The sequence below is a fragment of the Pan paniscus genome, chromosome 20, assembly GCF_029289425.2.
Source record: "Pan paniscus chromosome 20, NHGRI_mPanPan1-v2.0_pri, whole genome shotgun sequence".
In the NCBI taxonomy this organism is placed as follows: domain Eukaryota; kingdom Metazoa; phylum Chordata; class Mammalia; order Primates; family Hominidae; genus Pan; species Pan paniscus.
Window position 1 is genome coordinate 52108292 of NC_073269.2, and position 56333 is coordinate 52164624.

General features: G+C 50.1%; 1 protein-coding gene across 2 annotated transcripts; it reads right to left on the reverse strand.

The window, feature by feature from the left end:
* Positions 1-1177: 1177 nt before the first annotated feature.
* On the reverse strand, positions 1178-36055 carry NOVA2 (NOVA alternative splicing regulator 2). 2 transcript variants are annotated; one of them, XM_034946242.4, is made up of 4 exons: positions 35275-36055; positions 22919-23062; positions 15567-15733; positions 1178-2601 (listed from the first exon to the last, which is right to left on the reverse strand). In XM_034946242.4, the coding sequence occupies exons 1-4, from the start codon at positions 35549-35551 to the stop codon at positions 1519-1521; spliced, it is 1671 nt and encodes a 556-aa protein (XP_034802133.2). In that variant the 5' UTR covers positions 35552-36055; the 3' UTR covers positions 1178-1518. The 2 variants fall into 2 exon arrangements, with proteins under 2 accessions (XP_034802133.2, XP_034802134.1); XM_034946243.3 differs by lacking the exon at positions 35275-36055 and adding an exon at positions 24180-28546.
* Between the last annotated feature and the right edge of the window lie 20278 nt (positions 36056-56333).

The following is a 56333-nucleotide window of genomic DNA, read 5'->3' on the forward strand; positions in this document are numbered from 1 at the left end:
CTGATCCATCAGACATCACCGAAGTATGCCAGCTTGCTGGAAGCCACCAAACCAATCTAACCTATCAGACCACACGAAGCATTCTGGCCCAAGGGACCCTACTATGGCTCACTGAATTCTACACCTGGCCATACTGGCCTGACAGAGCCACCACACACTTGGCTCACCCGATTCAATGAAACAAAGCCACGCAGACACAGGCATGCACACAAAAGGCAGGGGTGGGAAGGGAGGTCTTTAACAGTAGTTTGCACTAGGTCCATCTCCCACCCCTCCCTCCAGGGCGAGTTCGCAGACTTGACGTGTTTGAATGGAGATGACCCTGACAATATTGGTTTTTTTTCCGTTAAGAGTCCTCCAGATTGGATTCAAGTCCCGTGCCTTATTCTCTTCCTAGGAAGACCCCCAGGCCAACACCCACCAAAGAAGGGTGTGGAGGGAGAAGGCAGGTCAGAGACTGGTCACTGTCCAATACAGGAAGTACATGCTTCAGCCTAATGACATCACAGGACGTGACCTCTAGGCACCACCGGAAGTACATCTTCCCATGATATCACCAAAGTGACCTTCAAGGAAGAACTCATTGAGACATCACAGGAAGTACCTGCTCTCTTATGTTCACAGGAAGTAACCTCTGAGGAACTGCTTCCTGTGACATCATAAGGGGTGCCCAGAAGCACCCCAGAAAGTACTCAGTGACATCACAACAGAGACCCTCATTGCCATTACTCTAAGCCATCAGAGATATCACACCAAGTTGATCCAGCCTCTTGCAAGTCTTGCCCACAGGACTGGCCCAATCCCAGAGCTGGCATCCTTCCCAGCAGCACTGTCCCTGCCCTCCCATACAACCTGACAACAAAAGAGTGAACATTCCCACCTAGGAGGGACAGCTCCAGTGGGAGGAGAGTAGCTGAGAAGATCTGGGAACTCTGGGGTCCTTGCTCCAAATGCCCCATTTCAGCTCAGACGCCTCTGCTACCTCTACTCCCATGGCTTCCCTCAGATCTAGAACTGAAAGCAGAGAGGTGGGGTGTTGTGTTTTGGGAAGGCCCCTCATTCTGGGTGACCCAGAGGCTCCCTCCCCTCCTCCCATATGGAAACAAAAACTTATAAAGGGGGAAAAAATCCTTACCAAAAAAAAGGAAAAAAAAAAAGGAGGGAAAGAAAGAGAAAATAACGCTTTGTTTTCTATTAAAATCAACAAAATGCAATATATACAGATATCACACAGACCTGGGCCCTGGGACAGGAAGGGTCAGGCCCAGCCAAGCACAGGGAGGGAGGAAGGAGGGGTCAGTTCCGGGCTGGGGAGGGGGCTTCTGAGCCCCCTTCCCAACCGTCACTCAATCCTGCCTATGACTACCAGAAGGGGAGGGTGCAGTCGGGCCTACCCCAGCCCCATCCCAAGAGGAGCAGGACTACACCAAGCTGAGGTCAGGAGTTGGGGGGGGGAGGAGGAGAGGGAAGAGGAGGAGATGGGAGGAGAGAAAAGGGTGGGAGCACACACCACAGGCCTCATCCCACTTTCTGGGGGTTTGAGGCCCTCACTCCCTGCTCGTAGGTGACCCGCTGACTGATGAGGTATTGAGCGGCTTGCGTGGCCGCGGGGCTGCCCGTGATGGTGACCCGCCGGTTCCGCGTGCCTGGCAGGAACTCGCCCTTCTTGGAGATCTGGATGCGAGCGCCCGTCAGCTCCTGGTACTCCACCAACGTCTTGCCCCCCTTCCCCAGGATGGCTCCCACCAGGTTCTCAGGCACCGCAATCTCCACCAGCTCCTTGGCACTCTCAGCCGCCAGCTTCTCCGCTGTCAGGAAGCCCCCGGCCGCCCCGGCCGCGGCTGCAGCGGCCACCAGCGGGCCGCCCCCTCCGCCCGCCCCGCCGCCCGCCCCGGCCCCGAGGTAGCCGTTGGCGGCTGCGGCCAACGCAAAGGACCCCAGGGCTCCGGGAGGCGGGGGCGGCGGCGGGGCGGCCCCTCCGGCTGGCCCGGCCCCGGCCTCGCCCGCGTAGGATGCCAGGAGGTTGGCGGCGGCGGCGGCTGCTGGGTTGGCCCCGGCGGCCACGGCGGCCAGGACGCCGGAGGCTGCGGCCGAGTTGAGGCCCAGGCCCAGGGAGTTGGTGTTGTAGCCGTAACTGGCCAGCGTGTTAAGCGCCGTGCTGATGGCCAGCAGGTCGGTGCCTGAGAAGGCGGGCAGCGCGGCGGGAAAGGCCCCCACGCCAGCCAGCCCGGCGGGGCCCAGCAGGCCGGAGGCGGCGGCGGCCGACGCTGCGGCCGCGGCTGGCAGCACATCCGCGGGGCTGGCGTACGGAGAGCCGGTGGGGTTGGAGTTGGCCACGGGGCCTGCCACGTTGGCGTAGCTGATGTTGAGGCAGCTGCTGCTCTGGGGGTCTTCTTGTACCTTCTGCACGATGGCGCTCACGGCCTTGTGCACCTGCTCGGGCTCGCCGCTGACCGTCACCACGCGCTCCTGCAGGTTGATGCCCTCCGGCTTCTGGGACAGCTGCACCCATGCTCCTGACTGTTCCATCACGGCTTTCACCGTGGCGCCCCCCTTGCCGATGATCAGGCCCGCCGTGCTGTTGGGGACGATCAGCTTGGCCTGCGTGGGGAGCAAAAGGGAGGGTCTTTAATTTTATTTATTTTTTAATTAAATTAAATTAGGCTGGGCACGGTGGCTGTCGCCTGTAATCCCAGCACTTTGGGGGGCTAAGGCAGGCAGATTACTTGAGGTCAGGAGTTCCAGACTAGCCTGGCCAACATGGTGAAACTCCCTCTCTAGTAAAAATCCAAAAATTAGCCAGCTGTGTGTTGGCACATGCCTGTAATCCCAGCTACTCAGGAGGCTGAGGCAGGAGAATCGCTTGAACCCAGGAGGTGGAGGATGCAGTGAGCTGAGCTCGTGCCAAATTGCACTCCAGCCTGAGTGACAGAGGGAGACCCTGTCTCAAAATAAAATAAAATTATATATATATATATATATATAATTTTATCTATCTATATTAGTAGAGATGGGGCCTTGCGATGTTGCCCAGGCTGGTCTTGAACTCTTGGCCTCAAGGGATCTCCTGCCTTAGCCTCCTAAAGTGTTGGAATTACAGATTTGAGCCACCAAACTGGCGAAGGGAGGGTCTTTACGGTGGCTGGAGACTGAGACGCCCCAGGTCATTCCCTACCCCTCCTCTCCAGCATCCAAAATCAGGCCCAGCATGGCCTTTTGATATGCACCAGTATGGTCCAACTGGTTGTTAAAAATATTGAAATATTTCAGGTCAGGTGCAATGGCTCAGGCCTGTAATCCCAGCACTTTGACAGGCTGAGGTGGGAGGATAACTTGAGCCCAGGAGTTTGAGACCAGCCTGGGCAACATAGCGAGATCTTCCCTCTAACATTAAATTTTTTTTAAAAAAAATTGAAATATATCCACAATGGTTGGTTAATGAATAGCCAGTATTTGAGGTCCCCTCAGTAGCCCCTCAACCACCCTGTCCCATGTACCTGGGACTCTTAGTACTTCCTCTGCGTCCAGCATCTAAAAGCTTAATGGCTGATCCAATGGGGCCCTCCAGGATCTCACTCCAAGCTTGCACGATGGCCCACCCATGCCTTCTAGTGTTACATACTCTGACTTCCAGCCCTGGAAAAGCCTTCATTAAGCCTTACTTTACAGATGAGCCTCTTGAGGCCCAAGAGGTGAAAGGACTTGTCCTAAGGTTCCCCAGTTAGTGACGGAGCTGAAATCTAGGCTCTTGGGTTCCTGGTCCATTGTGCTCCCCTAGACATGGTCTTCTCGTTGAACTCTCTGTTGTTATGGGCTGAAATTGTGTCCCCTTCAAATTCATATGTTGAAGGCGTAACTCCCAGTACTTTAGAATTTGACTATATTTGGAGAGAGGGTCTTTAAAGAGATAATTAAGGTAAAATGGGGTCATTAGGGCGGGCCCTAATTTACTGACTGGTGTCCTTATAAGCAGAGGAGATTAGGACACAGATGCACACAGAGGGAAGACTGTGTGAAGACACACAGAGAGGAAGGTCAAGGAGAGAGGCCTCAGAAGAAACCAACCCTGCTGACACCTTGATCTTGGACTTCTGGCCTCCAGAATCATGAGATATAAATACCCGTTGTTTAGACCACCCGGTCTCTGGCACTTTGTTATGGCAGCCCTAGCAGACTAATCTAGTTGTCCTGTCTGTAAAATGAAGATAACATGAAGGCTTTTGTCTGAGAAGGCAGACGTAAGTGGATGTCTTGGATGTCACACAATGGATCAGGAACCCAAGAATCTAGATTTCAATCTCCTTCTAACTCCTGGGACGGGAACTCCCCAGGATGAAGAAGTTGGTCATTTGAATATGGTGACCTCTCCTTTCTCAGTTGCAGAGCAGCCATCCTTCAACCACCCATTTGTCCAAGCATCTGCAAGTCTGATCAATCTTAATTCCTGTGGAGACATTTCAAAACCAGTCATCTCCTTTTGCACCTCCGAGAGCATTTCTACACATAAATTCCTCCCTCTCAAAAATCCTTCCCATTTCAAAACCAGTCATCTCCTTTTGCACCTCCGAGAGCATTTCTACACATAAATTCCTCCCTCTCAAAAATCCTTCCCATGTCCCCTTAAACCCTGGGGGTGTCTGAGAAATTTGTGGGGGTGGTGGTTTTGGTTGTTGCAAGGACTGGGAGAAGATGTGGACTGTCAGTGGGGAGGACCATAGGTGTCTGTACCCCACAATGGAGAGTCAGTCCCTCACAAGAAAGAGCTGTCCCAGGCCCTATATGTCTACTTTTTTTTTTTTTTTTTTTGAGACGGAGTCTCACTGTGTCACCCAGGCTGGTACGCAGTGGTGCGATCTCGGCTGACTGCAATCTCCACCTCCTGGGTTCAAGGGATTCTGCCACCTCAGCCTCCCTAGTAGCTGGGATTACAGGCGCCCACCACCATGCCCAGCTAATTTTTTTGTATTTTTAGTAGAGACAGGGTTTCACCATGTTGGCCAGGCCAGTCTCGAACTTCTGGCCTCAAGTGATCCAGTCACCTCAGCCTCCCAAAGTGCTGGGATTATAGGTGTGAACCACTGCACCCAGCCACTATATGACTACTTTTGAATGTCCTGTTGGACATTCATGCTGATGAAGAGCCTGTTTTTAAATCTCTGAGCCCACGTCTGTGCACAGTGGCTCACACCTGTAATCCCAGCACCTCGGGAGGCCAAGGTGGGAGGATCACTTGAGCCCAGGAGTTGTAGACCTGCCTGGGTAACATGACATGACCCCATCTCTACAAAAAAAAAAAAAAAAAAAAAATTAAAAACATTAGCTGGCCTGGTGGCACATGCCTGTAGTCCCAGCTACTCAGGAGGCTGAGGTGGGAGGATCACTTGAGCCTGGGAGGTATAGGCTACAGTGAGCTGTAATTGTGCCACTGCACTTCAACCTGGGCAACACAGTGAAACTCTGACTCAAAAAAAAAAAAAAAAGTCTCTGAGCCCAGAACCCAACTGACACAGTGAGACCCTATCCCCCAAAAAATAAATAAATAAATAAAAATAACAAAATAAAAAAAATCTCTGAGCTCAGAGCCCAACCCCATGACACATGTAAGTACCAAGTATTGTTTGCATGGTTTTAAGAGCTACTGAAATTTCCAGGAACGCAACTACCAGTAAATCAAGAGCAGATTGTGCTTTGTTTTGCTCTGCGCTTCACTAAAAGTTTTCATCATTTTAGAAAACCTGGCATCAGTAGCAACAGCATTTGTATTATTTAAGTCTCCAGTATTATACTCTGGATCACTTTACATATGTAGTTGTCTCACTTAGCTATGCTTAGGTGTGAGCAGCTGCCTAATTCATTATTCCTTCTATTGTGGTCCTGACTATTTATTTACATATTAAAATTCACCTTGGCTGGGTGCAGTGACTCATACCTGTAATCCCGGCACTTTGGGAGGCTGAGGCAGGGTGAATCACTTGAGCCCAGGAGTTCAAGACCAGCCTGGGCATCATGATGAAACCCTGTCTCTAGTAAAAATACAAAAAATAGCCAGGTGTGGTGGCATCTGCCTGTGGTCCCAGCTACTTGGGAGGCTGAGGTGGGAGGATCACTTGAGCCCAGGAGGTTGAGGCTGCAGTGAGCTGTGATTGTGCCACTGTACTCCAGCCTGGGCAACAGAGCAGACCCTGTTTCAAAAACAAAACAAAACAAAAAACAAAAACAACAACAAAGAAGCAAAAAATAAAATTCATCTTGTTTTATAACAAATCACCTTCCTTTTATTTCTTCTTTATTTAAAAAAGTCTCGTGGGATAAATAAAACATGGTATATCCATACAATGGAATATTACTTGGCAATAAGTTGAATGAACAAAGTACTGATACATGCTATAGTGTGGATGAATCTAGAAAAAATTATACTAAGTGAAAGAAGCCAGTTACAAAAGACCACAGCTGAGTTCATTTACATAAATGTCCAGAATATGCAGATCCACAGAGCCAAAAAGGTAGATTAGTGGTTGCCAGGGAATGGGAGGAAGGGGATTGGGGGTAACTGCCTACAGGTATAGGATTTCTTTTGGGTAATAGATACATTCTGGAATTAGAAAGTGTTGATGGTTGACCATATACTGTGTGATTCCTTTTACAGAAATGTCCAGAATAGGCAAATCTATAGACACAGAAAGTAGATTTGTGGTGGCTTGGGGATAGGGAGAGGGTGAGCTGAGGTGGGAGATCGAGGGGTCATAGCTAAGACGATCAAGATTTCTTTTGGAGGCCAGGCTCGGTGGCTTATGCCTGTAATCCAGCACTTTGGGAGGCAGAGGCCAGAGGACTGCTTGAGCCCAGGAATTAGAGATCAACCTGGGCAAGATGGTGAAACCTCATCTCTACAAAAAATAAAAATAAATTAGCTGGATGCAGTGGTGTGCACCTGTCGTCTCAGCTACTCAGGAGTCTAAGGGATCACTTGAGCCCAGGAGTTTGAGGCTGCAGTGAGCTATAACAGGTGCCACTACACTCCAGCCTGGGTGACAGTGCAAGACCCTGCCTCTAAAAAAAGAAAGAAAGAAAAAAAAGGATTTATTTTGAAGGCAGTGCAAATGTTTGAAAATGGATTGTGGCAATAGGTGTACAACTATGTGACTATAATAAAAGCCAATGAACTGTACACTTTATTTATCATGTATTTTATGTTTCTTTTTTTTTAAATAGGGTCTTGCTCTGATACCCAGGCTGGAGTGCAGTGGTGCGATCAGAGCTCACTGCAGCCTTGTACTTCTGGGCTCAAGTGATCCTCCTGCCTCGGCCTCCTAAAGTGCTGGGATTACAGGCATGAGCCCCCATACTGGGCCTAGAGCTGTGTACCTTAAAAGGGTGAGTTGTATGTGAATTATATCTCAATAAAGCTGTCAAAAAGTCTCACGAGTGTAGATATGTCTATATGTGTATATATGAATATGAATAGTATTTCAGAGAGTCAAGTGAACATGACAAAATATTTGTAGGAGAAAGGGGGTGTTGCTGTGACAGAGCTCCCCATGCTCTGTTCCCTGTTGGTCTCCCTGACTTTATTATTATTATTATTATTATTATTATTATTTTTGAGACACAGTCTTGCTCTGTCACCCAGGCTATGGTGCAGTGGCATCATCTCAGCTCACTGCAACCTCCACCTCCCAGGTTCAAGCGATTCTCAAGTGAGCCGAGATCATGCCACTGCCCTCCAGCCTGAATGACAGAGTGAGACTCCATCTAAAAAAAAAAAAAAAAAAAAAAAGGCCAGGCATGGTGGCTCATGCCTGTAATCCCAGCACTTTGGGACGCTGAGGTGGGCAGATCGCTTGAGCTCACAAGTTGTACAGTCTGGACAACATGGCAAAACCTCATTTCTACAAAAAGTACAAAAATTAACTGAGTGTGGTGGTGCATGCCTGTAGTCCCAGCTACTTGGGAGTCTGAGAAGGGAGGATGGCTTGATCCCAAGAGGTGGAGGTTGCAGTGAGCCAAAATGGCATCACTACACTCCAGTCTGGGTGATAGAGCCAGACCTTGTGAACAAGAAAAAGGAATCTTCATTTATTCTAGAGTAAAAGAGACTAATGAGGTGTAACAATCAAATGCAAAGCACGAATGTTGACTGAATCTCAGATTGAAAAGTCCTCTATAGCTATAAAAGATATTTTAGGGCAATTTGAATATGGACTTTCCAATGAGACAATAGTATAGAATTAGCATTTTTGTTTGTTTGTTTTTGTTTTTAGGTGTGTTGACAGTAATACAATAATGTAGGAGATTGTCCTTGGAAGATACATGTTAAAGTACTTAGGAGTAAAGAGTCATGAGGTCAGCCAGGCACGGTGGCTCTCGCCTGTAATCCCAGCGCTTTGGGAGGCCAAGGTGGGCGGATCACGAGGTCAGGAGATCGAGACCATCCTGGCTAACATGGTGAAACCCCATTTGTACGAAAAATACAAAAATTAGCCAGGCGTGGTGGCGCACGCCTGTAGTTCCAGCTACTCGGGAGGCTGAGACAGGAGAATTGCTTGAACCTGGGAGGCGGAGGTTGCAGCGAGCTGAGATCATCGCACCACTGCACTCCAGCCTGGTGACTGAGCAAGACTCCGTCTCAAAAAAAAAAAAAAATCACGACAAAAATTGTGTGTGCGCACGCATGTACACACATGCATGCACATGTGTTCATGCATGCACAAATGTTAACAACTGGTGAATCTAAGTGCAGTGTATGGGGACTATTCCTTAAACATTTTCAAAATAAAAAGGAAAAAAATCTATGCCCTAACATTCCCTTTTCCTCTTCTCTGCTTTATTTTTCTTCATAGTATTTTTCACTCTCTAACATCCTCTATATTTTACTTATCTCCTTGTTTATTTTGTGTTTCTCTGTAAAAGCATTTCAAATCCATGAGGTTAGAGATTTTTGCCTGTATTATTACTGCTGGGTTCTCAGCGCCTAGAAAAGTGCCTGGAACACAGTAGATACTCAGCAAAGGGTGAGCGAATAAATAGACGGATGAAGACTGAAGGATGACACGCCCACAGGCCCAAGCAGGAAGGTGAATGGGTGGAGGCAGCAGGTGTATCTTACCTGGTGGGGGTGGGGAGTGGTAGAGTACTATGCAATTGGGCAGCCAAACTAAGCCTGATGGACATTTTCCAGATGAGTTGGAAATGCTGATTTGTAAAATGTGAAGCATCCTGGTTTTTTTTTTCTTTTTTTTGAGATGGAGTTTCGCTCTTTAGCCCAGGCTAGAGTGCAGTGGCGCAATCTCAGCTCACTGCAACCTCCGTTTTCCAGTTTCAAGCAATTCTCCTGCCTCAGCCTCCCAAGTAGCTGGGATTACAGGCACCCACCACCACGCCCGGCTAATTTTTGTATTTTTAGTAGAGATGGGGTTTTAACACGTTAGCCAGGCTCGTTCTGAACTCCTGACCTCGTGATCCGCCTGCCTCAGCCTCCCGAAGTACTGGGATTACAGGCCTGAGCCACCACACCTGGCCAGCATCCTAGTTTTTAAATGTTGGCAATCTCTTAAAAATGTCTAAGATTTGTGTAGTAGAAACAATGCAATGTACTAGCCAGGCTACCCATTTGCAGTCCGTGCATACAAATCCCTGAAAAGCTGCCTTGGACTCTGGAGTCACCTGCTTGGGTTTAAATCCTGGCTCCCTGTCTGATGCTGGGCAAGGGACCTAACCTCTTTGAGACTCAGTTTTCTCATCTGTAAAACAAGGATATTCAGACCTCCTCATAGGACTGTGATGAAGCTTAATTGAGCTTATGCATGTAATGGTGAGCTTGAAATCCAAGCATGACCACAAGTAGCTGGAACTGAGAGTGAGTGCCCTTCAGGTGACTCACAACTGCTACCATTGGCAGATTACACCTCAGTCCCTATGTTTCTGCTTGGCCCTGTGGGTGAAGTCATCACCTATTCATTCAAATAAGTGACATGTGCTGAGCACCTACTATGTGCCAAGCATAGGGCATCATGTATGTGTGCAATTAATATAAGCCATAGAAGCACTCAAGAAATGATTATTGTTAGCCAGGCATGGGGGCTCATGCCTGTAATCCCAGCACTTTGGGAGGCCAAGGTGGGTGGATCACGGGGTCAGGAGATCAAGACCATTCTGGCTAACACGGTGAAACCCCGTCTCTACTAAAAATACAAAAAAATTAGCCAGGTGTGGTGGCAGGCGCCTGTAGTCCCAGCTACTCGGGAGGCTGAGGCAGGAGAATGGCGTGAACCCGGGAGGCGGAGCTTGCAGTGAGCCGAGATTGCGCCATTACACTCCAGCCTGGGCGACGGAGCGAGACTCTGTCTCAAAAAAAAAAAAAAAAAAAAAGAAAAGAAAAGAAAAGAAAATGATTATTGTCATTGTTATCCCCATGGATGGAACTGGATTTAAATCCCACATCTGCGGTACAGCTATTATGGAAACCAGTCTGGCAGTTCTTCAAAAAGTTGAACATAGATTTATCATATGTCCCAACAATTCCACCCTAGGTATCTACCCGAGAGCTGGAAATATATATCTACAAAAAGACTTGTACATGAATGTTCAGAAGCATTATTCATCATAGCTAAAAAGGAGAAACAACCCAAATGTCTATCAACTGATGAACAGACAAGCAAAATGTGGTCTATGCATACAATGAAACATTATTTGTCTATAAAAAGGAGTAAAGTTTTGACACATGCTAAACTATAGATAAACCTCGAAAGTATTACATCAAGTGAAAAAAGCCAGACACAAAACACCATATATTATATGATTCTGTTTATATAAAAGATCCAGAATAGGCAAGTCCACAGAGACCAAAAGTAGATTAGTGGCTGGAAGAGGTTGAGATTGAGATCTGGGGGAATGGTGAGTGACTGCTCATGGGCACAAGGTTTCTTTCTGGCATGATGAAAATGTTCTGGAATTAGATGGTAACTGATGTACGACTCTGTGAACATACAACAAAATTACTAAACTGTACACTTCTAAACAGTAAAGCTTATAGTATGTGAATTATAGCTCAACAGAGCTGTTATTTCAAAAAAAAAAAAAACACCAGGAAAAACAAACAGCCTGACAAATCAAGAAGATGGAACAGCATGTTCACAACCACAACCAGGAGTGGTATTTAGTCTGTGATGCAGTATTTTAGAGCAGTGAAGGAAGGATAGATTGGCCAAGAAAAGGTTTGAGGACAAGGGGTTAATCATGTGGGAAAAATAAAGTTAGGTTTTAAGAAAATTTCTACCTCTTCCACCTCCTAGCTGGTGGCCTATGAAAGTCCCTTTACTTCTCAGAGCCTCTTTTTCCACATCTGTAAAATGGGCATACTATTCCCGATCCATACGATTTGTGCAAATATTCAGTGGGACACTGGCAGCCTGCTCTCTGGAGTCACTCAGTCAGCAGGGTTGCTGTTTCTACAACACAGCAAGGTCCAAATCGTAGGTTGTTTTTGTTATTATTATTTTTTTTTTGAGACAAAGTCTTGCTCTGTCAGCCAGGCTGGAGTGCAGTGGTGCGATCTTGCCTCACTGCAACCTCTGCCTCTCAGGTTCAAGTGATTCTCCTGCCTCAGCCTCTGGGGTAGCTGGGATTACAGGCGCCTGCCACCACGTCCGGCTGATTTTTGTATTTTTAGTAGAGATGGGGTTTCACCATGTTGGCCAGGCTGGTCTTGAACTCCTGGCCTCAAGTAATCCGCCCACCTCAGCTTCCCAAGGTGCTGAGATTACAGGCATGAGCCACTACGTCCAGCCTCCTAGTTTATTCTTTAGTAACTGTGTGACCTTAGGCAAATGCCTTCACCTCTCTGTGCCTTACCTTTCTCATCTCCAGTATTAGCATAACCACACCTACCCTATATTATTACTGGAAACATTCTTTTTTTTTTTTTTTTTTTTTTTTTTTTTTTTACAGTCTTGCTCTGTCACCCAGGTTGGAGTGCAGCGGCGCGATCTTGGCTCACTGCAGCCTCCGCCTCCCAGGTTCAAGCGATTCTTCTGCCTCAGCCTCCTGAATAGCTGAGACTACAGGTGTGCACCACCATGCCCGGCTAATTTTTTTGTATTTTTAGTAGAGACGGGGTTTTGCCATGTTGGCCACGCTGGTCTCGAACTCCTGACCTCAGGTGATCCACCCACCTCGGCCTTTCAAAGTGTTGGAATTACAGGCATGAGCCACTGCTCCCAGCCTGTTATGGGAAACATTCAATGACTAAAGTGATGCCCAGTGCCTGGCACATGGGAAGCGCTAAGCCAATGGCAGCTGCCTTCATGATAGACCCTGAATTGTAGAACCACAGCATCTTAGAAAGATCTGCAGATGCAGACTCATAGAATCTTGGAATCCCAGGACATTAGAACAGTAGAATCTTAGATAATACATGCTTAGAATCTTGGAATCACAGATCCATAGAACTGTTGAAGTTTTAGAGCCAGAAGGACCAGAGACCATCTGCCCCAGTGATTTGCAAGCCCATGGAAATTTGCAAATACTGCTACTACCACCACCAACAATAACAACAAAAGCAGCATCAACAGGCTAACAGTTTAATAGAGTAACTTATCTAGGTTCCACCACAACCCTAAGATAGGTGTTATTATTACCCCATTTTCTAGATTGGGAAATGGAGGCACAAAGAAAGAACTTGCACAAGTTCTTTCACAGGTAATGAGCAGTAGAGTCAGGATCTGATCCCGGGCCAGAGTTTATGCTCAGATTCCTAAGCCTTACCAGAAATATTGATTCAGTGGTTCTGGACAGGACCCATGAATCTGCATTTTAAGCTACCCAGACGACTCAGATATCAGCTAGGGGTGAGAGCCACTGGTATAACCCAGAAGTGGCAATCTGGTGATCCTCAGGCCCCAGTCAGCCTACAGCCATATATGTTTTTTTGACCTTCATAGTGTTTTAAAAGCAGAGTTGGCCTGGCGCAATGGCTCACGCCTGTAATCCCAGCACTTTGGGAAGCTGAGGCAGGTGGATTGCTTGAGTCCAGGAGTTTGAGAACAGCCCGCAACATGGTGAAACCCTGTCTCTAGAAAAATACAAAAATTAGCCAGGGGCCGGGCGCAGTGTCTCATGCCTGTAATCCCAGCACTTTGGGAGGCCAAGGAAGGCAGATCACCTGAGGTCAGGAATTCGAGACTGGCCTGGCCAACATGGTGAAACCCCATCTCTACTAAAAATACAAAAAATTAGCCAGGCATGGTAACAGGTGCCTGTAATCCCAGCTACTTGGGAGGCCAAGGCAGGAGAATCACTTGAACCCGGAAGTTGTAGGTTGCAGTGAGCTGAGACCAGGCCATTGCACTCCATCCTGGGCAAGAAGAGCAAAACTCCGTTTCAAAAAAAAAAAAACGTGGTCATGTTCACCTGTAGTCCCAGCTATTCAGTGGGCTGAGACCAGGCGTGGTCGTGTTCACCTGTAGTCCCAGCTATTCAGTGGGCTGAGGTGGGAGGATCGCTTGAGCCTGGGATGTCGAGGCTCCAGTGAGCCTAGATCATACCACTGCACTCCAGCCTGGGTGACAGAGTGTGACTCTGCCTCAGACAAATATATATTAAATAATAATAATAAAAAAGCATTTCAAAGTCAGTTGATCTAAAAAATTTATGGCTTCTTTTGAAAAATTTGGAAGATGTGGTAGCACTATGTTCATGTTCCCAAAGTGCAATAATTCGGTGGAGTTGAGTGGCAGCTTCTCCCTTTAAAGATGGCATACCCTCTCTAGAGAGCAACAACCCTCAAGGCTTTTGTTACCTTTTTCAATATTTTAGTTATTTAATTTATAATCCCTGGTTTGGCCCAGCTGCTGCACTGTAATAAAAGAGAAACTGAGGTCTACAGAAGGAAAGGGGCTCTGAGTAACACTGCAAGTCCAAGGCAGAAAAGAAGTAGACCTGTTTCCTGACTCAAAAATCCCATAATAACAACAGAGAACATTTTTGGGGCTAACTTTCTATGCATTATACACATAAGCTGTGTGCTTTTCAAACATCAACGAACACTAACCATCACCCTTAAGGAGGCATCATAATGAATCTCATTTTACAGGTGAGAAAAATGAGGATTGGAGAAATCAAAGTCACTTGCTCAAGGTCACATAGGACGTTAAGTACTGTACGGAGGAGGATTCAACTAAACAACAGAGCCCAGAGCCTGAGTTTTCAGCTGTGATCTCCCTCAGTCTTTGGAACACTTGAGTAATAAGGCAGGGAATAAATCCTGGTTCTATAACCTTTCGACTCCACTGTCTCAGAGCTCCTGTGGATTAGGGGGAGGCGGTAGAAGGCTCAGGCACAGATGGTGCTGACCCCATTTTCCTTGCAACATTCACAAACTCCTGATGAACCCTGAGTCCCTTGTGGCCACGACCAAGGCGGAGGGAAGAGGCAATGCCCTCGCCTCCCTGTAAACTGTGAATAACATGTGCGCTGCTGGTGGGAAGGGATTCGGGAGAAACCTGGCGGGGAGCGAGGAGCTTCAGCACCAAGGACAGCGTCCGCGCTACACGCCCCAAGCCCTGCTGTCTTTTTTGGGAGCGCTCCACCCTGCAGCTCTCCTCCAGGCTTCTCCGCCCACCATTTCCCCATGAGCTTAGGGGAACTCAGGCCTGTGCTCTGCCCCACCTCAGGGCAACGACAGGACCCAAGAATTCCAGATTTTACGGACTCCCTCTCTCCTGTCTTTGCCTCTAGGTAGACGTTAACGAGCCCTCGCAAGGGGCCCTCCCGTCAGCCCAGGGGTTCTCGCCGCATTGCACGGAGTACGCATGCATAGGGGAGTGGGGACGGGAGAGAAAACGGGAGCCAGCCCCACGTTTCCGTTCCCTTACGCACTTCCGGGTCCGGACAGCGCTGCCTGCAGCTTTGAGGGGAGCCCACCTGCCCCGTGAGCGCCGTCGTCATGGCAACCGGACAGGCCCGGGAAGCGATTGGCCACTCCCTGCCACGCCCCTACGCCACTGCTTCCCCGTAACTGAGACAACGGAGGGCCGCTGCCTTCCCCCTTCCATTCCTTCCTGGAGAGGGCTGTGTAGGAGAGGGACCCACCTCTTCTCTCGCTAATGAAACACCACCTCTACCCCCATACGTTAATTATGGAGGGAAGGAGGATGAGAGGCCATTTGTAAACTCTTCTGGATGTGGCTGAACTGTCACTGAGGTCACTTCCGGTGATAGCAGGAAGTGGGAGGCAGGTCGTTCAGAGAGACAATGGGATGAGGTGGAAGAGAGAAGAGGAACTAGAGAATCCTAGGAAGAAGGGATCGAACAATAGGGAATCGTGCCACATTCTCCCAGACCTTCACTCCCTCTCTGAATCAAGCCCACTCTAAATGTTCTGGAGTCCTTTCTATTCTATTACAGCTGACTCCCTAAAAATAATACTAACCACTATCATGTGGTCTTTGACTGATGAAATTTTTATCAGCTTTGTCCCATTGAACCTCACAGTAAGCAGTGATGTGGGAGGAATGTTTCTTTGTGAATGTCAACAGCTTTACAGCAACCCAGTCTCTGCCCCAGCTGACCTGCTTGGCTCTGTCGGGGTTCATCGTGGTTTGGGGTTGAAGGATGTTGACCACCTCAGGCTTGGTCATCGCTTGTGGGATTTCTCGGACCTTCTCGGCAATAAAGCTGTGCACAGCATTCAAGGCCTCTGCCGTGCCCTGTACTAGGCATACCCGCTCTGTGGTTCCTGTTGAGCAAGGGAGAGAGAGGGCACACTCATGAGACAGGAATGGGAACATTCCTGAGAGACAGGCCCCATTTAATGGAAGAGGCAAGCTGAGGTCCAGAGAGTGGACCTGACTGATCACACGGTGAGCCTGGGGGAGCGGGCATGGGCTGGCAGGCCATGATGGGCAGCTGGGAGAATGAGTGCCATCCTGTTTTATAATCTGCACTTCATCTCCCTCCCCTAAAACAACCTCTAGGGATGGAAGAATGATGCTTAAATGTTTTGCGATGCCCACAGCAGCCCTGGGCAGGGGAGACAGGGCTCAGCTGCCTCTTCTCAGTTCTTGCGGTTCCCCGGTTGCTTTGGCAACCATTCACTCACTCCGCCCCCCTCCCCTTCTGGAAGCAGAGAGCTCAGGCCTGCAACGGTTGCCACAGTAACTGGAACCCCCTTATCGGTCTGGCTGGCCGGGTCCTCAGCCCACCCCCAGGGGGACGAGGGACGAGGCCCTGTTGTCATGGCAACCCCTGAAAGCCTGCAGCGTTGGCCTCTGGGCTTTTTGGAGAGGATGGGGGAAGAGCTGGGGGATGGGGGAGGCAGAGGAGAGGCCTGAGTGCCTGTCTGAACCCACCAGATGGAGGGCTGAAGGGTGGGGGAGGGCAGGGGTGTGGACAGGGGAGAGCAGGGTGGGTCAAAGACTACTCATGGAGGAGTGGGGACCAAGGAACTGGGGAGGGAGGTGGGTGGGTGTCTTTCCTGGAGATTCTCCAGATACTGGCTGTGGCTCTGTCCTGGGCATCCTTCTCATTTCTGCATGAGAGTGTTAGGGAGTGGGGGCACAGGGGAGAGAGAAACTGGGGGGTATTGGGATATGTGTGTGAAAGAGATTCTGGGTGACACTGTGACCAGTGTGTGTGTCTGCGAGGCTGTTTGGTGAGTGGTGTGTGTGTGTGTGTGTGTGTGTGTGTGTGTACTTGAGCAGGACTAGCTAGATGATCCTTATCTGTGTTTGTAGAAGATAAAGTGCAGAGACTGCCTTATGAACAGACTATGTGACACAGTGATTCCGGTGAAGATGTTCGTGCGTGCCCTTGTGTGTTGGACAGACTTTGGTGTCGCTTTGATGAAGAAGGTTATGTAGACTCTTTGTGAGACAGAGCTGAGTGTATGTGAGAGTTTGAGAGAAAGAAACAAAAGAATCTCACAAAGTGGGATCGAGGCTGTACAATGAATATATACCACTTTGAGACTGGATGGCAGTGTATGTGTCTGCATTTGTGTGTGTATGTGTGTTTGTGAAAGTGAAAGAGAGACACACTTCTGCATGTTTCTGAGACTATTTGGATGACCAGTGTGTATATACACATATGTATAGGAGACAGGAAAGACCCTATGACTTGTGTGTGTGAACCTGAGAAGGAGAGAGAGACAGACAGGTAGACTCAGGTGTCAGATTGTAGGACTTTTTGGATGACTGGTGTGTTTGTGTATGTGTGTGTGTCTGAACATGTGAATTACAGTGAGACAAAGAAAACTTGACTGGTGTGAGAATGTGCGTGCCTGGGTGAGCCGGGATGTGTGTGATGTGTGGAGTGTGAGTGTGTCTCTCTCTCCTTGAAGGGGTTTCTGCCCCTGAGAATGTAAAAGGTCTTGAGTGTGGCCGGGTGCGGTGGCTCACACTTGTAACCCCAGCATTTTGGGAGGCCGAGGTGGGCAGATCATGAGGTCAAGAGATCGAGACCATCCTGGGCAACATGGTGAAACCCTGTTTCTACCAAAAATACAAGAATTAGCTGGGCGTGGTGGCATGCACCTGTAGTCCCAGCTACACGGGAGGCTGAGGCAGGAGAATCGCTTGAACCTGGGAGGCGGAGGTTGCAGTGAGCCGAGATCATGCTACTGCACTCCAGCCTGGCGGCAGAGCGAGACTCCGTCTCAAAACAAAAAAAACAAAAAAAAAAAAGAAAAAAAACAAAAAGTGTCTTGAGTGTGCACCAGGCACCGTGTGGCTGTGTACCTGTGTGTCTGGGATACCTGGGGTGTGTGTCAGTGTCCAGCAAGCACTTCAGTGCAGCACGCTGGTGACACGACCCTGACTCCTCAATTGCCATTTCCCAGTCTGGCAGGCCAGCCTCGCCATGTGTCTGGGCGTCACTGTCTGTGGGTCACTTGTGTAGCTGACATCCCCCACCCGCTTTGGGCCATGTTCCTCACTCTTACTACCCCCCCCCCCCCGCTCCCCACCCCAGAACAATGGCTTGGTCTGAGCCAAGGGTGAGTCAGCCTGCAGTCTGCCTCCGTCTGGTGTAAATAGGAAAGGGTGTGGGTTGGGGTGGGAACTGGGGGGCGGGGTAGGGGGAGGTGGATGCCCCAGGAAGAGCTGGCCGAGGGTTTGCCTCTCTGTGAAGCTTCCTTCCAACTCAGGAAGTCTTTGACCTTCCATCCCCTTGTAGTTTTTACAAGGGGGCCCACAAGGGCTTTTGGGGAGGTTGGTTAAGCCCCACAAGAGTGTCTAATAATAGCTGACCCTTATACAACCCAAGCGTCAGGCACCATTCTAAGCACTTTTTTTTTTTTCTCTGAGACAAGAGTCTCATTCTGTCGCCCAGGCTGGAGTGCAGCGGTGCGATCTCAGATCACCGCAACCTCTGCCTCCCAGTTCAAGTGATTCTCATGCCTAAGCCTCCTGAGTAGCTGGGATTACAGGCGTGTGCCACCACGCCCGTCTAAGTTTTGCATTTTTTGTAGAGATGGGATTTCACCATGCTGGCCAGGCTGGCCTCAAGTGATCCACCCGCCTCGGTCTCCCAAAGTGCTGGGATTACAGATGTGAGCCGTCGCACTTGACCAAAGCACTTTATACATACGTGTTCACTTAATATATGAAGTAGGCAATATTATTATTGTCCCTGATTCCCTGCTAAGGACGCCGAGGCACAGACAGGGCTCAAGATTTGTTCAAGTTCTCTTAGATGGTAGTGGATGTTCAGAGATTTGAACCCAGGTGTCTGGCTTCAGAGTCTGTGCATTCTGCTAAATTTGGGGTGCATGGAGTGATCAGCTCTATGTGTGTATCTTGGAGGGAGGCATAAAATGATGACAGTTTTATTTTTGTATTTTTGATATTAAAAAGAATATGAATGTATTAAGTAGTCATTCAAGAGTATGCACGTTGATAGAGGTATGTTATAAAACTATAAAAATGTTTTTTGAAGTGTGTGCGGTGGGGCACAGTGGCTCATGCCTGTAATCCCATCACTTTAGGAGGCCAAGGTGGATGGAGGGCTTGAGCTCAGGAGTTCAGCCTGGGCAATATAGCAAGACCCCATCTCTACAAAAAAAATATACAGGCCAGGTGCAGTGGCTCACGCCTGTAATCCCAGCACTTTGGGAGGCCGAGGCGGGTGGATCACCTGAGGTCTGGAGTCCGAGACAAGACTGCTAACATGGTGAAACCCTGCCTCTACTAAAAATACAAAAAATTAGCTGGGCATGGTAATGGACGCCTGTGATCCCAGCTACTCGGGAGGCTGAGACAGGAGAATCGCTTGAACCTGGGAGGCGGAGGTTGCAGTGAGCCGAGATCGCGCCACTGCACTCCAGCCTGGGCAACAATAGCGAATCTCTGTCTAAAAAAAAAAAAAAGTAGCTGGGCCTGGTGGTGCACACCTGTAGTTCCAGTTAGGAGGCTGAGGTGGGAGAATCACCTGAGCCCAGGAGGTTGAGGTTGCAGCGAGCCACGATCGTGCCACTGCACTCTAGCCTGGATAACAGAGGAAGACCCTGCCTCAATATAAATAAATAAATACAAAATAAAAAGTGTGTGTGTGTCTGTGCTTTTCTTCAGCAGTTAGGGTATAAAGCTTCAAGCAGATGTTCAACATCAGACAGTGTTTTAGAATCCCTAGGATGGCCGGTCGCGGTGGCTCAAGCCTAGCACTTTGGGAGGCCGAGGCGGGTGGATCGCGAGGTCAGGAGATCAAGACCATCCTGGCCAATATGGCAAAACCCTGTCTCTACTAAAATACAAAAAAATAAAAATAAAAAAAATTAGTCGGGCATAGTGGCACATGCCTGTAGTCCCAGCTACTCGGGAGGCTGAGGCAGGGGACTCGCTTGGACCCAGGAGGCAGGGGTTGCAGTGAGCCGAGATCACGCCACTGCACTCCAGCCTGGTGACAGAGCAAGACTCCGTCTCAAAAAAAAAAAAAAAAATAGAATCCCCAGGGTGGATCTGGGCTGACGCAAGGGAGTCTGTGTGGCCCTTGCGCAGGTGCTTGCCTTTTTCTGCATTTCAGTTGCTCCATGTATGACCTGGATGGATTGAATCTAGGGCTTTGGGATCCACCACAAAGGAGGGGAGGTTATTTGTGTGTTCTGCCCTTCTCTCGGAGTTAAGTGCCAGGTAGGTTTTTATTTCATGTAGTAGACACCCAAGTGCTGGGTGTGTGTGTGTGTGTGTGTGAGAGAGAGTGTGTGTGAGTGTGTGGGACCATGTGTGTGAGTGGGGTGTGTGTGAGTGTGAATGAGTGTGAGAGCACGTGTGACAATGTGTGTGTAAGCGTGTGTGTGAGTGGGATGTGTGTGAATGAGTGTGAGTGTGTGTAAGCATGTGTGACAATGTGAGTGTGGGTGAGCGTGTGTGTGGCTGACTGTGTGTGACCATGTGTGACAGTGTGTGTAAGTGTGTGAGACTGTGTGTAAGCGTGTGTGTGGGTGTGAGTGTGTGAGTGTGAATGAGTGTGTGAGCATGACAGTGTGCGTGTCAGCGTGTGTGTGAGTGTGAGCCTGTGAGACTGTGTGTGAGTGTGCATGTGAGAGTGTGAGTGTGTGAGTGTGTGTGCATGCTAACCTACTAGGCCCAGAGTGCCCTTTCAGTTTCTCCACTGTCATTTCTCACATGTTCTGTCTGCTTTGGCTACATTGACCAAACTGCTCAGCAGCCTCCGAGTATGCCATTTTGTCTTCCTGGGCACACTTCCCTGCACTTTACCTCGCTCATCCTTCCCTACTGCTCTGGTCGTCTCTTCCAGGAAGCTCTTCCTGACCTCCCTGGGCTGGGTCCTTTGTGCCACTTGGGCTCCAACTACCAACCTCTGGACTTCCTGTCCCAGCCCTGACCACTCTGGGTCATCACTGGTGTGACGTCTGCTTCCCTGACTGGGATGTGAGAACCAAGGAAGCAAGGCTGGGACATTTCAGCCACTGCTATTGTCCCCATTTCTGTCCAGCACCGGGCTGGCATAGAGGAAGTGCTCAGAAAATGTGTGTTGAATGAATGAGTGAATGAATGAATGACAGGGTGTCACGCCAGGAGTGGAGGGAAGTGTTTTTTGTCTCCTGCAGTAGCTTTTCCATCTTCCTACATTCCTGTGGGATGTAGGACTAGGATGTAGGGGGCTGTGTCCTGCTTCTCTGAGTCAGCAGCCGGCTCATGCTGTATGATCTGGAAGTTGCACGCCAGGAGTGGGGATGGGGGCTGACCACATGTCCAGGGGCTGAGGAGAGACGCTGGCTCCTGTTGCTTGTCTGAATACTGTTTGACCTGGTAGGACCAATGTCTGTCCCGCCTTCTGGGTTTCCCAGCTGCCTGGCCTGTGGGGTGTGTCAATGGGCTGGGAGGGGACGACATGTCTCGTGGCACAGAATGTGATCCAGGAGCAAGGAACCAAGTGTCCTCGGAGGAACATTCCGAACAGAGGTCTTATCCATATCTTGTGGGCTACAGGGGAGTGGGGAAAACTGGGCCAGGGTGGAAGAGAAAAGGAGGAGGTGTGCCTGGTTCACTCGATTTTTCTCTAAACCTCTTGCCAAAGCTGCTTAGTGAGATGGGAGGCTGGGGGCGGGGTGGATGGTGGAGAGAGAGAGAGAGAGAAGAGGAGAGAAGAGAGAGAGAGCAGAGAGAGAATGAGAGAGAAAGAGGGAGGAGAGAGGGAAAGATAGGAGAGAGGAGAGACAGGGGGTGGGGAGAGAGAGAGAGACAGAGAGAGAGACAGAGAAAGAGAGAGAGAGAGAAAGAGAGAGAGAGAGAGAGAGAAAATGAGCGCGTACTGACCCTGGGCTCCAGCTCTGGTGTTTGACCTAAAAAATCCAAGGGGATTAAGGATGAACTAGAACCAGCACTGGACCAAAGATGCAATTCAGGAGGCCTTCCCTGGAGTCCTAGATGTCGATGCTTGTCGGGCATTGGTCTTGGGAGGGAGATAGGGAGAGGTGAGAGACTTTGGAGGGAATAGAGAGAGTGGAGGGGCCTTGGAAAATGTATGGTTGGGGGAGAAGGATGGAGCAGGGGGAGAGGCAGAAAAGGGACTGGGTTTGGAGGAAGGGAAGAAAAAACCAGGAGGGAGCTGAGACTTAGGAAAAAAGAGACACAGGAAGGGAGAGACAGACAAGCAGAGGCAGAAAGAAATGTGTGACGCCTGCAGAGGAGGACCTCAGTGAGAGGGGGCTAGTAGATACTGGTTGAATGGATGATTGAACAGAGTTCAGAGAGAGAGAGGAGGAAAGGAAAAACGTGAGACTATGAGAGGTGGAGGGAAGGAAAGGATGGGGAGAGAGACAGGAAGACAAAAGGAGAAGGAAAGATGAGGGGAGGGACAGGGAAAGCAGAGGACAGATGAAGAGGACAAGAGATGGGGGGTATCCAAACAGAACCAGAGAGATGGACAGACAGGCAGACAGAGGGGCAAGAGACAGAGGGAGGCAGAGGGGAGCAAGAGACGAGAAGTCAGAAACAGAATGAGAGGGAGACACATAAAGAATGACACCGAGACAGAGAAAACCAGTGAGACTGGGCAAGAGGGGGTGACAGAATTCCAAAGGGGGGAGCAAGTGTGTGGAACATGGCTGGCTGGCCCCCAAGCCCGGAGGGATGCCCTGACACCTGCCTCCCTCCCCACCCTCGCTCCTCCAACTGACCAGAGGGGGCAGGTGTGTGGGAAAAGACACATCTGCCAGCGCATCATGCAAATGAGCTCATGAATATGCAGCAGGCCCATTGTCTTGCCCTGCCCCCACCCCCATCTGCTCGGCCAGGCCCCTCGGGCTGGGGGCAGCTCTGTCCCCTTAGGGGGAGGGGAGGCCCCCTCCCCACCACTGTCACTGTCCTTAGGGCAGACCTTCCCCCTCATCTAGGGCCCAGGTGGGAGGGAGAAAGGGAGGAAGGGCGGGGGGCCTAGGGCAGAGACCTGGGCCGGGGCTCACCGGGGTAGAAGTCTTTGGACTTGGAGAGCTTGATGGTGGCTCCGGTCTCCTTCTGCAGCTGCACGATGGTCTGCCCGCCCTTGCCAATGATGGAGCCCGCCGCGTAGCTGGGGATCAGCACCTTCAGGAAGTATTCGCCTTCCTCTGCGGGGGCACACAGGGTGGAGGGGAGTCAGCGGGGGAGGGGTCTTCACCTTTGGAGGGGGTGAGCAGAGGAAACCCCAGGGGTCACAGTAGCAGTATGGAGAATAATACAAATAATGATCTTCATTCACTCATTCATTCAACAAATAGTTATTGAGCACCTGCTACGTGCCTGGCACTGGTCTAGGGAAACAGCCAAGAAGAAAATAGACAAAGCTCCCCGATTTGTGGGCAAATGAGGCAAATAAGGCCGAAAGAGTTTTAGTGATTCAGCCAAGAGCTCGCACAGCTAGCTACATTCTTCTAGGTGGGGAAGACAGACAGTATATTTCATGTCAGATGGTGGGACTCCTGATGACACAAAAAAGGCAGGAAAACGGGGTCAGGGAGGGTGGGAGGCTGCAGTGTCAGAGAGGGAGGCCAGGGAAGCTCTTCCTAGGAATGTGGCATGCTTTATTCATCATCACACACTTTTGCAGCACCTGATAGGTGCTATACTGTTCTAAGTACTTTCCAAATACCAGTCCTTTGAATTTTCACACTTATCCTATGAAGGAACCCATCATACAGATGAGGAAACAAAGGTGAAGAAATCACCCAAGGACACTTGTAGGTGGCAGAGCTGAGATTTGGAGTCCATGCTCTGAACTATTATGATCATCAGGATATGGAGGAAGGAACGGAAACACATGGCTATGTGAAGGACGAGTGAGTGCAGAGGCCCTGGAGTGGGACTGTGTCTGTGCTCTTCCAGAGGGACTGAGGAGGCCCTGTGCCTGGGGCTGAATGAGAGAGGGGAAGAGTGGGAGGAGATGAGGACAGAGAGGGGTGCTGGTGGTGAGGGGTGATGGGGCTCGCAGGCCACAGTGAGGTCCTTAACTTTTACCCCAAGTGAGATGGAGCCATGGGAGGGATGTGGCCTGACTTAGGTTTTAGGAGGATTCCTCTGATGCCCATGAGGGGAGCAGACCGTGAGAAGCAACGGTGGGAGAGGTGGGGGCCCAGTGAGGTGGCGACTGCAATGGTCCAGGCAGGAGGTGACGGCGGTCTGACAGGTGGAAGCGGTGAGCGGGGAGGCAGAGGAAGGCCGGACGCTGGGGATGCTCCGAACACTCACTTTTGATCAGGCGCTGTGCTGAGTGCTTTGTGAGCTTGATCTCGTCCGTTCCTCACAACCTCCCGGTGAGGCGGGTGGAATGAGCTCCATTTTTACACAAGAGGAAACTGAGGCACAGAGGGGCACAGAGAAGTGAAGGCACCAGCCCACGGTCATCACCAGCCCAAGGACACGAACACAGCTACTGGGCTCAGATTCAAATCCAATTCTGATTCAGTCTCCTCCCATCATTGCTTAACACCCTCCACTCCTAGGGGGACCAACACGATGAAGGACAGCCTCGAAGACCTAGATGCAGTGCCAGCGGCAGCTTGTGGAGTTTTGGCCATTCTTTGTTATAGGCCAATTTTTCTTTTCCTTTTCTTTCTTTCTTTTTCTTTTTTTGTTTTTCCTGAGATACGGCCTTGCTCTATTGCCCAGGCTGGAGTGCAGTGGTGCAGTCTCGGTTCACTGCAACCTCCACCTGCCGGGTGTAAGGGGTTCCCCTGCCTCAGACTTCCGAGTAGCTGGGACTACAGGCGCCCGCCACCACACGTGGCTAATTTTTGTATTTTTCGTAGAGACGGGGTTTCGCCATGTTGGTCAGGCTGGTCTCAAACTCCTGATTTCAAGTGATCCGCCCACCTCGGTCTCCCAAAGTGCTGGGATTACAGGCGTGAGCCACCGCACCTTGCTTATTATAAACCAGTTTTCTTGACCATGTGAAAAGCATTTTGTTAATGTAGTCTCAAGGCAAGTATCTAGCCTCCCCTGCCCGTTGCCCCTACGTGCCTCCAGGATGGAAATTCTGGACACTTCTCAGTATAAGAAGACCCTTTGCGGCCGGGCGTGGTAGCTCACGCCTGTAATCCCAGCACTGTGGGAGGCGGAGGCGGAGGCGGGCAGATCACGAGGTCAAGAGACGGATACCATCCTGGCCAACATAGTGAAACCCCGTCTCTACTAAAAGTACAAAAATTCGCCGGGTGTGGTGGCGCGTGCCTGTAGTCCCAGCTACTCGGGAGGCTGAGGCAGGAGAATCGCTTGAACCCAGGAGGCAGAACTTGCAGTGAGCCGAGATCGTGCCACTGCACTCCACTCCAGCCTGGCGACCCTTTGTGACTTGGCCCCACCCACCTTTCCAGCTTCACTTCCTCATCTTCTTCCGTGGGCCTCAGGCTCAGTGCACATTTTGTTCCTTAAACGTGCCCTGCTCCTTCCCACCTTAGGGCTTTTGTGCATGCTCTTTGCCTGGCAGCTTCTCTTCCTCTCAGTCAGTTTCTTTTTTTTTTTCTTTTGAGACAGAGTCTCTCTCTGTCGCCCAGGCTGGAGTGCAGTGGCGCGATCTCGGCTCACTGCAGGCTCCGCCTCTTCGATTCACGCCATTCTCCTGCCTCAGCCTCCCGAGTAGCTGGGACTACAGGTGCCCACCACCACGCCCAGCTAATTTTTGTATTTTTAGTAGAGACGGGGTTTCACCATTTTGGCCAGGATGGTCTCGGTCTCCTGGCCTCGTGATCTGCCCTCCTCGGCCTCCCAAAGTGCTGGGATTCCAGGCGTGAGCCACCGCGCCCGGCCCCCCTCAGTCAATATCTTTTGTCCTTTAGGTTCTCACTCAAATGTTGTTTCTTCTTGGAAGCTTTCCTTGAACCCCAAAGATAGGATGAATCCCCCTGTTTCATGCCTTCAGAGTAACTGATCACAGAGGTCCACTGTGGATCACATCCATAGAGCTCACCCATGTCCTAGGGACTTGAACAGTGTCCCCAAAACTTGAACAGCACATACTAGGTTTGCAATAAGCACTGGGAAAAGAAAGGGAGGAGTCAGGCCATCCTGCTTCCAAATTTTAAGGTCTTAAACCATCCCCCAATGGTTTTTCAACTTTTTCTTTTAAGCAAAGGAAGCCTATTTTCTTTTTTTCTCTTTCTTTCTCTCTTTCTTTCTCTTTCTTTCTTTCTTTCTTTCTTTCTTTCTTTCTTTCTTTCTTTCTTTCTTTCTTTCTTTCTTTCTTTTTTTTTTTTTGAGACAATCTCGCTCTTGTCACCCAGGCTGCAGTGCAATGGCGCGATCTCGGCTCACTGCAACCTCCGCCTCCAGGGTTCAAGCGATTCTTCTGCCTCAGCCTGCGGAGTAGCTGGGATTACAGGTGCCCACAACCATGCCCGGCTAATTTGTGTGTGTGTGTGTGTGTGTGTGTGTGTGTGTATTTTTAGTAGAGATGGGGTTTCACCATGTTAGCCAGGCTAACATGTGCTGAGATTACAGGGGTGAGCCACAGAGCCCAGCCAGGAAGCCTATTTTCAATGTCTCATGTAAAACCTCAACATATAGAACAGATAAAAGAGAAACTGCTCTAACACTCTCTGATCTCTCTCTCTCTCTCTCTCTCTCTCTTTCTCTTTCTCTGTTGCCCAGGCTGGAATACAGTGGTGCCATCACAGCTCACTGCTGCCTCGACCTCCTGGGCTCAAGTGATCCTCCTCCCTCAGCCTCCCAAGTAGCTGGGACTACAGGCACATGCCACCACTCCTAGGTAATTTTAAATTTTTTTGTAGAGATGGAGTTTTGCCATGTTGCTCAGGCTGGTCTCGAACTCCTGAGCTCAAGGGATCCAACTGCCTGGGCCTCCAAAAGTGTTGGGATTACAGGCGTGAGTCACCATGCCTGGCCTCTGCCTGGCCTCTTAAGATGAAAGTTCTGTGTTCCCTTATGTGTGTAAGATGGGGGTGTGGTAAGAGGGGCTAGATGTGGCTTTGCAGGCATGGGGAAGGGTCCAGAATTAAGGAGTTTCCTGACACCAAGGCAATCCTCTTAAACTTGCTTAATCAGACCATTAAGCCTATTAGGTAATTAACCCCTCTCTGGTGCCTTCCTACCAATCATCCTGACCCCTACTGAATTCATTCTCTTCCATGGACTCACGGATATGTCCTCTTCCCCACCCTCACCCTAAACTTGTCATAGATATGGGGTCCTTTATCTCCGGAAGGCTCAGAAAGATGGGGAGGGAATTCTCACTAATCCCTAGGACTCCATCCTCTCTCTGCTTCTTCAATTTCACTCCCCATCTTCTCTCCCAGCCAGAGCATCTTCCCTGCTTCCCTCTGAGGGTGGAAGGTATTCATCTTCTCTGAAGAAAACTGGGGTCACCCTCTTCCCCATCTTCTGCCCCCTCTCTCTTGTACTTCTTTAAACTGTCCCTGAGAATTTTTGTATGAAACAGCAGAAGCAACTCTAGACTAAGAGTGACGTTTGTGGTCAAGCGCAGTGGCTCACGCCTGTAATCCTAGTGTTTTGGGAGGCCAAGGCAGGTGGATCACTTAAGGTCATGAGTTCGAGACCAGCCTGGCCAACATGGTGAAACTCCCGTCTCCACTAAAACTACAAAAATTAGTCAGGCCTAGTGGCACATTCCTGTACTCCCAGCTACTCGGGAGGCTGGGGCAGGAGAGTCATTTGAACCCAGGAGGCAGAGGTTGCAGTGAGCCGAGATCGCGTCACTGCACTCCAGCCTGGGTGACAGAGTGAGACTGTGTCTCCAAAAAAAAAAAAAAAAAAGTGCATTTTGCCACCGATGGGCTCTATGCCCTTGGGCAAGTCTCCTCACCTCTTTGGGCCTCAGCTTGCCTCATCTATACAATGGGAATCATGATAGTGCTACTTCATGGGGTTACTGTGATTAATGAAATGAGGAAATGTAAGGAAAGGTACTTCGGATGGTCCCAGGCACATAGAAGATTTGAGAAATGTTAGATATCATCATTATCAGTATTGCCTACACCATGAACACAAGTTCAGTGCTTATCACAGCATCAGACACAGAGCAAGCACCCTATACGTGGGGTTTGGGGGTTGGGTTGAGAGGTAGGAGAAGGAGGGGTGATCCTACTTTGTTGATCACCCATTTCCCTAGGGGGCTGTCCCAAACTTTTCCCTCCTTCTTGGAGGAGGAATGTCCTCTCACTGATACAAGCCAGACCTTGTCTCCATTCTCTGCACTCAGCCTCTCTCTAATTCCTGTCTTTCTCATGCCACCTTCTAGAATTTTGCCCCTTTTATGTCCTTCTGTACTGGAATTGTTCTTTCTTCTCTTTTTCTCTCCTTCTTCCTTCCCTTCCTCCAGCAAATCCTTCCTGAGCACCCATGACCTTCCAGTCCTTGGTTCAGGTGCTGGGGATGCAGCAGGGAACAGACAAGGTCCCTTTCCTTTAAATTCCTTTTAAATTTTAAGTGCAGTTATTTACTTATTTATTTATTGTATTTTTAGTAGAGAGGGGGTTTCACCATGTTGCCCAGGCTGGTCTTGAACTCCTGGGCTCAAGGGATCTGCTCACCTTAGCCTTCCAAAGTTCTGGGATTACAGGCATGAGCCACCGCGCCTGGCCTAAATGCATCCATTTAAAGAAGAAATTAGGCCGGGTGTGGTGGCTCACACCTGTAATTCTAGCACTTTGGGAGGCCAAAGCAGATGGATCGCCTGAGGTCAGAAGTTCAAGACCAGCCTGACCAACATGGTAAAACCCCGTCTCTACTAAATACAAAAAATTAGCCAGACGTGGAGGCACATGCCTGTAATCCCAGCTACTTGGGAGGCTGAAGCAGAAGAATTGCTTGAACCCGGGAGGCGGAGGTTGCAGTGAGCTGAGATCGTGCCACTGCACTCCAGCCTGGGCAACAAGAGCGAAACTCCGTCTCAAATAAAAAAAAATTAAGAAGAAATTTAAAAATCGTTGCTAACAATTGGAGCTTGAAGGGCTGGTTGTTTTTGTTCTCCCTAACATACATTAATATAAACATACAATGTTCAAAAATGAAAAAAAAGTTTGTCCATGGACCACCTTAAATCATCTTGTGGATGGCTTGATGGTCCCTGTATCAGACTAGTGCAAATCTGACGCCTGGAGCCCCCTCTTCAAGTGAGTCTCCTATGAACAGTGATTGGCTAAGACCTCCCACCTGTAGAGACTCAGCACTTGAATTCCCAGGAGTCCCCGTTGTGAGCATCAGTCTGTGCTGGTCCTTCCCAGAATTTTATGCACATCTTTTCTGTTTGGGGATGTTTCCCACCATGTGAGTCCTACCTCCCCAGAAAGAAACCAGGTCTCTACTGAACAGCCTTCCTCACAGCAAGGGCAGACACGTGACCTCAGCTGAACTCGGAGCCCTCAGCCATTACGCACGCCCACCCTGTTTGAACAACCAAGGCACTGCTTGTGAGAAAGTTCTCCCTTGTAGTGAGGCAGAATCTACATGCCAGAACTCCGCACCCACCCATTCCCATCCCACTCTTCACTCTTCCCTTGAGTCCAGGCAGCTCCCTCTACCCGATGTCAGAGTCTGAAGAACTGAAGATAGCAAGTTCAGGTCTCCTGACTAATTTCCTGCTGCAATTTCAAACATTTCCACCTTGGAAAGGTGCCGTCTTTCCCCTTCTAGTCACTGAGTCTCTGCTGTTGCTCCTTTTGTATCCACCCCCTCAGGGATGCTTCTGACGGCTTTCAAAAATCCCAGCACTTTGGGAGGCCGAGGTGGGCAGGTCACCTGAGGTTAGGAGTTTGAGACCAGCCTGGCCGACAAGGTGAAACCCTGTCTCTACTGAAAATACAAAAGTTAGCCGGGCATGGTTGTGGCACGCCTTTAATCTCAGCTACTTGGGAGGCTGAGGCAGGAGAATCACTTGAACCTGGGAGGCGGAGGTTGCAATGAGCCGAGATTGCGCCACTGCACTCCAGCCGGGGTCACACAGCAGGGCTCCATCTCAAAAAAGAAAAAAAAGATCAGCCAATACTCCCTTCCCCCTTCCATAAATAACAATTGCCTACCCAAGAGATTTGGGGTGTTGTAGTAAGAGTGGCCTATTTTAGTGTCAAAGAGTTCACCCTCTAAGGTGGCTTTGATCTTGGGGGTCATGAATGACAAAGGTAAAGCTGAAGGGGTGTGGGTTGTTGAGGTGTTGTTTTTGGTGTTAGTGTGTCCAGATGCAACATCAATGTTGGGTGTTGTCCTCATGGCACCTCATTGTTTTGTTTGGGGTCTGGGGAAGGGAGAGCTGGCATGTTCTATGAGGGTACGAGGAGGCTGGGGTTTGACATCGGTATTGCCATCGGGAGCCTGTGGGGATGCTGCTGGCAGAGAGGGTGTGGGGTGGGAGCAGTACTGCCGAGGAGGGGTGGGACTTCAGGCATGTGATGTGTTTCTGTGAATGGCGGTGTTGCCTATTTGGTGTGAAATGCAATACAACTAGAGTGTGCTTATGTAGGGATGAGATGCTGAAAGGTGTGATGCTGCCTTGAGTTGTGACGGTCTCTAAGTGAAAGAAAGGCAGATGGGCCACGGTTTTCTTGGAGTGAATCACCATTGGATGGTGGATGGTGAAAAGGGAAAATGACATACACTTATATAATAATAATGATGATGATGATGATGATAGCGACTGTTTACTGAGCACTTACCATCTACCAGCCTTACGCTATGTGCTTCACATACGCAATCTCATCTAATGCACAAAACCCAGAGAGGTAGATCTTCCTGCCTCCATGTTTCAGACAAGCAGGCTGAGGCTCAGAGTAGTGAAATAACTCGCCTGAGGATTCCACACCAAGCACATGACGGTGGCAAGATATGAATCCTGAAAGAGCTCATTCTAGGAGGGGCTCTTAACCTGGTGATGTTGACTTCGTGATAAAGAATGTGGCCGGGCGTGCTGGCTCACGCCTGTAATCCCAGCACTTTAGGAGGCCTAGGTGAGTAGATCACCTGAGGTCAGGGGTTCGAGATCAGGCTGGTCAACATGATGAAACCCCATCTCTACTAAAAATACAGAAGTTAGCCAGGCGTGGTGGCACATGCCTGTAATCCCAGCTACTCGGGAGGCTGAGGTACGAGAATTGCTTGAACTCAGGAGGTGGAGGTTGCAGTGAGCTGAGATGGCACCACTGCACTCCAGCCTGGGCGATACAGCAAGACTCTGTCTCAGAAAAACAGAACAAAACAAAACAAAATAAACAACAACAACAAAAAACAAAGAATGAGGGATGTGGCTGGGAATGGTGGCTCACACCTGTAATCCCAGCACCTTGAGAGGATGAAGTGGGTGGATCACCTGAGATCAAGAATTTGAGACCAGCCTGGGCAACATAGCAAGACCCTGTCTCTACAAAAAAATTCAAAGAATTCGTCAGGCTTGGTGGTGCACACCTGTAGTTCCAGCTACTGGGGAAACTGAGATGGGAGCATCACCTGATCCTGAGAGGTCAAGGTTGCAGTGAGCCATGACTGCACCACTACACTCCAAGCCTGGGTGACAGAGTGAGACCCTGTCTCAGAAAAAAAAAAAAAAAAAAAAAAAAAAAAAAAAAGAGGGATGTTAGGAGCAAGATCTGGCTGGTGTAAGCTATGTTGAGGGTGTGAGATATGTATGTATGTCTGTATATGGGTTTTTATTTTGGGGTGGTTGACAGAGGTGGGAATATAGTCAGGAGTACAGGGGTCATTATTGTTGCAGCTTAAGAGTTACGATCTGTATCAAGGGGGCCACTGTTTGTTATCGTCCTGCCAGACTGGGGTCATTTATTTCCGCAAAGAGTCCCTGACTAGAGTTTCCGTCCAACCTCTTCACCCAAGTCTTCCTGCCCTTAGTGCCTTGTTTTCCTCCCAGCGGCATCTGCCAGCCACTCACAGTGCCCAGAAGCAAGTGTGAACTGCCACCATCTCCTCCACTTCTCCCATCTGCTCCCAGAAGCGGGCAGGAGGGGGGCAAGAATCTCATCTGTCCAGTAGGCCACTGCTTGCTGGGACACCCAGGAAAAGCCCTCTGAGCCTCAGTTTCCCCATCTAAAAATAGGGTCCATTCTAGTGTCTCCCCACACAATGGAGCCAGCCGCCTAAGTTCACATCATGGTTCTGCTGCTTATCAGCTGAGTGACGTTGGGCAAGTGACTTAACCTCTCTGTGCCTCAGTTTTTCATCTGTAACATGGGTTAACATGATAGAATTGTTGTAAGGATTAAGGAATTGATCCATGTCAAGCACTTCCCATGATAGTTCCTGGCATACTGCAGTATCGTAAGTCTAGCCATTATTATAACTGATTATTATTATTCCATCATAGCGTGTTGGGAGAATGATATGAAATTGCACGTAAGACATTAAACAATAATATAGGTAGCTATTGTTAGTATTATCCTTGTGTTTTTTGTTTTTGTTTTTTTTTGAGATGGCGTTTCGCTCTGTTGCCCAGGCTGGAGTGTGGTGGTGCGATCTCGGCTCACTAAAACCTCCACCTCCTGGATTCAAGCGATTCTCCTGCCTCAACATCCTGAGTAGCTCGGACTATAGGCGCCCACCACCATGCCCCGATAATTTGTGTATTTTTAGTAGAGATGGGGTCTCACCATGTTGGCCAAGCTGTTCTTGAACTCCTGACCTCAAATGATCCACCCGCCTCAGCCTATCAAAGTGCTGGGATTACAGGCATGAGCTACTGTGCCCAGCCCCTTATGGTCATTTTTATGTGCCCACATGGCAGATGAGGACACTGAGGCTCAGAAAAGGGGATGGGTTGGCCCAGCATCCCCCAGCTATGAATGTATATTATTGAAAGAAGCCCTCAATTTTGGGATCAAAGTCCTGGACCCTTGCCCAGCCCTGCCCCTGAGTGTGTTCCTGTCAATGGAGGCCTGTCCCTCTGCATCTCCCAGCCTCAGTTTCCCCATGAGTAAACAGAAGCGGGGTGGGAGACAGTCTGGAGGAGATGGTCCCTAAAGGCTCATCCTAGTTTCCCCGCTGTGGAGGGAGGCAGGATAGCACAGAGGTTACGTCCAGGAGCTCTGGAACCAGGCAGCCTAGGGTTGGGTAAATTCTAGCTCCATCACTTAGAAACCGTGTGACCTTGGGCAAGCGGTTTCATTTTGCTGAGCCTCAGTTTTCCTCATCTGTAAAAAGATGCTCAAATCATGTCTCCCAGGGGTTGTACTGAGATATTAACCCATATCTCAGAGTAGTAGGTGCCAAGTAGGCAGATGTGACTGTCATTAGCAGCAGTGGCATCAGTGTTAAGTTGTGCTGAGAAGTGATCAGATTCTAAGCATCTCAGTCCCTGTAGAGAAAGGTGGGAACCCCCTACCCTCTGGAGGACGGTGGTGGAGGGCTAGACAGTCTGGCTGGGCTCAGGGACCTCCTGGGTCCCTGACCTCTCCAGGACTGGGAACAGCAGTGGGGCAGGAAGGAGGGAAGGAAGTCGGGGACATATTCATGTGTGTGCTGGGGGTGGGGGAGCAGGAAGAAGGACAGGAAACTCCCTCCCATCCCCTCCCCCAACTTCCCTTTCCTCCAATTTCTGCTGGACACCCTCACAGGCATCCAGGGGGTCCCTGATTCCTGTCCCACCTGGATGGAGGTGGGGGAGGGCTAGGATGGGAGGAAGAAAGTCGGCTTGTATTCATCTGTAGGGAGGAGGTAGGAGGCCCCCACCCCACCCACTGCCAGGCCTGGCGGAGAGGAAAGGGTGCACTCTGCCTGAAGCCATCCCTCTCCCATCCGGAGCAAAAGGCCAGAGGAAGTGGAGATTTTGGCAAGGTGACCGCGGGGAGGGGCTTGTCCGCTGCGGGGTCTCCCTCCTACCAGGGAGCTAGAGGACAGGGCTCTGAGGACCCCAAAAAACCCCACCTCTTCCCTGAGCCCCCCACGGCAGGGCATGCACCTAGAGTTCCCAGCTGGGCTTTTCTTCTCTGGTACACACACCTCCTTGGGTCACACACCCAGGGAGAGCCCCTCTCTTCCCTCACACTGCCTTCCGTGGTGTCAAACATTCGGCAATCTCCAATACACACGGACACACACACAGCCTCCCTTGTCAAACACATGCAGAATCATCCCCATATCTCTGGTGTCACACACTCAGCCATTTCACACACACACCTCTCCTTGTTACACCCATACACACAGCTGGGTGTCATATGCACACGTGCCCTGTCACATGGGGACCCATCCTTCCTTCTCCTTTTTACACACCCTCGTGCGTTTCACCCACAAGCCCCAGCCTCTCCCTCGTCATACACCCACCTTCCCTGTTGCACACACCCCCTCTGATGTCACTGTTGCACACCTCCATGTGTCACACCCAGCCACAGCCTCTCTGGAGTCACACCCACACCCTTTTCTTGTCACATCCCCTCACCAGCTTCTCTGAGTCCCACCCCACCTCAGCCACGCCTGTGTCACACACACTGGACCCCTTTCCTCTGATCTACACGGCCTCTTCTGGCTGACACCCAGAGCCAGCCCATTCGGTGTCCCCCACACACCCCCTTGCATGTCACACACACCCTCTCATGTGTCACCCTCTGCCACAGCCCCCTTGGGGGTGACAAACACACACCTTTCCTTGTCACACGTACCCGCTGGAGGGTCTCAAACATGGAGCCCAGCCCCTGTCCCCTGTCTTTCTCATACACCCCCTCTATGCTGTCATATTCCTGATCCCTAATGTCACACATCCAGGCCGTAGAGGGCACACATACACACACACGCACACACATACACACCTGTCCTAGCCTCACATTCTCCCACCTAGCTTTACACACCCACCATTTCCTCCATTTCACCCCACACACCTACCCAGCCTGTCCCCACGCACGATCCGGCCAGGGCCACACAAGCCTCCATCTGGGACAACCCTTGTTCAGGACATCCCCAGGGAGGGAGGCTGGGAAGCTCCCGGTCCACAGGCCTCTACTCCTTCCCCTCCCCCAGCCAGGACACGCGAGCTCGGGGAACACCCCTGCTCCGAAAGGGTCACATCACACACCCCTCAAGGACACACAGACACCTGCCCTGAGGCTCCCACGCCCCCCATCTTCTGCGCCCCCCAAGGACACTTATCACCCCCTCCCCCCCACCCCTCTCCTCGCAGACAAAGCTCCCAGCCCCGGGCCTCAGCGAGAGGAGGAGGGGGTCCAGCCCCCTCCTCAACTCCCCGCTCTGTCCCCCCCTCGGGGAGGGGTGTCTCTCCCCTCCCCAGAGCCCTTGCACCTGCCACGGGAGGGGGGGAAAGGATGGAGAAAGGCGAGGCCCCCTGCCCGCTCCCCCGCCCCGAGCCGCAGCCCTTTCTCACCTCCCGTGTTGCTGCGCTTGGTGCAGACCACCTCGGGGGGCGTTTCGAGGGGCCTCTTGCGGGAATCCGGGGCCTCGGGCTCCATGGGGGGGGCCTGGGGCGGCGGCTGCTGCTGCTGCGGCGGCTGCGGCGGCGGCGGCGGCGGCTGCTGTGGCGGCGGCGACGGCTGCTGGGGAGGCTGGGGTTGCGGCGGCGGCGGCGGCGGGGGCGGCGGCGGCTGCGGGGCCGCGGAGGCCGTGAAGAGGCCGTGCACCGCGCCGGCGGCCATCATCCTCATGGTGGGGGGGGGCGGGGGGCGGGGGGCGGGGGAGGGGGAGGGGAGGGGACGTGGGAGGGGGAGGGGGCCGGTGGAGGGGTGGGGGAGGGGGAGCCCCGGAGAGGGAAGGCGGGGGTAGGGGGAAGCCGGTTCTCGGGGGGCTGACAGAGCCTGGAGAGCGGCCGTGAGCAGGATGGCAGGGCCGAGGGGGGTCTCCGATAGGGCCGGGAAAGAACTGAGAGGTGGGGTCTCTCCTGGGACCACAGAGGCTGGGGACTGGACGCGCCACTGGGGGGACGGGACTCCCCGCTTCTTCTTGGCTCCCTGGGGCAAGAGGGCCGAGCCCCCCAGACCCTGCTCGGGGTGGGGGGCCGGAGGAGCGTGGCCGGAGTGGGAGGCGGAGGCGGCCGCTAGTGGGGGCCCGGGGGGCGGCGGGCGCGGGCGGCGGCGGCGACGGGGCTGGCGGTGGCTGCTGGCCCGAGCATCTTCTTCCCGGAGGCTCCCACAGCGCCTGGCCCCTCCCACCCAACGAGGTCACGCCCATGCCGGGTAGGGCCACGCCCTTCGGCGCCCCCATTGGTCCAGCCTTGAAGCCTGGACCACGTCCCTCTGGGTTGGCCACGCCCCTCCCGGCGGCAGAGAGCTGGACCCGACTCCCCCAGGCTGCTGGGAGGACCCCGGGCTCCTCCAAGCCGTCCCCACTCCTCACCTTGAATAAACGTTTATTGAGCACTTACTGTGTGCCAGGTCCGGTTCCAAGCAAGCACGTCACAGACGTTATCGCATTTACTCCCCAGAGCGACCAGCTCTGTGAGTTACACTTATTATCCCTATTTTACAGATGAGGAAACAGCCTTAGGAGCTTACTTTGACTTCACTTGGTCAAGACAAGAAATTTCGACTAGGCGCGGTGGTTCATGCCTGTCATCCCAGCACTTTGGGAGGCCGAGGCGGAAGAATCACTTGAGCCCAGGAGTTTGAGACGAGCTGGGCAACAATATTGTGAGACCCAATCTCTACAAAAAAAAATTTTTTTTTTAATTAGCCAGGCGTGGTAGCACATGCTTGTAGCCCCAGGTACTCTGGAGTCTGAGGTGGGAGGATCTCTTGAGCACAGGAGTTTGAGGCTGCAGTCAGCCATGATCAAGCAACTAGATTCGAGCCTGGGAGACAGAGCAAAACCTTGTCTCAAAAAAAAAAAAAAAAAGAAAGAAAGAAAAAAAGAAAGAAAGAAAGAGAAAGAAATTTCACTTCACTCTTTTTCAATCCTTTCAGCTGGGAAATTTCCCTTCAAATCTTTCATCCATCCTTTGAAGAATCAACACCGTGATGCTGAAAGGGCTCAGAGGATTGAATTCACTGAGCTGGAGTTGCAGCCTGCAGCACCCGCCCTGGGGCACAACTGGCTCTCCATTCAAACAACAGTACTCAGGGCCTACCTACTAAGTGCCAGGCACTGTCCCTGATGCTGCGATACAATAGAGAACAAAACAGCCTTGGCCCTTGTACAGTATTACTACTCATGTCATTAAGAAAAATTTGTTTTCAGATGACAAAGTGGAGGCCTGGGAACATTGAGGGTGGCTTCTTCAAGGGCACACAGCTTGAGAGAGAGAAACCGGGATGAGAACGCAGGACAAGTCCAATTTCAGAGCCCAAAGTCATTGGAACTAGGGTGCCTTTCTTTGGAATGGATCATTGCTATTATTCTGTGTTCCTTGATGCAAGAATTTCCTTCTCCCTGGGTTCTTAACCTCCAGGGAATCTTTCCTTCCTGGGTTGGTCAGAGGCAAGATTAGGCTCAGAAGGGGTCTGGATGCAGGTAATTGTGGCCACTGCGTGATCTGCGGCAGGGGGATTGGCTCCAACCCGCCCCCTGCTCCTCCCTTGCCATGCTCTCAGGTGTCCCCAGGATGGGGGAGGGTAGCAGATGGCCTGGGGTGGATGGGGTGGCTACCCATCTGTCCCCTCCCCCCCATTGTCCCCAGAGCCAAGGGGGATGGGAGGGGGCTGTGGTCCACTGCAGTCTGGATCCTCCCCCTCCATCTTCCTGGAGGGAGCTGAGGAGCTGGTTGCCATGGAGATGGGGAAGAGGCAAGAGGGATATAGGGAGATACGGGGGTCAGGCTGAGTACCACACCTTAGACCCTTTGAGTCAAATAGCCTCACACCACACAGGTACATATCCCAACATCCATGAAATTAGCTGTGAAGTTTCCCCCTCTGTGTGACACACACAGAGTCACACTGGCCCTGCTGCAGGTGCACGGTCTCAACACGGTCACACAGACACACTTATAGGGGATAGGCACACGTACACACACATACACACTCATCTGTAATGCACATTCAGTCATGCAGACGCAAAGCCACAACACAGGCTCTCATACACAAATAGACAGACACACATCTAATATGCAGGTATGTCCCAGGTACACACATTCAGAGCCACGACAGCTCCACACTTGGCCCCACACACTCGGAAAAGTTACAAATCCATGATCAAAGCCACAGGACATCCATGGCCTATGTTACATAAGACATATCAGCGACATGTGATGTATAGACTGACGAACAGACTCAGTCTTTCCTTGCACACAAATCGGGTAAACACACACATTTAGATACACGGCCCACATAGGCTAACGCACACAATAACTGGACTTCACGGGCCACTCAGTGACACGCACAACACACATGGAAAGCTGTCTGCCGCTCAGCCCCCACCCCCGAGGCATGCCTGCAGCCCCAACCCTGCGCTCCCCCCATCGAGCCCTCCCGTTTGGACACACACAACAGCACGGTCGGTCACGCACTCACACTCACACACAAACACAAACCTCCTGCTAGATATTTTTAAACCCAGGCTAGTTCTGCTGCCATGGCAACCGCCCCAAACCCATCACCATAGCAACCCAACGTCAGCTTTCCAAGCACCAAATCCTGGGGGACTGCAGGGCCCCAATCAGAGGCTGGCGGAGCGGGCTGCTGCACCCTTTGCCATCATCCATGCCACCCTTGTGCCCCCATCCCAGAGCTTTCAGGGGAGCAGTCACCCTAGTCTGGGCAGGGGCCAGAGTCAGGGACATCAGAGACCCCCACCAAGCTGGGGCAGGGGATCCCCGAACCTGCCTTTTCCTTCCATCCTGGCAGAGCTGTATGGAGGGGCGCGTTGGAGTGAAGGTCAGCCTACAGAAGCCTGGGTTTGAGTTCTGGCCCTGCCATTTACATGCTGTGTGACTTGCGCATGCCCTTACCCTTTCTGAGTCTCTCATTCTTTAATTTGGAAAATGTTGCTGCTGCTGTTAATACCCCCTTTATTTTTATTTTATTTTTTATTTTTTAATTTTTTGGTATTTTTAGTAGAGACAAGGTTTCACCACATTGACCAGGTGGGTCTTGAACTCTTGACCTCAGGCGATCTGCCCGCCTCGACCTCCCAAAGTGTTAGGATTACAGGCGTGAGCCACCGTGTCTGGCCAATATCCCCTTTAAATGACTGTTATGATTTGGTGGTTAAAAGCCCAGACAGATCTACATCCAGATTCTGGCTTTCCCACTTCTTAGCCATGTGAACTCAGGCAAGGGCCTTCTCCTCTCTATGACAAGTCTCAGGGGTAAATAGTCCAACTACATAGGGCTGCTAGGAAGATTCCCTAGCAAAGGGGTATGGCAACTGTCCTAAGAACTTTGCATGTACTCTAACTTATCAGTCTTAAACATGGTCTTATGGGTGGATTACTATTCTTATACCCATCTTGCGGAAAAGGAAACTGAGATCCAGAGAGCTTGCCTGGTGTCACATAGCTACAAAGTTTAGAAGGATGGGATTTGGGCCGGGTGCAGTGCCTCACGTCTGTAATCCCAGCACTTTGGGAGGGCGAGATGGGAAGATCACTTGAGTCCAGGAGTTCAGGACCAGCCTGGACAACATGGTGAAACCCCATCTCTACTAAAAAATACAAAAATTAGCCACGGGTCGTTGTGCACACCTGTATTTCCAGCTACTTGGGAGGTTGAGGCACAGGAATCGCATGAACCCAGGAGGCAGAGGTTGCAGTGAGCTGAGATCGTGCCACTGCACTCCAGCCTAGGTGACAGAGAGAGACTCTGTCTCAAAAAAAAAAAAAAAAAAAAAAAGAAGGAGAAGAATGAATGGGATGGGATTTGAGCCTGGGCAGTCAAAGACACATCTTTAGCCATTTCTCTCTCCTGCCTCTCAAAGAGGGCAGTTTGGAGAAGGGTGACAGAATGGTGCATCCTTGGAAAGGCTTTCTAGCTTTGTTTTCTGGGATGAAATGAAAGGCCTCAGTCTTCCAGCCTACAGAATGGAGGTTGAAATGATACTGCTGGCTGGAGTGTCAGGAGGATCGATAAGGCAGTTTGTACCTGTTGGGCTTTGAGGACAGGCTGGCACCCCTGAGTGCTCTTGTAGGTGTGGAGCAGATCAGGAGAGGCTGGGCGAGTGGGCAAATGGGCAAGGATTACCTGTGCAGGCTCAGGAGGGAAGCTCACTGGGGCTCAAGCCTCAGCTTTCCCAGCCTGGTGATCTTAGGCATGGGATGTCTCCAGCCTAAGCCTCAGTCTTACCATCTGTTAAATGGGAATCATGACCATACTCAGGGTGTGACAAGGAGTCCATGAGCCAAAGCAGGCAAAACCACTTGGCATGGATCTCAACAAAGAGATAAATCTGAGCTGCTATTAATATCATCCGTCTACTCAGCGCACAGGATTTAGGAGAGGCAGGACTGCAAACTTTTTTTGCAGGGTTTTTGCAAACTTTGTTGACTCACAGTGAGAAACACACATCATGATGCAATGCATATATTAGGTTGGTGCAAAATTCATTGCGATTTTTATCATCAAAAGCAATGGCAAAAACCGCAGTTACGTTTGCACCAACCTAATACAACTGAAATGAAAGTTTCATGAAACCACGCTTCATCTCCACCTTAGTCTACATTATGTTGACACTATGTGCGTAGACTCTGATCTATTCTTTTTTTTTTTTTTTTGAGACGGAGTCTTGCTCAGTTACCCAGGCTGGAGTGCAATGGTGCAATCTCGGCTCACTGCAACCTCCACCTCCTGGGTTCAAGTGATCCTCCCACATCAGCCTCCCGAGTAGCTGGGATTACAAGGAGCCGCCATCATGCCCGGATAATTTTTGTAGAGATGGGGTTTCACCATGTTGGTCAGGCTGGTCTGGAACTCCTGACCTGAGGTGAGCCGTCTGCCTTAGCTTCCCAAAGTGCTGGGATTACAGGTGTGAGCCACTATGCCCGGCTGACTCTGATTTATTCTATGCTATTGAAAAAACTACTGGTTGATTTTACAGCCTGCTAAGCAGTTGTGACCGACAGTACAGAACACCCTGGTGTGGAGATTACAATGTGGAATCCTTGAGTCCCTGGAGGATTTTAAGCAGGGAAGTGACATGGGCATCATAGGGACGATGAAGGGGAGGGGGCTAGATGGGGGCTGGGATGAAGCCAGAATGGACTCTAAGAAGGAGGGATCCTTTGCCTTTACCCCCTGGCAGAAGCAGGGGAGATGGAGATCGTTTGAGCTTGGGAATTCAAGGCTGCAGTGAGCTGTGAGATGGAGAGGTGTGGTCATATACCAACACCAGAAAACAGCTATCTCAGTGCTTTGCATAAAAAGGTATAGTGGGGAGGAGCATGAACCCCAGACACTCATCTGCTTGGCAAATATTTACTGAGCACCTACTATGTGTTGGGCACTGTTCTAGGTGCTGGGAATACAGCAGTGAACAAAACAGATACAAATTCCTGACCTCATGAGCTCACGTTCCGGGGAGACAGATAATCAAGTAAAAAAGTAATACATAGAGTGTGACAGATGAGGGCAACTACCGTGGGGAAAATGCAGCAGTGGGGGAGGAAGAGGCATAGGGTATGGGGGCAGGGGGGATGGCTGCAATTTTATTTATTTATATATTTGTTTGTTTATTTATTTATTTACTTACTTACTTACTGATGGAGTCTCACTCTGTCGCCCAGGCTGGAGTGCGGGGGTGGGAACTCAGCTCACTGCAACCTCTGCCTCCCGGGTTCAAGCGATTCTCCTGCCTCAGCCTCCCAAGTAGCTGGGATTACAGGCCCGTGCCATCATGCCCGGTTAATTTTTGTATTTTCAGTAGAGATAGGGTTTCACCATGTTGGCCAGGCTGGTCATGAACTCCTGACCTTAAGTGATCCACCCACCTCGGCCTCCCAAAGTGCTGAAATTATAGGCATGAGCCACCACACCTGGCCTGCAATTTTAAATAGGGTCGACATAGAGAGAGAAGGCCTCGCTGAGGAGTGACATTTGAGCAGAGACCTGAAGAAGGTGAGGGAGTGGGCTGCATGGGTCTGTAGGGGGAGCAGCAGGTGCAAAGGCCCTGAAGCAGGAGCATGTCTAGTATGTTGGAGGAAGAGCAAGGAGCCTAGGGAAGCTGGACGACAGTAGGGGAGGGGAATAGTGGGAGGAATAAGGCTAAAGAGCCAGTCAGGGAGCCAACTGTGCAGGGGGCCTTGAGGACCACCATAAAGACTTCAATTTGTATGCCTGTAATCCCAACACGTTGAGAGGCCAAGGCAGAAGGATCGTTTGAGGCCAGGAGTTCGAGATTAGCCTGGGCAACATAGTGAGACTCTGTCTCTACAAGAAATTAAAATAAATTAGCCAGATGTGGTGGCATATACCCGTAGTTCCAGCTACTCTGGAAGCTGAGGATCGCTTGAGCCCAGGAGGTCAAGGCTGCAGTGAGCCAAGATCACGCCATTGCAACAGCCTTGGTGACACAGCGAGACACTGACTCTAAATCAATTTTTTGTTAAAAGACTTAGATTTGACTCTGATTTAAGTGGGAGCCATGGGGGGGGTGGGGGGGTGGTTTTGAACAGAGGAAGAACTTGAGCAGACTTAAATTTTATCACACAATCCTTCTGGGTTGGATGCAGTGGCTCATGCCTGTAATCCCAACACTTTGGGAGGCCAGGGTGGGAGGGTTGCCTGAAGCCAGGAGGTTGAGGCTGCAGTGAGCTGAGATCGCACCACTGCACTCCAGTCTGGGTGAAAGAGTGAGACCCTGTCTCAAAAAAAAAAAAAAAAAGTTGGGGAGGCCAGGCACGCTGGGTCATGCCTGTAATCCCAGCAGTTTGGGAGGCCGAAGCAGGCAGATCATCTGAGGTCAGGAGTTTGAGACCAGTCTGGCCAACATGGCAAAACCTCATCTCTACTAAAAATGTAAATATTAGCAAGGTGTGGTGGTGGGCGCCTGTAATCCCAGCTACTCGGGAAGCTGAGGCAGGAGAATCACTTGAACCCGGAAGGTGGAGGTTGCAGTGAGCCAAGATTGCGCCACTGCACTCCAGTCTGGGCGACAGAGTAAGATTCTGTCTCAAAAAAAAAAAAAAAAAAAAGACTGGGGGGAATCCTTCTGGCTGTGTATGAAGAACATGGCATCAGGGATGGGGCAGAAGTAAGGAGCCCAATAGGAGGTGACTTGGATCAACCTGGTGAGAGGTGCTGGTGGTTGGACCAGGATGTGAGACAGCAGTGCTGGTGGGGAGAGGTCTTGGAATCCCAGTTCTCCCCTGTGACTTTGGGCAAGTCATTTCAGAGTCTGTTTCCCGATTTACAGATGAGGATGATAATAAAGCTCCCACCTCACAGGGCTCCTGCGTAGTCTTCATTTCACTGAGCGTGAATAGCCCCTGGCACAAGTGCCGCCTGCCATTGTCACTAATTTTATCCTCGAGGCTCCTGGATCAGGGCACTTCGGTACCCTGCCCAGTGGTGCACAGGTGGGCTTTGGGGAGGAGGACAAGGAGAAGAGATTTAATCTTGTGTGCTGATTGTGTGTTTATCTGATCCTGGGGATATCTGAGTCAGGGCTTTCTCTTCCTAACAGCCTCTCTGTAGTAGGGAGTATTGAAGTCCAGCGAGGGGTGTTAGCTTGCCCAGAAGCCCACAGTGAGTTGGGGGCTGAGCCAGGGCTAGAAATCTATCCCTGCCTCCTGTTTTCTCAGGCCTGTGTTCCCGGTCCTGGCTGCCACCTTGGTGATTTTGGCAACTGACTGAGTCCCCTCCCCCGCTCCAGCCTCAACATCTTCCTATGAGTCCCTGCTGCCTCTGGGAGAAATTCCAAACTCTCCCAGTTGCTCAGGCCAAAACCTTGCAGTTGCCCTTGACATCCCTTTCTTCCTCACACCCATATCCACTCCATCAGCAAACCCTTTCTGCTCTACCTTGAGTTCCAAATCTCACCCCATCTCCCTACCTCCAGCGGCACCACCGAATGGGGGTCCATTAGCTCCCACCTGGACTCTCCCAGGAGCCTCCTCCCTCAGACCCCACTTCCACACCGGCCCACCCTTTCCCACCAGCAACCAGAGTCATCCTTTTTTTTTTGGACCGAGTCTCGCTCTCTCGCCAAGGCCAGAGTGCTGTGGCTCAATCTCAGCTCACTGCAGCCTCCACCTCCTGGATTCAAGCTATTCTCCTGCCTCAGCCTCCCGAGAAGCTGGGATTACGGGCACGTGCCACCACACCTGGCTAATTTTTGTATGTTTAGTAGAGACGGGGTTTCACTATGTTGGCCAGGCTGGTCTCAAACTCCTGACCTCAAATGATCTACCCGCCTTGGCCTCCCAAAGTGCTGGGATTATAGGCGTGAGCCACCGTGCCCGGCCCAGAGTCATCCTTTTCAAAGGTGAGTCAGATCATGCACTGCGCTTTATCTAAAAGAAATAAAAATGGGGTTTCTGGCCAGGCACAGTGGCTCATGCCTGTAATCCCAGCACTTTGGGAGGCCAAGGCAGGAGGATTGTGTGAGGTCAGGAGTTCAAGACCAGCCTGGGCAACACAGTGAAAGCCCATCTCTAAAAAAAAAAATTCAGCCACGCACAGTATCTTCCACCTGTAGTCCCAGCTACTTGGCAGGCTGAGATGGGAGGATCATTTGAACCCAGGAATTCAAGGCTGCAGTGAGCCTTGATGGCACCACTCGCACTGCAGCCTGGGTGACAGAACAAGAGCCTGTCTCAAAAAAAAGTGTGCGTGTGGGTGATTTCTGTGAGAACCTTGAGGAACAATCTGTATTGCTCTATTTCTTGGCTTAGGTTGTGGAAGACGAAGGCACTTTCTGTGTGTCTCTTATGACTACAAATAGTATGAATGGGTCGGCTGTGGTGGCTCACGCCTGTAATCCCAGCACTTTGGGAGGCCAAGGTGGGTGGATCACAAGGTCAGGAGTTCGAGGCCAGCCTGGCCAACATGGTGAAACCGCGTTTCTACTAAAAAATACAAAAATTATCTGGGCATGGTGGCACGTGCCTGTAGTCCCAGCTACTCAGGAGAATGAGGCAGGAGAATCGCTTGAACCCAGGAGGTGGATGTTGCAGTGAGTCGAGATCGTGCCACTGCACTCCAGCCTAGGCGACAGAGCGAGACTCCATCTTAAAAAAGGAAAGAAAACAAAACAAACAAACAAACAAAAAACCCCAGTGGAACTGTGAGAGAGCTGGGCTTTGAACCCTGGCAGCCTGGCTACAGGGGCCGTTCTTTTAACTGCTTCACCAGCTGCCTCCCTTTCTCACGTGTCCCCCTCCCTCAGCTGCAACGCCTCCCCACCCGCAACGCCTCCCCACCCCATGGTCCTCTCCCTCCCTGGGGATCTCGATGCTTCCCTGATTTAGAACTGCAAGTGCGTAGACTTATGCTGATTCTATGCAATCATCTTCAGTTACATTTAATTTTAGTAATTTCTCCCCTTCATCTGTCCCCCCACAGGCACCCACTCTTATGTGCTTAATTTTTGGCCTTCCAATCTTTCTATTCTTTTATCAAGATCCCTGTGTATCCTTGCAGTTAGTTTTGCTGTATGTGGGTGTGTGTGGTGGTGTTTTTTTTTTTTTTGAGATGGAGTCTCGCTCTGTCGCCCAGGCTGGAGCGCAGTGGCGCGATCTTGGCTCACTGCACGCTCCACCTCCTGGGTTCATGCCATCCTCCCGCCTCAGGCTCCCGAGTAGCTGGGACGACAGGCGCCCGCCACCATGCCCGGCTAATTTTTTGTATTTTTAGTAGAGATGGGGTTTCACCATTCACAGGATGGTCTCGATCTTCTGACCTCGTGATCCACCCTCCTCGGCCACCCAAAGTGCTGGGATTACAGGCGTGAGCCACCGTGCCCGGCGCTGTATGTGTGTTTTAAATTTGTAGAGTCGTTGTTAAGCTACAAACCTCATTCTCTTTCTTTCTTTGTTCTTTTTGAGAGCTCTCTGGGTGGCTATGCTTATTTCTAGCTGGAGATGAGTGCCAGAGTCTGCCCCAGTTCAAGTTCCATCCTCACTGCTTATTGGATGAATGACCTTGGGCAAGTTACTTAACCTCTCTGGGCTTCAGTTTCTCCATTTGTAAGATGAAAGTTGTTAAATAATGGTCACTTTCTCATAGGATTATTGCAAGCTGGTTTTTTGTTTGTTTTTTAGAGATGGAATATTGCTCTGTCACCCAGATTGGAATGCAGTGGTGCCATCATAGCTCACTGCAGCTTCAAATTCTGGTACTTATTTGGTCTTGAAACCCACTGGGAAACAGTAGAACAGTGAGTTTTGCAAAGGCAGGAACAAGGAATTTAGTAGAGGGTAACTCCTTATGCTGGAAGGTCCTGGGCTCCAGCGATCCTCCTGGCTTGACTTGCTAAAGTGCAAGCTGATATCCTTTTTTTTTTTTCTGAGATGGAGCCTTGCTCTGTCGCCCAGGCTGGAGTGCAGTGGCACGATCTCGGCTGACTGCAACCTCTGCTTCCTGGGTTCAAGCAATTATCCTGCCTCAGCCTTCCAAGGAGCTGCGATTACAGGCACGCGCCCCCACGCCCCACTAATTTTTGTATTTTTAGTAGAGACGGGGGTTTCACCATGTTGGCCAGGCTGGTCTTGAACTCCTGACCTCGTGATCCACCCATCTCGGTCTCCCAAAGTGCTGGGATTACAGGCATCAGTCACCGCTCCTGGCCCAAGCTGATATCTTAAAGCATTCAGCATTGGGCATTTACTGAGCAATACACTGATGTTAGTTTCTCCCTCTTTTACATTGCTGTGTAGTATTCCACTGTGTATTCCATATTCTACTTCTCCAACCCTAATGATGGACATCTACTTCTCTCCAACTCCTTGCTGCCTAAATTGCACTCCAATGGACATCCTCATACAAATCTCATTTAAGGGCCTGTTGGACAGTGTGATAATTGGGTCATCAGGCATCCTCACATTTAATTTCTTAAAGTATTGCTGGATTGTTCGCCAGAAGAGATGCACCTCTTTGGCCTCCTACTATCCATGGCAAATGATCCATTCTTGCATATATTCCTCCAGAACTTGATGTTCTTAGACTGTCTAATTTTTGCCAATCTGTTGGATGTCAGAGAATGAATGTATTGATTTGATACATTTTTTTTCCTTTTTTTTTTTTTTTTGAGACGGAGTCTCACTCTGTTGCCCAGCCTGGAGTGCAGTGGCGGGATCTTGGCTCACTGCAAACTCCGCCTCCCGGTTTCACGCCATTCTCCTGCCTCAGCCTCCCGAGTAGCTGGGACTACAGGCGCCCGCCACCGTGCCCGGCTAATTTTTTGTAGTTTTAGTAGAGATGGGGTTTCACCGTGTTAGCCAGGATGATCTCGATCTCCTGACCTCATGATCCGCCCGCCTTGGCCTCCCAAAGTGCTGGGATTACAGGCATGAGCCACCGTGCCCAGCCCTTTCTTTTTTTTAAGACGGAGTCTCGCTCTGTCACCCTGGCTGTAGTGCAGTGGTGTGCTCTCAGCTCACTGCAATCTCTGCTTCCTGGGTTCATGTGATTCTCCTACCTCAGCCTCCCAGGTAGCTGGGATAACCACGCCTAGCTAATGTTTTTGTATTTTTAGTAGAGATGGGGCTTCACCAGGTTGGCCAGGCTGATCTCGATCTCCTGACCTCAAGTGATCCATGCGCCTCGGCCTCCTGAAGTGCCAGGATTACAGGCCTGAGCCACAGCGCCTGGCCTTGATACTTTCTTATGTAGATCAGCTTAGCTTCTTCAGGTTTCCTCGGTCTTCATCTCTACCCAGAGTTACCACAAACTAACGTGTGTGTGTATATAAGGCTTTCAATATGAACCATTCAATATTATATATGTACATTATATATATATACACACACACTATATATACACATACACACACACACACACACACATATATATGTATATACACACACACATATATATATATATAATAGTTTGGAGACAGGGTCTCGCTCTGTTGCCGAGGCTGGAGTGCAGTGGTGCAATCTCAGCTCACGGCAGCCTCAACCTCCTTGGCTCAAGCAATCCTCTCAACTCAGCCTCCCGAGTAGCTGGGACCACAGGCATGGGCCACCACACTTGTCTAATTTTTGTATTTTTTGTAGAGTCGGGGTTTTGTCATGTTGCCCAGGCTGGTCTCAAACTCCTGAGCTCATGCAATGCACCTACCTTGGCCTCCCAAAGTGCTGGGATTATAGGCCTGAGCCACCATGCCTGGGCCAAACACTTTAATATTTTAATTGCTGTCACAGTAGAAAAGGAATCATAATAGTACATCCCTTCTAAACTATTATGACAATTCAGTGAATGATAATAGCCACTGTTTATTATGTGTTTACTACACGGCAGGTGCTATGCTAAACTCTGTATACATTTACTCACTTATTTCCTCTAAAAGCTCTGGGAGGTCCCTGCTGCTGCTATCGCCCCCATTTTATAGATGAGAAAACTGACACATGAAGAAGTTGACTGCAAGAAGCAGAGCTAGAATTGAAACCCAGGCAGACAGGCTAACTGACCATCTCACTGCCTCTCAATGAGCCTATGCAGGAAAAACACACAGAGCTTCACAAATATTCTGTATCATCCCACCTGTGATACTCAGGCAGGGCAGTCCAGAAGGGCTTGGGGAATGTTTGCTGATTGCCTCTGCAAATTTCTTTTTTCGAGACGAGGTCTCGCTCTGTTGCCCAGGCTGGAGTGCAGTGGCACGCATAATCATAGCTCACTGCAGCCTCAACCTCCCCAGTTCAAAACATCCTCTTGCAGCAGCCTCCTGAGTAGCTGGGACTACAGGCACACACCACCACACCCAGCTAATTTTTTTTATTTTTAGTGAGATAGGGTCTCACTATGTTGCCCAGGCTGGTCTTGAACTCCTGGGCTCAAGCGATCTGACTGCCTCAGCCTCTCAAAGTGCTGGAATTACAGGCATGAACCACTGCACCTCCTCCACAAATTTCATAATGGGTTGAGCTATTGGGACATTTTCCGAGCGTAATAATAATTGCATGTTGCATTTGGGAGAAAAACATCATTTTAGAGTGTATAAAACCTGAAAGGGACCTCAGTGGGTTGTTGCCCCATCTGTAAAAGGTTCGGGTAAGACTCATGGTCCCTCTCCTTTCCAGAGCCCCTCTGTTTACCACATCAAAGCATTTATAACCATAACCATCACAGCCAGATTCTTTTATTTATTTATTTATTTATTTATTTATTTATTTATTTTGAGACAGCGTTTTGCTCTGTCGCCCAGGCTATAGTACAGTGGTGCAATCTTGGCTCGCTGCAACCTCTGCCTCCAGGGTTCCAGCGATGCTCCTGTTTCAGCCTCCCAAGTAGCTGGGACTACAGGTGTGCACCACCATGTCCATCCAATTTTTGTACTTTCAGTAGAGACAGGGTTTTGCAATATTGGCCAGGCTGGACTCAAACTCCTGACCTCAAGTGGTCCTCCCAAGGTGTTGGGATTAAAGGCATGAGCCACCACGCCTGGCCAACAGGAGGTTTTTATGAGAATCCCCAAGAGCAGCACTTCTGCAGGGTACACGGCTGTCACCCAGCTCTTTCCTACTCTGCACCTGCACCTGCTGAACGTGGCTGGAGAAAAACACATAATACAGTGGTGAGACTGAGCTCACCACAATTTCACGATTACTCACCTGGGGGCTGGGGACTGCCTGCCAACCTCAGTCCTGTCTATTCACTCTCTCACCCTCCTGGGAATCTATTTCCTCCCTGTGGTTCCCTCCTCCAACCTTACCAACCTCCTCTCCATCCTCACCCTCACCCTTGACCCTGTTCTTAGTTCCTGGAGAGAAGAGAAGCCATCAGGAAACTTCCTCAGATTTTCTTGTTTTTGTTTTGTTTTGTTTTGTTTTTTTTAATGGAGTCTTGCTCTATTGCCCAGGCTGGAGTGCAGTGGTACAATCTCGGCTTACTGCAACCTCTGCCTCCCGGCTTCAAGTGATTCTCCTGCCTTGGCCTCCTAAGTAGCTGGGACTACAAGTGCACGCCACCACATCCAGCTAATTCTTGTTTTTTTTTTTTTTTTTTTTTTTTTAAGTAGAGATGGGGTTTTACCATGTTGGCCAGGATGGTCTTGATCTCCTGACTTTTGATCCACCAACCTCGGCCTCCCAAAGTGCTGGGATTACAGGCATGAGCACCGCACCCGGCCCTTACGCAGGTTTTCAACACATCTACCCACCTACCTGTGACTATTGTTTTCCTCTCTCCTGTTAACTGCAGAAACACTCTCAGCCAAGGCCGACTTCTACATGTGTACACTTGGTCCCCTTCTCTCTCGCCTACTCAGGGACATCAGTCAAGCAAGCCTCTGCTTTCTCTCCTGCACCATCAATTCTCTGGTATCTCCTCGAGCATTCTCATTGGCATCAAAGCACATTCTAATACAAACCTGCTTTTTCTTTTCTTTCTTTCTTTCTTCCTTTTTTTCTTTGAGATGGAATCTTGTACTGTTGCCTGGGCTGGAATGCAGTGGCGCGATCTCAGCTTACTGAAACCTCCACCTCCTGGGTTCATGCGATTCTCCTGCCTCAGCCTCCCGAGTAGCTAGGATTACAGACACACACCGCCATGCCTGGCTAATTTTATTATTATTATTAGTAGTAGTAGTAGTAGTAGTATTTCTATTTGTATTTTTAGTAGAGACGGGGTTTCACTATGTTGGCCAGGCTGGTCTCGAACTCCTGACTTTGTGATCTGCCTGCCTCGGCCTCCCAAAGTGCTAGGATTACAGGCGCGAGCCACCACGCCAGGCCTCTGCTTTTTAAACTCCGTGTCTGGCTCTAGCTTCAATGTTCTGCTGCTCTTTATAATACAATCCTCAGAGACTGGGCATGGTGGCTCATGCCTGTAATTTCAGCACTTTGGGAAGCCAAGACAGGTACATCAATTGAGGCCAGGAGTTCAAGACCAGCCTGGCCAACATGGGCAAAACCCCGTCTCTACTAAAAATACAAAGATTAGCTGGGCGTGGTGGCCGGCACCTGTAATCCCAACTACTCGGGAGGCTGAGGCAGGAGGATTGCTTGAACCCGGGTGGTGGAGGTTGCAGTGAACCGAGATCGTGCCACTGCACTCCAGCCTGGGCAACCAAGTGAGACTGTCTCAAAAAATAACATAATAAAATAAAATAAAACAACACAATCCTCAGAGGTATTTGTACTCATCTTGTGTCTCTGATTCCTTTTCCTCCCAAATCTGTGACTTTGCCAAATCAGCTGTTTTTTTTTTTTTTCTCAGGCTGGTCCTGAACTCCTGGGGCCAACTGATCCTCCTGCCTCAGCCTCGTGAGTAGCCGAGACTACAGGCATGTGCTACCATGTCTGGCTATTTTTAAAATGTTTTGTAGAGACAGAGTCTCCCTATGTTTCCCAGGCTGGTCTCGAACTCCTAGGCTCAAGTGATCCTCCCTCCTCAGCCTCCCAAATAGCTGGAATGGCAGGTGCAAGCCACTGTGCCCAGCTCCACATCAGCTCTTGGTGATGTTACCAATGACCCCTATGTGGCTCAGTCCCGTCGTCCAGTGGCCTGTCCTCATATTACTTGAGCTCCCTCCTTGTTGACAGTCATGCCTTCCTCCTTGGTTTATTTTCTCCCTCAGCTTCCAGGACACTCCACTCTCAAGACTTCCCTTCTGGCCCAGTGGCTTCTCCTCTGCAGTGTTCCCCGTCCTTGGAGTCTTTAAACATTGGAGGGCTGTAGGGCTCAGTTCTTGATTCTCTTCTCCTTTCTCTCTTCACTCACTCTTTTGGTGATGGACTCCCACATCAATCAGTCTAGGTTGGATCTTATCCCTGAACTCAGACTCATATTCACCTGTCCTCTCAACATTTCCACTGGGAAGTCTACTGGGTACCTCAACACTTCCAAAACCAAATTTCTGATTCACATTCTCCTCCTGTCTCCCTATACCTGCAATTCACCTAATCTCAATACATGGAAACCTCATCTTGGCATCTTTTCAGATCAAAAACCTTAGAGTTGGCCGGGCGCAGTGGCTCACGCCTATAATTCCAGCACTTTGGGAGGCTGAGGCGGGTGGAACACCTATGGTCAGGAGTTCAAGACCAGCCTGGCCAACATGGTGAAACCCTATTTCTACTAAAAATGCAAAAAATTAGCCAGGCGTGGTGGCGGGTACCTGTAATCCCAGCTACTCGGGAGGCAGAGGCAGGAGAATGGCTTGAACCCGGGAGGCGGAGGTTGCAGTGAGCCGAGGTCGCGCCACTGCACTCCAGGACCCTTGGAATCATTTTTGACTCCTCTCTTTCTCTTCCTCCCAACACTCAATCCATCAGCAGATTCTGTCAGCTCTACCTTCAGAATAGATTCTAACCACTTCTCACCACCTCCGCCGTCACCACCCTCATGGAAGCCACCATCACCTCTCATTCTAATGATTTTTTTAATCTGTTGCTTAAATTCTTTTTTTATTGAGGTGAAATTCACATTAACAGAAAATTAACCATTTTAAAGTGAGCAATTCAGTGGCATTTAGTACGTTCGTAATGTTGTGCAATCATCACCTCCAACTAGTTCCAAAACATTTCATCACCCCCAAAGGAGACCTCACACCCATTAAACAGCGATTACCCATTTGCTCCTTCCCCCAGCCCCTGGCACCACAACACTATTTTCTGTCTCTGTGGACTTGCCTCTTCTGGACACTTCATATAAATGGAATCATACGCTATGTGACCTTTTGTGTTTGTCTTCTTTCACTTAGCATCATGTTTTCAAGGTTTATTATCCATGTTGTAGCATCTATCAGCACTTCATTTCTTTTCTCTTTTTCTTTTGTTTTTGAGATGGAGTCTTGCTCTGTCGCCCAGGCTCGAGTGCAGTAGCGTGATATTGGCTTGCCGCAACCTCTGCCTCCCGGGTTCAAGCAATTCTCCTGCCTCAGCCTCCTGAGTAGCTGGGATTACAGGCATGCGCCTCCATGCCTGGCTAATTTTGTATTTTTAGTAGAGACTAATATGGTTTTGCCATGTTGGCCATGCTGGTCTCGAACGTCTGACCTCAGGTGATCTGCCTGCCCCGGCCTCCCAAAGTGCTGAGATTACAGGCATGCCACTGCACCTGGCCTTATCTGCTCATAGATTTATGGACATTTGGGTTGTTTCCACCTTTTAGCTATTGTGAATAATGCTGTTATGAACATCCATGTACAAGTATTTGAATACCAGTTTTTAATTCCCAGGTATACACCTAGGAGTGTAATTGCTGGGTCATGTGTTAATTCTGTTTAACTTTCTGAGAAACTGGCTGTTTTCCATGTCCAAATTATTTTAACAGCCTAAGTTTTTTAATTTAAATTTTTGTTTTTAGAGATCGGTTCTCACAGGCTGGAGTGCAGTGTCGAACTCCTGTCCTCAAACAATCCACCTGCCTCAACCTCCCGAGTAGCTAACAGCCTATTCTTAATGCAGCCACCATAATGATCATTGAAGACATGAGTAGGCCAGGCGGTGGGGCTCACCCCTGTAATCCTAGTACTTTGGGAGGCTGAGGCGGGTGGATTGCCTGAACTCAGGCGTTCCAGACCAGCCTGGGTAACATGGCGAAACCTCGTCTCTACTAACAATACAAAAGTTAGCCAGGTGTGGTGGTGCATGCCTGTAATCCTGCTACTCGGGGGGTTGAGGCAGGAGGATTGCTTGAAACAGGGAGGCTGAGGTTTCAGTAAGCCGAGATGGAGCCACTGCACTCCAGCCTGGGTGACAAAGTGAGACCCTGTCTCAAAAAAAAAAAAAAAAGACATGAGTGAAATTATGTCCTCTCTGCCTAATACCTTCGATGGCTCCCACCTCACTCAGAGTAAAACAAAAGGCCTCACAAGGGCCGACAAGGCCTTATATAACCTGGTCTCAGGCATCCTCCCAGACATCATCTTCTATCACACCCCACACACTCAATATTGATGTCTTTGCTGTTTCTTAGAAACACCAGGCATGTTCCCACTACAGGGCCTTTGCACTCACTGTCTCATCTTCTTGCAATGGTCCACCTTGGTACCCTCAAGGCTGGCTTGGCCAGGAGCGGTGGCTCACGCCTGTAATCCCATCACTTTGGGAGCCCGAGGCGGGTGGATCACATGAGCTCAGGAGTTCGAGAGCAGCCTGGCCAACACGGTGAAACCCCGTCTCTACTGAAAATACAAAAATTAGCCAGGCATGGTGGCATGTGCCTGTAATCCCAGCTACTTGGGAGGCTGAGGCAGGAGAATTGCTTGAACCCAGGAGGTGGAGGTTGCAGTAAGCTGAGATCACGCCACTGCACCTCCAGTCTGGGCCACAGAGCGAGACTCCATCTCAAAAATAAATAAATAAATAAATAAAAATAAAAATAAAAAAAATAAATAGGCTGGGTGTGGTGGCTCACACCTGTAATTCTAGCACTTTGGGAGGCCGAGGTAGGTGGATCACTTGAGGTCAGGAGTTCAAGACCAGCCTGGCCAACATGGTGAAACCCCATCTCTACTAAAAATACAAAAAAATTAGCCAGGCCTGGTGGTGGGCACCTGTAATCCCAGCTACTCAGGAGGCTGAGGCAGGAGAATTGCTTGACTTTGGGAGGTGGAGGGTGCAGTGAGCCAGGCGCCACTGCACTCCAGCCTGGGCGACAGAGTGAGGCTCTCTCTCCAAAATAAATAAATGAATAAATAAATTCCTGGCTCAGTCACTTGCTTCAGGTCTCTGCTCTAAGTCAGCTTTTCTGAGACATCTTCCCGCCCCTCTAACCCCCAGTTCCATCCACTTCACTCTGCTTTATTTTCTCTGTAGCACTTATCACCCCGGACCTGGACATTTCTTTCTTTCTTTCTTTTTTTCTTTTTTTTGAGATGGAATCTCGCTCTGTGGCCCAGTCTGGAGTGTAGTGGCCCGATCTCAGCTCACTGCAACCTCTGCCTTCCGGGTTCAAGCGATTCTCCTGCCTCAGCCTCCCAAGCAGCTGGGATTATGGGCATGCACCGCCATGCCCAACTAAGTTTTGTAGTTTTAGTAGAGACAGAATTTTGCCATGTTGGCCAGGCTGGTCTTGAACTCCTGACCTCAGGTGATCCGCCTGCCTTGGCCTCCCAAAGTGCTGGGATTACAGGCGTGAGCCACCGCGCCCGGCCTATTTCTTTACTATATGTTATTATTTGCCTTCCTTTCACTAGGGTATGAGCTTTTCCTGTTTGTTACCAGATGTTTCTACCTCCAGCACCCAGAAAAGTGCCTGGAACATAGCAGGTGCTCAATAAATGGCCTGACAAGTGAGTGAAGAAATAAGTGAAGCAATGTATTGAACTCCACTTACAGATGAAGAAAGTGAAGTTCCCAGAAGAGGCATAACTTGTGGGAGGTCTCACAGCTGGTAAGGGAAAGCCTTCAGATTCTAATCCATGTTTCCTTTTTTTTTTTAATTGTTATTTATTTATTAATTATTTTCTTAGAGACAGAGTCTTGCTCTGTCACTCAAGCTGGAGTGCAGGCATTTATGGGATTTAGCTGAGGGGAAGGTGAAGTGAGAATACATTTAGATTGGGTTTACAGGGATATTTTTATGTGGTTCATAGATACTTCTCGGATACTTAAACCACCTAATTAGTTGTCATGGCGTAGAAATGGCTTCCCGGAATGCTTCTATTGTGTAAGTTACTAACTCACTAGATGCGAGGCCACAGCCTACTAAATGGCATGAATGTATCTTTTAGCGGCTCATTCCAGAAGCATCTGTGTAACAGAAATGTCAGGAATTGAAAGGAAGCCTGCGTGGTGGCTCACACCTGTAATCCCAGCATTTTGGGAGGCTGAGGTGGGAGGACTGCTTGAACTCAGGAGTTCGAGACCAGCCTGGGCAACATAGTGAAACCCCGTCTGTACTAAAAATAAATTTAAAAAAAAATTAGCCAGATGTGATGGCGTGTGCCTGTAGTACCAGCTACCTGGGAGGGTAAGGCAGGAGGATCACTTCAGCTCAGGAGTTCAAGGCTGCAGTGAGCCATGAACATGCCACTGCACTCCAGCCCAGCGATGAAGCGAGACCCTGTCTCAGCAAACAAACAAACCAACAAACAAAAAATTGAAAGTATTGAGCCAGAAGTTAGTCTGTGGAAACATTTTCCAAAACAGTTAACATATGAATGAAACTTTATGAAAGTTTTTCTTTTTCTTTTCTTTTCTTTTTCTTTTTTTTTTTTTTGGAGATGGCATCTCACTCTGTTGCCCAGGCTGGCGTGCAGTGGCACGATCTTGGCTCACTGCAACCTCCGCCTCCCGAGTTCAAGTGATTCTCCTGCCTCAGCCTCCTGAGTAGCTGGGATTACAGGCGTCCGCTACTGCGCCCAGCTAATTTTTTATATTTTTAGTAGAGACAGGGTTTCACCAGGTTGTTCAGGCTGGTCTCGAACTCCTGACCTCGTGATTCACCTGCC

What these genes read in the sequence shown, in the direction of transcription:
- NOVA2 (XM_034946242.4), bottom strand. Translation starts at nt 35,551, where the DNA reads ATGAGGATGATGGCCGCCGGCGCGGTGCACGGCCTCTTCACGGCCTCC. An exon ending in GTCCAAAGACTTCTACCCCG is followed by an intron (nt 15,734 to 22,918) that starts GTGAGCCCCGGC and finishes CTTGCTCAACAG; the next exon opens with GAACCACAGAGCGGGTATGC. An exon ending in ACCCCGACAGAGCCAAGCAG is followed by an intron (nt 2,602 to 15,566) that starts GTCAGCTGGGGC and finishes CTCCCCACGCAG; the next exon opens with GCCAAGCTGATCGTCCCCAA.